Genomic DNA, 63,212 nt, shown 5'->3' with positions numbered 1-63,212 from the left:
GCCTCCTGCTGTGACTGGTGGAGGTACCGTTCCAAAAGAGGCTCCTTAAGGAGACCCAACCGGGCTGCAGAGCACATGGAAAGAGGATGTCAGAGCTCCTGTTAATGGAGGAGTGTGGATCATAAGGAACAATGAGGAATTAAAGCTACAAGTAGCATTTAGCGGGCCCGAGCACGTGCCACCGCCTGGCACGAGCGACCGCCCCGTGAGCAACACCCTGCTCGAGCCATTCTCGTTGTTTTTTCTTGTCCATTCTGGAGCTCCAAGATAATGTTAACATGACAGCAGCCTGTGGGGGGGGGGGGGGGGGGGGAACTGTAATCTGTTTCCTTAAAGGACAAAGACTTATGCATAAAGCATGAAAAAAATTCTTAAATCTAAGCCTCGTTTAGACCTGCTCAATTTCTCATCAAGTAGAAGAAGGTTTTTATCAGATTAAGAAACAAGCAATGATGATAATTGCTATCACTGTTCCTAAGAATGAGAACAATAGAACTCATTCAATTTCCACTACAATGTCTAGATGAGTGTCAGCTATGTCTGATAACTTGGCCAATTAGCTGGACCGGGATCTTGCAAAGTGCAGAGGGTTTACGTCCAGTGTGATGAGTCTGTGGACGGCAACAGTACAGCATAGCTTTTGGTTTCCACAAGAGAAGAACTCCTGACACATCTGCCCTAACAGACAACTACAAGAGGAGTTGAAATGTATAATACGGTGAAGGAGTTTTTGTGCAGAAAAAGGTACCATTAGAAAAGCCAGTAGCAGTGACTGCAGACAGGTTTCATCACTCACTGTAAGCTGTAAAGCTGACGCAGACTTTCCAAAATGTCTGCATTACTGCTGCGTCATTCACCAGTAGGCGTTATGTGCAGAAGTGATTGGCTCTGGACATATAATGACTCCTATTGTGAAAATCATAAAAAAAACCTCAGCTGCAAAGCAAAACAGAACAGGATTTTTAAGGTGCTATTGGTGGAGATATCTGCTGAATATGGTGAATATGAATATGGTGAATCTGAACTTGTATTCTTGACTGACATTACTGGAAAACTAAACCACTTGATCTGCGAGCTGCAAGACATTGGCAAAACTATATTTTTTTATTGACCAGCCTGCCTGAGCCAGTGTTTTTCTTGTGGGGATCTTTTCTGCCAGGGCTTGCCGGCTTGGTCAGTGGATGTTGCTGCAGTTGTCTCCCTTGCTGGGACAGCTGGAGTTAAACACAGCAGCCTCACGGCTGTGAAGTGGACCCCGTTGCTGTCCCAGTCTGGATGGGCACTGTGGTGATGTTCCAATGTTCAGGCTGGCTCCTGGTATGAAGAGATTCCCAATTACCATTTCCTAACTGCAGAGCCAAGGATGTGTTTACATGTTTAGGTCAAAAATGTGATGAACAGCTTCATGTTGTCTATTGATGTAAGTTTAAACCTAAACATGTTTCCCTGTTACTAATCCAGTTGATGTGGTTCTCCACCTGTGTCTAGGTGATAGAAAAGCATTTTTTTATATTTAGAGCTCTAAGCAAACAAACAGTTGTCTATATAAAAGAGCTTTTACAATTGTGCACTTTTAGCAGGTCTCTGAATACATGTGACCAATGTATAATGGATTTTCACAGACTTTGTTTAAAACTGAAGGTGACAGAGACTTTGGAGAAGTGGCTACATTATTCTGGACTTCTTTGTTTCATCCACAGAAGAGTAAAATATGTGATTGATTTTGAAAAGCTGCTGAAAAATGTATCTTTTTAAAATTGCAATTTCTAATTTGGGTTTTACATTTTGTGTTCCATTTTTTGTGATTTTATTAGAAAGATTTGTTATTTATTTGGTGTTTAAAGGTGGTACATATTGTATATACACAATCTTCTTAGAGACATTTGCTATATGTTGTGTTTGTTGTCATTGTAGTTTAATTTCTTTGGATGTATTGAAAGGAAATGAAAGAGTTGCAGCATTGATTAAAAAAGCATAAAAGAGACATTTACTGTCTGATGTTACATCTGTAGGAGTGTACTGAGGCTGGGTTTTGTTTTGGAGCACATTCATATGTTTTGTTTGTAAAAAAAAAAAAAAGATAAAATATAAAGTTAATTGTATTTTGGATGAATAAAAAAGCAATGATTAGTGCTAAGGATGTATAAAAGACAAACAAAACAAAGGAAATTGCTGTATTTTAGTGTTGAACTAGGCTTTCTAACTGTTCTACTTTCTGTCTGCCACTCCTGGCTAATTTACATGTGAGCACACAGCCGGGGGTTGGGGGGGGGGGGGGGGGGGGCTAACTCCACTCCTGCAGCAGGGGAGACTGATGAAAAGCTTGAGGATGTAAGATTGAATAAATAAAATCCTAGAGTTGACCAGTTCATTTTATAAATGTAAATATTTTTTATTTTGGTGCTGATAAACTAAACAGAAGTTATGATAAAAATATTTGCTTGAGTCAAAATGTCCAAAAATTTGCTTTCAGCACAATAGGGTGATTAAGGTGGTTAAATGTTTCTCGTACGTATAGTGCTGCTTTTCAAACATGGAGCTTTGTAGGACGCATCTAATTCTGAAATCTCAGCTTCCTGAGACAAACGGCTGATTTCCTATGAAGCTTGATTATATGATCATGCTTCATGATCATTTATGAACATATATAGCTCGTCCAAAATTGTCATATCCATGGGTTCAGAATGGAAGTTTCATCAAATCTATTTAATTTCAGTGAGATCAGACAAGGAATGTGAACGTGAGAGCAACATTTGTGCATGGCGAGATACCCAACTTCGCCGCTCTGTCACGACCACACCCCCGCGTTGAAAGATTTGTTTTTCATCAGAGTAAACTTCAATGGTTTTTCAACAGGTGGACGTCATTTTGAGGTGTGTTTGCTCATCCTACTTGGAGCAGTGATGCTCCAAGTAAAACATGTCATTTCCTGTTGCCAACAGGTGGCGCTACACCTGTTTCGGATTTTTCCACTGCAGATGTGTTCAAAGTCAGACTACAATCATGCACAACAAATTTGGATCAGATTAGATTATTTATGGCTGAGTAATGGCCATTTTTCTTTTCATGGCGTGATTTCGAAACGACCTCAAATTTTGACGCGCCGCCACGGTCACAAACAACCGTAAAAACTTAAAAGCTTCGCAATTTAAGATCGGACATGTGTTTAGTTTACAAAACCAAAGTTTGGAGTCATTGTTCAAAAATCTCTAGGAGGAGTTCGTTCTAGAACGAGGCCTGCAAATGACCAAAATACAGCAAAAATGACATATTGACACCAATATAGCAGACTTCCTGTGCGACTGACAGCTTGGTACCAAGAGACTTTTTTGTAGGTTTCCATCTGATGAACATGTCCTGTAAAAATCAAGCTTGTATGTTAAAGAACATGGCGGGGCTCTCAAAAACAAACATGGTAGGTGGCGCTATTGAGCCGTTTTTTGTTCACCCATGCAAGTGCTGTGTATCTAAGTTGGAGATATGTAAGAGGCCTCTCATTCTGAAATCTCAGCCTCGTGATACAAACGGCTGATTTTTTATGAATTTTTAATTATCTGACTGCAACGCAATCAACCACTTCCTGTTTGGCACTGGCTTGCGCAGGCACCGTCAGGTGTACACCCATGAAACTTTAGACGATGAGAGAAGACCCTTATGAGTATCTCCTGTTGTAATTTTATGAATGTCGGACAAAGCACAGAGAAAAGATAGGTCAGAATGTGACATAAAATGTATTTGTCAATATCTAGGTGGCGCTATGGAGCTCGTCCAAGATTGTCATATCCATTGGTTCAGAATGGAAGCCTCATCACCTCTATTGAATTTCAGTGAGATTGGACAAGGAATGTGCACGTGAGAGCAACTTTTGTGTGCATGGCGAGACGCCCAACTTCGCCGCTCTGTCACGACCACACCCCCGCATTGAAAGTTATGGCTTTTTATCAGAGTAAACATCAATGGCTTTTCAACAGGTGGACATCATTTTGAGGTGTGTCGGCTCATCCTACTTGGAGCAGTGATGCTCCAAGTAAAACATGTCATTTCCTTTTACCAGCAGGTGGCGCTACACCTGTTCTGGATTTTTCCACTTCTGATGTGGTCAGGGTCAGACTACAATCATGCATATCAATTTTGGATCAGATTGGATTATGCATGGCTGAGTAATGGCCATTTTTCTTTTCATGGCGTGTTTTCAAAATGACCTCCATTTTCGACGCGCCGCCACGGTCACAAACATCCGTAAAAACTTAAAAGCTTCGCAATTTAACATCGGACATGTGTTTAGTTTACAAAACCAAAGTTTGGAGTCATTATTCACAAATCTCTAGGAGGAGTTCGTTCTAGAGCGAGGCCTGCAAATGTCCAAAATGGAGCAAAAATGACATATTGACCTCAATATATCAGACTTCCTGTGCGAGTGACAGGTGGGTCCTTTCAGACTTTTTTGTAGGTCTCCATCTGAAGAACATGCCCTGTAAAAATCAAGCTTGTACGTTAAAGCGTATGCGGGGCGTCGGGACAAAAGTCACTGTAGGTGGCGCTATCGAGCCGTTTTTCTGCGCCCATGCCAATCTCCTATAAAATACGAAATTTTTCGCGACTCCTGATGTGTGTGCCAAATTTGGTGAGTTTTGGGGTATGTTAAAGGCCTCAAAAAGGCGACTCTTCCGGTAGAATAATAATAATAATAATAATAATTAAAGCTACAAGTAGCATTTAGCGGGCCCGAGCACGTGCCACCGCCTGGCACGAGCGACCGCCCCGTGAGCAACGCCCTGCTCGAGCCATTCTCGTTGTTTTTTCTTGTCCATTCTGGAGCTCCAAGCTAATGTTAATATGACAGCAGCCTGTGGGGGGGGGGGGGGGGGGGGGGGACTGTAATCTGTTTCCTTAAAGGACAAAGACTTATGCATATAGCATGAAAAAAATTCTTAAATCTAAGCCTCGTTTAGACCTGCTCAATTTCTCATCAAGTAGAAGAAGGTTTTTATCAGATTAAGAAACAAGCAATGATGATAATTGCTATCACTGTTCCTAAGAATGAGAACAATAGAACTCATTCAATTTCCACTACAATGTCTAGATGAGTGTCAGCTATGTCTGATAACTTGGCCAATTAGCTGGACCGGGATCTTGCAAAGTGCAGAGGGTTTACGTCCAGTGTGATGAGTCTGTGGACGGCAACAGTACAGCATAGCCTTTGGTTTCCACAAGAGAAGAACTCCTGACACATCTGCCCTAACAGACAACTACAAGAGGAGTTGAAATGTATAACACGGTGAAGGAGTTTTTGTGCAGAAAAAGGTACCATTAGAAAAGCCAGTAGCAGTGACTGCAGACAGGTTTCATCACTCACTGTAAGCTGTAAAGCTGACGCAGACTTTCCAAAATGTCTGCATTACTGCTGCGTCATTCACCAGTAGGCCTTATGTGCAGAAGTGATTGGCTCTGGACACATAATGACTCCTATTGTGAAAATCATAAAAAAAACCTCAGCTGCAAAGCAAAACAGAACAGGATTTTTAAGGTGCTATTGGTGGAGATATCTGCTGAATATGGTGAATATGAATATGGTGAATCTGAACTTGTATTCTTGACTGACATTACTGGAAAACTAAACCACTTGATCTGCGAGCTGCAAGACATTGGCAAAACTATATTTTTTTATTGACCAGCCTGCCTGAGCCAGTGTTTTTCTTGTGGGGATCTTTTCTGCCAGGGCTTTCCAGCTTGGTCAGTGGATGTTGCTGCAGTTGTCTCCCTTGCTGGGACAGCTGGAGTTAAACACAGCAGCCTCACGGCTGTGAAGTGGACCCCGTTGCTGTCCCAGTCTGGATGGGCACTGTGGTGATGTTCCAATGTTCAGGCTGGCTCCTGGTATGAAGAGATTCCCAAGTACCATTTCCTAACCGCAGAGCCAAGGATGTGTTTACATGTTTAGGTCAAAAATGTGATGAACAGCTTCATGTTGTCTATTGATGTAAGTTTAAACCTAAACATGTTCCCTGTTACTAATCCAGTTGATGTGGTTCTCCACCTGTGTCTAGGTGATAGAAAAGCATTTTTTTATATTTAGAGCTCTAAGCAAACAAACAGTTGTCTATATAAGAGCTTTTACAATTGTGCACTTTTAGCAGGTCTCTGAATACATGTGACCAATGTATAATGGATTTTCACAGACTTTGTTTAAAACTGAAGGTGACAGAGACTTTGGAGAAGTGGCTACATTATTCTGGACTTCTTTGTTTCATCCACAGAAGAGTAAAATATGTGATTGATTTTGAAAAGCTGCTGAAAAATGTATCTTTTTAAAATTGCAATTTCTAATTTGGGTTTTACATTTTGTGTTCCATTTTTTGTGATTTTATTAGAAAGATTTGTTATTTATTTGGTGTTTAAAGGTGGTACATATTGTATATACACAATCTTCTTAGAGACATTTGCTATATGTTGTGTTTGTTGTCATTGTAGTTTAATTTTATTGGATGTATTGAAAGGAAATGAAAAGAAGTTGCAGCATTGATTAAAAAAAGCATAAAAGAGACATTTACTGTCTGATGTTACATCTGTAGGAGTGTACTGAGGCTGGGTTTTGTTTTGGAGCACATTCATATGTTTTGTTTGTAAAAAAAAAAAAAAAGATAAAATATAAAGTTAATTGTATTTTGGATGAATAAAAAAGCAATGATTAGTGCTAAGGATGTATAAAAGACAAACAAAACAAAGGAAATGCTGTATTTTAGGGTTGAACTAGGCTTTCTAACTGTTCTACTTTCTGTCTGCCACTCCTGGCTAATTTACATGTGAGCACACAGCCGGGGGTTGGGGGGGGGGCTAACTCCACTCCTGCAGCAGGGGAGACTGATGAAAAGCTTGAGGATGTAAGATTGAATAAATAAAATCCTAGAGTTGACCAGTTCATTTTATAAATGTAAATATTTTTTATTTTGGTGCTGATAAACTAAACAGAAGTTATGATAAAAATATTTGCTTGAGTCAAAATGTCCCAAAATTTGCTTTTAGCACAATAGGGTGATTAAGGTGGTTAAATGTTTCTCGTACGTATAGTGCTGCTTTTCAAACGTGGAGCTTTGTAGGACGCATCTAATTCTGAAATCTCAGCTTCCTGAGACAAACGGCTGATTTCCTATAAAGCTTGATTATATGACTGCAACGAATCGACCTTCCTGTTTGCAGTGCCTTACGCAGGCACCGTCAGATTGCAGCCATGAAACTTGAGATGATGAGAGAGACCTTCTGAGTATCTCCAGTAATTTCATGCACATCGGAAAAAGCACAAGAAAATACAGGGCAAATGTGCCATGCAATAACTAGGTGGCGTATAGAGCTCGTCCAAAGTTGTCATATCCATGGGTTCAGAATGGAAGCTTCATCATATCCATTGAAATTCAGTGAGATTGGACAAGGAATGTGCACATGAGAGCAACATTTGTCTGCATGGCGAGACGCCCAACTTTGCCGCTCTGTCAAGACCACACCCCCGCATTGAAAGTTATGGTTTTTATCAGAGTAAACTTCAATGGTTTTTCAACAGGTGGACGTCATTTTGAGGTGTGTTTGCTCATCCTACTTGGAGCAGTGATGCTCCAAGTAAAACATGTCATTTCCTGTTGCCAACAGGTGGCGCTACACCTGTTTCGGATTTTTCCACTGCAGATGTGTTCAAAGTCAGACTACAATCATGCACAACAAATTTGGATCAGATTAGATTATTTATGGCTGAGTAATGGCCATTTTTCTTTTCATGGCGTGATTTCGAAACGACCTCAAATTTTGACGCGCCGCCACGGTCACAAACAACCGTAAAAACTTAAAAGCTTCGCAATTTAATATTGGACATGTGTTTAGTTTACAAAACCAAAGTTTGGAGTCATTGTTCAAAAATCTCTAGGAGGAGTTCGTTCTAGAACGAGGCCTGCAAATGACCAAAATACACCAAAAATGACATATTGACACCAATATAGCAGACTTCCTGTGCAACTGACAGCTTGGTACCAAGAGACTTTTTTGTAGGTTTTCATCTGATGAACATGTCCTGTAAAAATCAAGCTTGTATGTTAAAGAACATGGCGGGGCTCTCAAAAACAAACATGGTAGGTGGCGCTATTGAGCCGTTTTTGTTCACCCATGCAAGTGCTGTATATCTAAGTTGGAGATATTTATGAGGCATCTCATTCTGAAATCTCAGCCTCGTGATACAAACGGCTGATTTTTTATGAATTTTTAATTATCTGACTGCAACGCAATCAACCACTTCCTGTTTGGTGGTGGCTTGCGCAGGCACCGTCAGGTGTACACCCATGAAACTTTAGACGATGAGAGAAGACCCTTATGAGTATCTCCTGTTGTAATTTTATGAATGTCGGACAAAGCAAGAGAAAAGATAGGTCAGAATGTGACATAAAATGTATTTGTCAATATCTAGGTGGCGCTATGGAGCTCGTCCAAGATTGTCATATCCATTGGTTCAGAATGAAGCCTCATCACCTCTATTGAATTTCAGTGAGATTGGACAAGGAATGTGCACGTGAGAGCAACTTTTGTGTGCATGGCGAGACGCCCAACTTCGCCGCTCTGTCACGACCACACCCCCGCATTGAAAGTTATGGCTTTTTATCAGAGTAAACTTCAATGGCTTTTCAACAGGTGGACATCATTTTGAGGTGTGTCGGCTCATCCTACTTGGAGCAGTGATGCTCCAAGTAAAACATGTCATTTCCTTTTGCCAGCAGGTGGCGCTACACCTGTTCTGGATTTTTCCACTTCTGATGTGTCAGAGTCAGACTACAATCATGCATATCAATTTTGGATCAGATTGGATTTTGCATGGCTGAGTAATGGCCATTTTTCTTTTCATGGCGTGTTTTCAAATGACCTCCATTTTCGACGCGCCGCCACGGTCACAAACATCCGTAAAAACTTAAAAGCTTCGCAATTTAACATCGGACATGTGTCTAGTTTACAAAACCAAAGTTTGGAGTCATTATTCACAAATCTCTAGGAGGAGTTCGTTCTAGAGCGAGGCCTGCAAATGTCCAAAATGAAGCAAAAATGACATATTGACCTCAATATATCAGACTTCCTGTGCGAGTGACAGGTGGGTCCTTTCAGACTTTTTTGTAGGTCTCCATCTGAAGAACATGCCCTGTAAAAATCAAGCTTGTACGTTAAAGCGTATGCGGGGCGTCGGGACAAAAGTCACTGTAGGTGGCGCTATCGAGCCGTTTTTGTGCGCCCATGCCAATCTCCTATAAAATACGAAATTTTTCGCGACTCCTGATGTGTGTGCCAAATTTGGTGAGTTTTGGGGTATGTTAAAGGCCTCAAAAAGGCGACTCTTCCGGTAGAATAATAATAATAATAATAATAATTAAAGCTACAAGTAGCATTTAGCGGGCCCGAGCACGTGCGACCGCATGGCACGAGCGACCGCCCCGTGAGCAACGCCCTGCTCGAGCCATTCTCGTCGTTTTTTCTTGTCCATTCTGGAGCTCCAAGCTATTGTTAATACGACAGCAGCCTGGGGGGGGGGGGGGGGGAGGGGGGGGGGGGGGGGGGGCTGTAATCTGTTGCCTTAAGGGACAAAGACTTTTGCATATAGCATGAAAAAAATTCAAGCAATGATGATAATTGCTATCACTGTCCCTAAGGATGAGAACAATAGAACTCATTCAATTTCCACTACAATGTCTAGATGAGTGTCAGCTATGTCTGATAACTTGGCCAATTAGCTGGACCGGGATCTTGCAAAGTGCAGGTGGTTAACGTCCAGTGTGATGAGTCTGTGGACGGCAACAGTACAGCATAGCTTTTGGTTTCCACAAGAGAAGAACTCCTGACACATCTGCCCTAACAGACAACTACAAGAGGAGTTGAAATGTATAACACGGTGAAGGAGTTTTTGTGCAGAAAAAGGTACAATTAGAAAAGCTGGTAGCAGTGACTGCAGATGGGACTCCTGCTATGATCAATAGACAAACAGGTTTCATCACTCACTGTAAAGCTGACCCAGACTTTCCAAAATGTCTGCATTACTGCTGCGTCATTCACCAGCAGGCCTTATGTGCAGAAGTGATTGGCTCTGGACATATAATGACTCTTATTCTGAAAATCGTAAACAACCTCAGCTGCAAAGCAAAACAGCACAGGATTTTTAAGGTGCTATTGGAGGAGATGTCTGTTGAATATGGTGAATATGAACATTGTGAATCTGAACTTGCATTCTTGACTGACATTACTGGAAAACTAAACCACTTGATCTGCGAGCTGCAAGACAATGGCAAAACTATTTTTTTTTGACCAGCCTGCCTGAGCCAGTGTTTTTCTTGTGGGGATCTTTTCTGCCAGGGCTTGTCAGCTTGGTCAGTGGATGTTGCTGCAGTTGTCTCCCTTGCTGGGACAGCTGGAGTTAAACACAGCAGCTCACGGCTCTGAAGTGGACCCCGTTGCTGTCCCAGTCTGGATGGGCACTGTGGCGATGTTCCAATGGCCAGGCTGGCTCCTGGTATAAAGAGATTCCCAAATACCATTTCCTAACCGCAGAGCCAAGGATGTGTTTACATGTTTAGGTCAAAAATGTGATGAACAGCTTCATGTTGTCTATTGATGTAAGTTTAAACCTAAACATGTTTCCCTGTTACTAATCCAGTTAATATGGTTCTCCATCTGTGTCTAGGTGATAGAAAAGCATTTTTCTTTATATTTAGAGCTCTAAGCAAACAAACAGTTGTCTATATAAAAGAGCTTTTACAATTGTGCACTTTTAGCAGGTCTCTGAGTTCATGTGACCAATGTATGGTGGATTTTCACAGACCTTGTTTAAAACTGAAGGTGAGAGAGACTTAGAGAAATGGCTTCATTGTTCTGGAGTTCTTTGTTTCATCCACAGAAGAGTAGAATTGGTGATTGATTTTGAAAAGCTGCTGAAAAAAGTATCTTTTCAAATTGCAATTTCTAACTTGGGTTTTACATTTTGTGTTCCATTTTTTGTGCTTTAATTGGGAAGCATTTGTTATTTGTTTGGTGTTTTTAAGGTTCTGCAAATATACACATCATTTTTTAGAGACATTTGTTATCAGTTGTGTTTGTTGATTTGTAGTTTAATTTCATTGGATGTATAGATGTCGTGTGGGGGGGAGGCTCGAGAGCAGGTAGGACCCAGGCGCAGAGACGGGAGGCAAACGGGTTCAGGGCAAGTGGGTTTATTTAACTAACAAAAAGCGCTGCAGAGCAGGATGACAAAACTAAAAACAAAAACTTACTGTGGCATGGCAAGGGACATGGACGCCAGACAAGAAGACGTGATCAACATGAGCAGAAGTTAATGGACCAGCACAGGAGGAAGGCAGAGACAAGACTTATATACAGACAGGGCAGACAAGACACAGGTGAACACGATTAGGGCAGATGGGGACCAAAGGAAGTAAAACTCAAGAAACATGACAAGACAGGAAACCTTTCAAAATAAAACAGGAAACAGAACCAAACAAGACAGAACAAGAACTAAAGCGGAAAAAAAAGACAACAAACTGAAACCATGACAATAGAAAGGAAAAGAAGTTCAAACATTGATTATAAAAAAGGATATAAGAGATAAAAAAAAAGAAAAAGGAAAAGAAAAAAAATAAAATATTGATTTAATTGCATTTTGAATGAATAAAAAACAATGATTAATAGAATCAGAATCTGAATCAGGAATCAGAAAAAGTTTTATTGCCAGGTTCAGTAGAGCGCACTTTACAAAACGAGGAATTTGACTTGGTGTATAGTGCAATTAAGAATAAGTTAAAAATTAAGTTAACAACAACAACACACTATATACAGTAGAGTAAGGTGAATTAAAGTGGGAGCACAGATGGGCTGGGATGGTGGGGCCTGTAAGTGGCACCGACAGTCCTTTGGTGGGCGGGGGGGGGAGGGGGGGTCACCTGGGGGAGTTGGGGTTCTGTTCAGCAGGCTGGCTGCAGTGGGGAAGAAGCTGTTCTTGTGGCGCGAGGTCCTGATGGACCGGAGCCTCTTGCCAGAAGGGAGGGGCCGAAAGAGATTATGTCCTGGATGAGAGGGGTTGGCTACAATCCTGGCTGCCCGCCTCCAGGTCCTGGAGATGTGCAGCTCCTGGAGAGACGGGAGGTGGCAGCCGATCACCTTCTCTGCTGAGTGGATGACGCGTTGCAGCTTGGCCTTGTCTCTGGCCGTGGCCGCAGCGAACCAGACTGTGATGGAGGACGTGAGGGTGGATTCGATGATGGCGGTGTAAAAGTCTACCAGCATCTTTTCAGGGAGGTGAAACTTCTTCAGCTGCCTCAGGAAGTACATCCTCTGCTGGACCTTCTTAGTGATGGAGCTGATGTTCTGCTCCCACTTGAGGTCCTGGCTGATGATGGTTCCCAGGAAGCAGAAGGACTCCACAGAGGTCACCGGGGAGTCACAGAGGATGACAGGGGGGAGGGGGGCTGGGGCCTTCCTCAAGTCCACTGTCATCTCCACTGTCTTCAGAGCATTAAGCTCCAGGTTGTTAGCGCTGCACTATGACACCAGCCTGGCTATTTCACTCCTGTAGGCCGACTCATCTCCGTCAGAGATGAGGCCGATGAGTGTGGTGTCGTCAGCAAACTTCAGGAGTTTGACAGACAGGTGACCAGCTGTGCAGCTGTTTGTGTACAGGGAGAGTAACAGGGGTGAAAGGACACAGCCCTGGGGGGATCGGGTGCTTGTGGTCCGAGTATCTGAGACGAGCTTCCCCAGCCTCACATACTGCTGTCTGTCCGTCAGGAAGTCTGTGATCCACCTGCAGGTGGAGTCAGGCACATTCATCTTGGAGAGTTTTTAATACTAAAGATGTATGAAAGACATACCGAAAAAATATGTCTTTCAGTGTTTAACTGGCTGTCTTTGGATTATGCATGCCTGAATAATGGCCATTCTTACTCCTCATCTCTCTGTTCACTGCTTGCTAATTTACATAGCAGGGGTCCCAGCAGGAGGGGGCGGGGTTGTAACACGACTCCTTCAGCAGAGCCAGGCTGAGAGAGGCTTTGACATGTAAGATGTTAGATGTTAGAATGCCAGATGTTAGAATGACCAGTTCATTTTATATCTATGAAAATATTCAGGTAGCTATGGGACATGTTTAGCTATAGGTCTGTGAAAATTGGTGTCGATTGTTGAAACATAAGTTACCATAAAAAAATGTTTGTTTGGAGTCTAGACAGATTTAACACAGGTTTTTGGATGAAAAAGGATTTTTTATAAATCATCTGTTACACTTTTAAGTCTGAAAAAAATATGGAAGGCAGCAAACACAGATCCCTACCGTTTTTAATTTTTTTGTGCTGATATTTGAAAGATAAGTTATGCAAAAAAATAGGTGTTTGCAGTTTTGCCTAAAAAGACGTTTTCGGACCTTTTTGGATGAAATGATGTCTAAAAGTTCACCTGTAACTTCAATCATTCTGAATTTTTTTAGGAAGCAGTAGCACATAAATGCCTATGAAAGTTGAATTCTTGGTGCTGATAACCTAAACAGAATTTATGCTAAAAATCTTTGTTCAGTCCAAAATTGTATAGGAAAAAAAGAGGTATGAAGTTTCTCATAGACCCTATTGTGTTACATATCAAAGCTGGAGGTTATTAAAGGCATCTAATTCTGAAATCTCAGCTTCCTGAGACAAACGGCTGATTTATAATAAATTTCTATTATTTGGGTGCACATAATCGACCACTTCCTGTTACGCAGGCACCGTCAGGTGTACACCCATGAAACTTCAGATTATGAGAGAGGACCCTTCTGAGTATCTCCAGTTTTAATTTCATGCACATCGGACAAAGCAAAGAGAAAATACAGGGCAGAATGTGCCCCATACAATAACTAGGTGGCGCTATAGAGCTCGTCCAAAGTTGTCATATCCATGGGTTCAGAATGGAAGCTTCATCATATCCATTGAAATTCAGTGAGATTGGACAAGGAATGGGCACATGAGAGCAACATTTGTGTGCATGGCGAGACGCCCAACTTTGCCGCTCTGTCAAGACCACACCCCTGCGTTGAAAGATATGTTTTTTATCAGAGTAAACTTCAATGGTTTTTCAACAGGTGGACGTCATTTTGAGGTGTGTCGGCTCATCCTACTTGGAGCAGTGATGCTCCAAGTAAAACATGTCATTTCCTGTTGTCAGCAGGTGGCGCTACACCTTTTCCGTATTCTTCCACTCCAGATGTGTTCAGAGTCAGACTACAATCATGCATACCAATTTGGGATCAAATTGGATTATGCATGGCTGAGTAATGGCCATTTTTCTTTTCATGGCGTGATTTCGAAACGCCTTCGAATTTTGACGTGCCGCCACGGTCACAAACGACCATAAAAACTTAAAAGCTTCGCAATTTAACATCAGACATGTGTCTAGTTTACAAAACCAAAGTTTGGAGTCATTGTTCACAAATCTCTAGGAGGAGTTCGTTCTAGAACGAGGCCTGCAAATGACCAAAACACAGCAAAAATGACATATTGACATCAATATAGCAGACTTCCTGTGCAACTGACAGCTTGGTCCCAAGAGACTTTTTTGTAGGTTTCCATCTGATGAACATGTCCTGTAAATATCAAGCTTGTATGTTAAAGAACATGGCGGGGCTCGCGAAAACAAACATTGTAGGTGGCGCTATTGAGTCATTTTTGTGCACCCATGCGAGAGCTGTATATCTAAGGTGGAGATATGTAAGAGACATCTCATTCTGAAATCTCAGCCTCGTGATACAAACGGTTGATTTTTTATGAATTTTTAATTATCTGACTGCAACGCAATCAACCACTTCCTGTTTGGCGGTGGCTTGCGCAAGCACCGTCAGGTGTACGCCCATGAATCTTTAAACAATGAGAGAAGACCCTTGTGAGTATCTCCTGTTGTAATTTTATGAACGTCTGACAAAGCACAGAGAAAAGATAGGTCAAAATGTGACAAAAAATGTATTTGTTTATATCTAGGTGGCGCTATGGAGCTCGTCCAAGATTGTCATATCCATGGTTTCAGAATGGAAGCATCATCATCTCCATTGAATTTAAGTGAGATCGGACAAGGAATGTGCACGTGAGAGCAACTTTTGTGTGCATGGCGAGACGCCCAACTTCGCCGCTCTGTCACGACCACACCCCCGCATTGAAAGTTATGGCTTTTTGTCAGAGTAAACTTCAATGGCTTTTTAACAGGTGGATATCATTTTGAGGTGTGTCGGCTCATCCTACTTGGAGCAGTGATGCTCCAAGTCAAACATGTCATTTCCTCTTGCCAGCAGGTGGCGCTACACCTGTTCCGGATTCTTCCACTGCAGATGTGTTCAGAGTCAGACTGCAATCATGCACATAAATTTTGGATCAAATTGGATTATGCATGGCTGAATAATGGCCATTTTTCTTTTCATGGCGTGTTTTCAAAATGACCTCGAATTTTGACGCGCCGCCACGGTCACAAACAACCGTAAAAACTTAAAAGCTTCGCAATTTAACATCGGACATGGGTCTAGTTTACAAAACCAAAGTTTGGAGTCATTATTCATAAATCTCTAGGAGGAGTTCGTTCTAGAACGAGACCTGCAAATGTCCAAAATGCAGCAAAAATGACATATTGACATCAATATAGCAGACTTCCTGTGCAACTGACAGCTTGGTCCCAAGAGACTTTTTTGTAGGTTTCCATCTGATGGACATTCCTTGAAAAAATCAAGCTTGTATGTCAAAGCATGTGGCGGGGCTCGCCAAAACAAATTTTGTAGGTGGCGCTATCGAGCCATTTTTGTGCACCCATGTCAGTCTCCCATAAAATATAAAATTTTTCGCGACTCCTGATGTGTGTGCGAAATTTGGTGAGTTTTGGGGTATGTTAAAGGCCTCAAAAAGGCGACTGTTCCGTCGGAAGAAAAATAATAATAATAATAATCCGAGTAAATACAATAGGGTCCTTGCACTACGTGCTCGGGCCCTAATAATAATAAACATTCGAATTACAATAGGGTCCTTGCACTCCGTGCTCGGGCCCTAATAACTGGTTTCTGGCGTGTGGGGGCGGGGCTTACATGAAGGACCAATCAGAATGACGAGGGTGGGAGCTTCAGACTTTGAATAATTACTACAAGCAAATTAAAACACAAACCATTCAAATGGTCATTGTCAACAAAGTGACCTCAATAGACACACATTTATCTTTTTCAAGTAATTCAAACTGTATTTTTCAACAGTAACTGTTAAAATCTTTGAATAAGCCGCCTTACACATCAAACATTTGAAGGTAACATTTAGTACTATGGTTACTGAACATGGACACTGCTCTTCCCAAAAGAGATTAATTAAATAATTAGTAATAAAAATATAATACAAAAAAGATCAGCTCCTGGTAGCATTTCCCCACAGGAGTATTTCCCAACAGTTCTGCCTCCTTTTCGACTGTCCAAGCCGTTTAAACAGCAGATAACTCCGTAATCACACAGATCCAAGAAAGTCAATAATGAGAAAAGGGACAGAAAATGAGAGGAAAGGGAAATGAAGGGGCAGAAAATTTTTATTTTTAAAATATTTCTTTCAATGTTTTTTCACAATGTGCTTTTAACAATCTAAAAAATAAACTAACCTGAGGAAAAGTAGATGCAACTAAAAGATAAAACAACCCTGTATTTAAAACTGAGGATAACCTGGACAACCAGCTACTTATTAAACCGTAACAAGTATTTAGCTGTTTGAGAGGACAACAGGAATTGAAATTATTATTTCACTGCGAGAGGCTTGAGAGGAATATTTATCAGTCATTAATTATTCTTTTCTCTTTGGTCTGATGCAAGACGGTTTTGCTATAGCTCACTTTATTACATTATATCTTTCAATCACACACGTAGGATTTGAATAAGCGCTTTGTGTTTTTAACCAAAATGAAAGGCGCTATATAAATAAATAAAGTTTGAGTTTGAGTTTGAGCTGACATTTCCCTTTTAAATTAGGTCGATATCTTAAACAAGTCTCTAATGTTTAAATATGTTTCAGAACTAGTCCACACTTTTTTATTTTGCTAAGCCTTTGAAACTGGCTTAGCAATGGCTATTATGTCCCACATTAGTTCTGGCTTCGTGGCAATGCTTGATGTCCACCTCCTTAGTACAAACTCAGTTTCATTTTTACTGACTTTTTCTTATTTTGTTACACAATAATTCCACAATAAACCTGAAACTGTAGAAAAAACCTCAGTTCCAAATGGGAAATGTTGTCATTTTTTCATGCAAAAATTGAAATTAAACAGATTTGACAGTTTTAAGGTTTCATAACAAAGATCTAAAGTATAAATCCCAAAATAAAGCAAGGATGTGTTCTAATGTAAAATGTTTTTGAAAAAGGTGCGCCTTCCAACGATATGTTCTAATGTTTATTACTATAATGTGTCATAACACTTGTTATGTTTGTTTTAAACCAGAAATTCCAAAGCTAACAACCTTTTTGTTGAATTTTGGATTGGATTGAAAATGGTTTATTTCAAGCAATCAAAACAGAAATTATACTAAAAATAAGACAAACAACCGAAATTTGAATCTATACAAAGATACATCAAACGTTGGATAATTAGCCATAAAAATGGATTGAAAATTACATTCAAATACACTAAAAGTTTAATTGTTCCTCTTAAATATAATTACACATGTTTGCTCTTTTGCATTCATGACACAATCAAACTCTTAACTAATAAAATTGTCAAATAGGAGTTAGTTGATTGCCTGAAATGGGGGTGGGAGGAATCCCACCTCGGTTATGAAAACTTTACTTATAGCGGGTCAGACCCATACGTCATTGTACACAACCTTTGAAAAAGACATAGGTGAGTGCAAAGTCGATTAAAGCTTAAAATCTGAACATTTTTTTATTAATTTAATGGACAAATATTTGTTGCTAAATAAACATGAACAAATACAACATTTCAGATTTTGATGAACAAATATGATCATACTTTTATGCACAAGTCTTTGAAACAGTTGCTGCAAGGAAACAGTTCCTGTAACTGTCAATAAGACTTTTGCACCTTTGCAGGGTTTGTCCTTTTCTTTGAGAACAAACTGCTCCCATTGTGTCAAGTTTAAAAGGTGTCTTCTTCAGACTGCATGTCTCCAATACTTTCACGGATGTTCAGCAGGATTTAGATCAGAGCTCATTGAAGAACTCTTCAGAATAGTTCAACCGGTCATTCTTGAGTGTTTTTTTTTGTGTTTTTCCAGTCGGAAGACCCATGACCTGCAACAGAGATCAAACTTTTTCACCCTAGACAGCACATTTGGCTCCAAAATGTCTTGATAGTCTTTCGATTTGACTGCACAGAATCCCTGTGCAAGTAGCAGTAAATCAGCCCCAGACCATAGCCAGCCACTTCCATTTTTTATCACGGAAAAGTGTTGTTTTCATTTTTGCATTGAAGAGCAGGTATGTTGCCAAAAAGCTCCAGTTCAGTCTCATGTAAAAGACATTCTCCCAAAAGCCTTGTGGCATAACAATATGTCAAACTCCAGGATTTTTTTTTTTTTTTTAACTGTGATTTCCTCCTTGGTTGTCCATAAAGTTCACTTTGGCTCAAACATTGACTGATATTGTCTTAACTGTGATGCACTTTGACCTTGGAGTTGTCTTTTAACTAAAGTCTCTGGAGACTGTTCAGGGACTCTGCAGTCATCAAATTTCTTTTTGTGGCCACGTTCAGGAAGGTTTATAACAGTCCTGTTGACCATAAACTTCTGAAAACAAGCAGAATTGTAGCTAGAGGAACACCAAAGGTCTCCCAGTGTTTACTTTAAATATCCTGCTCTATTATTATGTCCCACATTAGTTCTGGACTGTAAGGACCATATTGTTTTCCTAATTCTTCTTGCACCTTTGAGAGAAGATTTTGCCCCCAAATGTTCAAAAACGCACCAAAATTGGCACGTTGCTAGTATTCTGTAAAAAGGAACTTTGGGGAAGTGAACCACTCTCCCCCCAAAAAAATTATGACAACACAGCAAGAGAAACCATCAAAAAACTGAATGAGGCCAAAATCACTTATGGGGTTCAAAGAAAAAAAAAAAGAAAAAGAAAAAGAAATGTCATTTGTAGGTTCTTCATAGTAGCCACCTTTTGCTTTGATTACTGCTTTGCACACTCTTGGCATTCTCTTGATGACCTTCAAGAGGTAGTCAGCTGAAATGGTCTTCCAACAGTCTTGAAGGAGTTCCCAGAGATGCTTAGCACTTGTTGGCCCTTTTGCCTTCACTCTGTGGTCCAGCTCAACCCAAACCATCATGATTGGGTTCAGGTCCGGTGACTGTGGAGGCTAGATCATCTGGCGCAGCACCCCATCCCTCTCCTTCTTGGTTAAATAGCTCTTACACAGCCTAGAGGTGTGTTTGGGGTCATTGTCCTGATGAAAAATAAATGATGGTCCAGCTAAACGCAAACCGGATGGAATAGCATGCCGTTGCAAGATGCTGTTGTAGCCATGCTGGTTCAGTGTGCCTTCAATTTTGAATGAATCCCCAACAGTATCACCAGCAAAGCCCCCCCACACCATCACACCTCCTCCTCCATGCTACACGGTGGGAACCAGGCATGTAGAGTCCATCTGTTCACCTTCTGCGTCGCACAAAGACACGGTGGTTGGAACAAAAAATCTCCAATTTGGACTCATCAGACCAAAGCACAGATTTCCACTGGTCTAATGTCCATTCCTTGTGTTGTTTAGCTCAAACAAGTCTCTTCCGCTTGTTGCCTTTCTTCAGCAGTGGTTTCCTAGCAGATATTCTAGCATGAAGGCCTGATTCACACAGTCTCCTTTGAACAGTTGTTGTAGATGTGTCTGCTGCTAGAACTCTGTGTGCCGTTGACCTGTTCTCTAATCTGAGCTGCTGTTAACCTGCTATTTCTGAGGCTGGTGACTCGGATGAATTTATCCTCCGCAGCAGAGGTGACTCTTGGTCTTCCTTTCCTGGGGCGGTCCACATGTGAGCCAGCACTTGGGGACACTTTCAAAGTTTTCCCAATTTTTCGGACTGACTGACCTTCATTTCTTAAAGTAATGATGAAGTTTTTCGTGCTGCTTTTTTCTTGCCATAATACAAATTCTAACAGTCTACTCAGTAGGACTATCAGCTGTGTATCCACCTGCCTTCTGCACAGAACAACTGATGGTCCCAACCCCATTTATAAGGCAAGAAATCACACTTATTAAACCTGTGAAGTGAAAAACATTTCAGGTGACTACCTCTTGAATCTCATCAAGAGAATGCCAAGAGTGTGCAAAGCAGTAATCAAAGCAAAAGGTGGCTACTATGAAGAATCTAAAATATGACATATTTTCAGTTGTTTCACACTTTTTTTATTGTGTATATAATTCCACATGTGTTAATTCACAGCTTTCATGCCTTCAGTGTGACTATACAATTTTCCTAGTCATGAAAATTAAGAAAATTCTTTGAATGAGAAGGTGTGTCCAAACTTTTTGTCTGTACTGTATGTTGGTTTTAAAGTTTGAAGATTTTGAACAGCGTTAGTGTAACAAGCTCACAAATGTGGCGCTCCTTTTTCCCCCCGCACATTTTTTACCTTAGTTTTTCGAAAATTGAATGCATAAATCGATGGCTGAAGCGATAAGACACAGGATATGACTACATAGGAATGTGGAGGTGGCTAAAAAAAAACCTGTATTGCCAAGGAAATACAAAAGTGCAGATTCTTCCAAAAATTACATTGACCTGGTCGTCACCCCCAGGCGACGAAAGCATAAAATGGTTCTTCTTCTTACTGCCTTTTACGCCTTGAGACGCTTAGGGCAGCAACGAAATCTTTCCACTTCTGACGGTCGCGGGCCAGGGTGATGATGGTTCCCCAGGTGTGTCCAAATTCCTTCAGCTCGGTTTCTACTGTTCGGCGCCAGGTGATCTTCGGCCGTCCTTTTTTTCTTTTTCCATCTGGTGTCCAATGTAGTGCTGTCTTTATTATTGTGTGGTTTTCACTCCTGAGTACATGTCCTATCCATGTCCAGCGTCTTTTGAGGATAATTGATGACATGTCTTCTTGATTGCTGCGGAGGAATAGATCTTCATTGGAGATCTTTTGGGGCCAGAAAATTCTTAATATCCTCCTTAAATTTTTGGTGTGGAAGGTCGAAAGTTTGGTCAAGTCCTGCTGTGTCATTCTCCAGCACTCTGCTCCATACAGTAATACTGACAGAACACAGCTGCTGTAGAGCTTCAGTTTTGTCTTAGTGCTGTACTGTGATGTCTTCCAAATATTGTTCATGCTTATGAATGCAACCCTGGCTTTATTAATCCTGTTCTGTATGTCCTTATTACTTCCACCTTCTGATGTGATGATGCTATCCAAGTAAGTAAAGCTTTCAGTAAATGGTAAATTCTGATCATTGACCTTGATGGGGGGCTATGACGTAGTATTCAAGGTCAAAATCGCTGACTTGCTTTGGTTGATTTTAAGACCAACCTGGGATCCAAATCGGCTTAGCCGGTCAGTCTTGTCTTGCATATGTCGGTGAATATGAGAGATCAGTGCCAGATCGTCAGCAAAGTCGAGATCCTCGAGGGTGGAGAAGAGTGTCCATCTGATGCCAGTTGGTCCTGCTTCAGTCGTGCGCCTCATCACCCAGTCTATCACTACGTTGAAGAGGAGAGCTGACATCACACATCCTTGACGAACTCCAGTTTTCACTTCAAACCAGATGTCACTTCCTCCCACACAGCATCTATAGTTGTTATAGAAGCTTCTTATCAGTTTTAGGAATGTGGAGGTGGCTAAAAAAAAACCTGTATTGCCAAGGAAATACAAAAGTGCAGATTCTTCCAAAAATTACATTGACCTGGTCGTCACCCCCAGGCGACGAAAGCATAAAATGGTTGTAATGGAGATAAAACCGAACCAGGGCAGAGGGCGAGAGTGCCTGTGGGCCATACAACACAGCTCAAGGCTGTAACTTTCTTTCTAAGCTCCCTAAACTCTTCTTCTCTCTGTGTGGTACAAACTGATACTAACATCAAGTGACTAACAGCCTTTAAATAGGCAAACTGACTTGTAACACGTTTGAGGAAACTTTTGACTTTAATTAAAAAAACATAACTCGATGTAAAAAAAAATCGTCATGTCATGTAGGTCTACACAATAAATCGCAAATTTATCTTTATCGCGATTTTAAGATGGCCAATATGCAGCAAAAGTCTGTGACATTTGCGATAAGTGGTAATCTTAAATGTGCTAAAACCACTTTATGACAGCCTGAAGCATTTAACGAATCAAATAAATCCCTTTATTTATTTGACCAATCGGATGGATTCCTTAGGATCATTGATCAATCAAATGGAGCCCTCTTATGTTTGATCCTCGCCTCCAATGTAGACGAGAGTTATTTGGAGTATAATTTAAGTTGTGTTGACGCTTATTTAAATTAAACTGTTGCACAGTAAATGGAAATTATGTATGTAGTTGTTTTGCTATTTGTTCATGTATCGCAAGTCATATTATCATCACAATATTGATCACTAATATCGCAAATCGCTAGATTTCCTCATATCGTGCAGCCCTAATGTCATGCTTTCTTAAGGTAACATCTTTTTGTCCTAAATAATTTTGTTGAACAAGTACTTAAAAAGCATTGTCTGATTTATTTGGGTCTGATTTATTTAGTGGATTTTAATTCAATTTCTAGTGCTTTATTACTTTAGTCAAACTATGTTTGTTTTACAGAGAGGGGCCAACAATTTTACCCACGTGCAAAAAATGATTACAAACTAGTTTTGCTGAGGTTAAATTTAAAACATCAACAAAGCTGTCGGGCTGTTTAAGTAGTTCTCTTTTTCATGTGCCTATAATTCCATAATTTAAAGCTGTAAGTTTTTCTGCTTTCTGAACTCAAAAAGGTACATTTTCCAGAAAAAATAGTGCGCATGCGCTGTTCAGTCATCTGACGCGCGCGCTGTGGACACTTCGCAGCAACGTTACATCGAGGGCCACCGTGTCTCTCAACATATACCCACTTCCAGCTCCCGCGACTGTTCAGTTGTTCGCTCCACAGACACTTGCGAACCTGCAGAACCTGAGGTTCGGGGAGAATTCTCCTGAAATGCCACCAGCGGCTTGAGAGCTCCGCTTGTTTCGGTCGCTCGGTGGCTCCTGGGAGAGGAGAAGGACGAGGAGGCGGGGGGCGATGCCATGAAAATCAGAGCAGGCGAGTGACTGAGAGACCGCTGCTCCTCGCTAATCACGGAGACGGTGAAGGCGGCGGGGATGCTGAGCGATGGATACGAGCGGGAGAAGCCACGTTAGGTAGCGGTTACGAGGACTCGGAGGGAGCTCGACGTCTCTCGCACAACTTTGGTCGCCGGCGCCGGAGCTCGAAGAAGGATGGATTTCAGCCGGCTCCGGAGGATCATCACCAGATACGTGAGGGCCACCGTCTGTCAACACTCGTCTGTGTCGCTCTGAGATGTGTCAACAACAGGAGATTGGGCCGTTTCTGGGTCTGACCTGTGTGGCAAATAGATTTTTGAACGCTACTCGGACATTGGGGGGGGGGGGGGGGGGGGGTATTGTTGGTGGTGGGGGGTGACCGTATGGCAGTTGTCTAGCTTTGGCAGCCAGTTGAGTGCTTTGACTGTATATTTGTGCAGTTGAATGGAGAAGGTACTAGGGTCTACATCATGCAGGAGAGACCGCTGAATGTGTGAAAGCGGAGTGAACCCACCCAGCTGGTCCATAAGGGACCCACCCGCGCACAAACTACCCTCATGGCTTTCAGACGCACCGCTCTGCAGAGGGCATAAATTCCAATTAGGGCTCAGAGAAGAGAAGGCCTGCAGAGACTCTGTTCTGTTCTGTATTGCAGTGCAGGAAGAAACTGCTGTTTTCTGGTCAAAAAGTCCAATGTGGGTTAATCATTTCTAACCATTGAGAACCAGGTTTGTGTGTGTGGAGGCAGGAAATGCCCATACAGTGATGTTCTGTTGGAACTCCATTGGTTGCTCATGTTCAATTGGGTTTCTACCATCAGCGTACTATCTGCTTGAACAGATAACAGCTTGTTGGTGGGTGGCTGAATTGGAGCAACAGTGTCTTTTACAAACATTTGTGTCAGATCTGGTGAAGCTTTCAGCAAATCAATGCTTTGTTAGATGCACCGGATCCTGACTCGGGTGTTTTAAAGGTTGTCAATCCTCCCTTTTTTTTTTTTTTTTTAAATAAGTTGGTGTTTACATGTGTGTGCAATTCGATCTATATGTTCAGTACAGCTAATATCATAGCAAATTTTAAGTGGAGGAGAAGAAAGTGGATGTTGGGTACTGATTATGCCTCTCATCTTACCTCCATTTACTCAAAAACATTTAGCTCTTGACTTATTTTAGAGTAATTTTTTGGGGGGAATTTATAAGTTTTCAATGGGTTTTACTTATGTTTACTTGACCATTTTCTGGTCCTTTAACCCTTACCAGAAATGTTGCCAGCGACCATACCTCTTTGACCTTTTATGTGATCCAAGTGAATCAACTGATTCTGGCATGGAGAAAGCGGCTTTGCATGTCTGCTGTGCACCGATATGCAACACTTTGCTTATGTAAAGTGAAGTGTTGGATAACTGTGCAAAGCATGCCCGCCACCTACAGTTGGATGAGGCTTGGTGCGAAATCTCAAAGCGGTGTAAATTTTCTTTTACAGCTCTATTCATATGTATGGTGTCATATAATTACATCCAGGCACAAAAGGCAATTATTGAAATGTACTCCATAATCAATTTTCAAACGGTTGGCTCTAATCAAATCTGAGACCCTGATTGGTAAAAGTTCAACCTGGCTTAATGGTCGCATATCAAAGAGCCTGAAAACGGTCATAGTAACTTGCGTAACTACAGGTAATCACAAGATTATTGTACACGGAAGCCCGAAACACACATTTACACAAGTATACAGTCAGGACCATAAATATTTGGACAGAGACACATTCTTTCTAATTTAGTTTCTGTACATTACCATAGTGAATTTAAATAAAACAACTCAGATGCTATTTAAGTGCAGACTTTCAGCTTTTATTCCATGGGTTGAACAAAAAGATTGCATAGAAATGTGAAAAACTAAAGCACTTTTTGAACACAATCCCTTCATTTCATGGGCTTGTAAGTAATTGGACAATTGACGTCCATGCTATTGCATGGGCAGGTGTGGGCAATTCCCTTGTTATGTCATTATGAGTGAAGCAGATAAAAGGCCTGGAGTTGATTAGAGGACTCGTGCTTGATTTGGAAAATTTTGCTGTGAACAGACAACATGCGGTCAAAGGAGCTCTCCATGCAGGTGAAAGGAGCCATCATTAAGCTGATAAAACAGAGAAAAAAAACATGCGAGAAATTGCTACAGTATTAGGAGTAGCTAAATCAACAGTGTGGTTCAGTGCATCCTGAGAAAGAAAGAAAGCACTGGTGAACTCAGCAACGCAAAAAGACCTGGACGTCCACGGAAGACAACAGTGGTGGATGATCGCAGAATCATTTCTATGGTGACGAAGAACCCGTTCACAACAGCCAACTAAGTGAACAACACTCTCCAGGAGGTAGGCGTATCAATATCCAAGACTACCATCAAAAGAAGACTGCATGAAAGTAGATACAGAGGGTACACTGCAAGATGCAAGCCACTCATAAGCCTCAAGAATAGGAAGGCTAGATTGGACTTTGCTAAAAAGAATCTAAAAAAGCCAGCACAGTTCTGGAAAAACTTTCTTTGGACAGATGAACCAAAATCAACCTCTACCAGCATGATGGCAAGAGAAAAGTATGGAGAAAGCGTGGAGAAGCTCATGATCCAAAGCACACTACATCATCAGTAAAACACTGTGGGGGCAGTGTGATGGCCTGGGCGTGCATGGCTGCTGGGACACTAGTGTTTATTGATGACGTGACACAGGACAGAAGCAGCCCAATGAATTCTGAGGTATTCAGAGACATACTGTCTGCGCAGATCCAGTTGAATGCAGCCAAACTGATTGGGCGGCGTTTCATAATACAGATGGACAATGACCCAAAACATACAGCCAAAGCAAATCAGGAGTTTATTAAAGCAAAGAAGTGGAATTCTTGAATGGCCAGGTCAGTCTCCTGATCTTAACCCAATTGAGCAGCATTTCACTTGTTGACTAAACTTCAGACAGACAGGCTCACAAACAAACAGCAACACAAGCCGCTGCAGTAAAGGCCTGGCAGAGCATTCAGAAGGAGAAAACCCAGCATTTGGTGATGTCCATGAGTTCAAGACTCCAGGCTGTCATTGCCAACAAAGGGTTTTCAACCAAATATTAGTATTAACCATTTTGTTTTCATTTATTTCATTTGTCCAATTACTTACAAGCCCACGAAATGAAGGGATTGTGTTTAAAAAATGCTTTAGTTTTTCACATTTTTATGCAATCTTTTTGTTCAACCCATGGAATAAAAGCTGAAAGTCTGTACTTCAATGGCATCTGAGTTGTTTTATTTAAAAGCCGCTGTGGTAATTTACAGAAACAAAATTAGAAAAACTGCGTTTCTGTCCAAATATTTATGGTCCTGACTGCACATATATAGCCTCTTCATTGCAACTAGACACATAGAGAAAGGTTTGCTCCCCATAAAGTCACAGCTGAAATGTCGCCCAACTCAACTGAATTATTAAACGTACTTTATCCATTAAATAATGCACTCATGTCTCAGTCACGTCTACTTTAAACCAAGGGGGCAAATTTGAGGCATTTTGAATGGTGCAAGTTGACTGAGTGCGTCATGTGGTGCATATGCCACATTTGTCTGCTGACTCATTCCTTTGTGTGCCAGTAGGTTTCTGGTCAAAGCAGTGATGGAGTGATGCCATTGGCTGACACAACTCACGACAACTGTGTGAAATACTCCGGTGGAGTACTTTATACTGAGATGGCCAAAATGAAATAGAGTTCATGCCAGGTTTTAAAAGCTGGAGCAAACCATAGACAAGAATACACCGGATAGGCAATCTCTGATATCACCCATTGGATTCTGTATGGCAAAAAGCCAAATAAAGCCAAATAAATTTGCCCTAAAATTAAATCAATACAGCTGATATTAAAAAAAACAACAACTCTACAGTTGTTTTTTTGAACTTGGAAATTGGAAGTAAGGAAAAATCCTTAAAACCAAACTGTTAATATATTTATTGTTCTGTGTAACAAATAGACTTTTCAATAGAAATAAAAAAAATAAAAAAAACTGTCTATTTCTTTATTTTCACAAACGATGTTATACATAACAAAGAGATCTGAAGTGGTGACTGACAGCACTACTGAGATTCTTAAACCGCTATTATGAATTGCACTTAATGGTTAGAAAGGAGGCTGAGTTGTTCTGTGAAATATAATACTTAATGCTATTTAAGAACCAACGGTAAATGGTGTTGGTCCTTGTATTTACATTACTGCTATGGTCTACAAATGGTCTGTTTCTGACATCTTGACCTCGCGTTAAAGGGCCATGATGGGTAGACGGTGGCTGGACGGGACACAAACCTATCAAGTAAGCGTTTCTGCCAGACTTGTCTTCATAGAAACTGTCTTGTGCCTTGTTCATGACTTCAAGGACTTTTGTTTTTGTGTAGCATGGTGCCGTTTATACTAGAAGCAACTTTTTGACATGTATTGCAAATGGGCAACGCATAATAGTTGATGGTGTTTTTGAGTGTGAATTGCAGTGACGGGGGAGAATGAGACAGGATAGGGAGGGAAGAGTAAAAGTAGCACAGCTGGATTAAAGACTTACATAACTGTTGGATCACAGGGAGCCGAGAGAGAGAAACCTGGGATGTAAAATGAATACAAATGTTGTCAGTTCAAGGTATTCTCAAATTCAACCTTTGTTTTTATCTCAGATGTTTTGGTGAATTTTGTCATTACAGTTTGTGCACGTTACGAAGGGGCTAAAACACTAACATTTTAATGTCTCAACCAGGGGTGTCAAACTCTAATTCACAGTGGGCCAAAATTAAGCACTGAAGTAAAGTCACAGGCCAAACTCAATATTTATTGAAAAATTAACTGCATCTTATATGAAATGTTTAACCATTTCATATAGTGTCTTCTTATGTTATATTCTTTTGTTACAGCCAGGTTAGCTCCGCACACAAGACAAACACATCTGTCCTTTATATTTGGTAACAGATAATCGGCCTCCCACCTGTCTTGAAAGCTCCTGTTGTCCATCTTACGTTTGGCTATTTTTGTGGAGGGTGCAATTAATTTGTCCAATGCGACTGGAGCATGGTTGTCAACAACTGTCAACAGAAAAAAGGACTGCTTGCCTGTTTCGCCTGCTCACCAACATACCTGCTCACCAACATACGAGCAAGGCATTGTGGGATTTGTAGTATTAGTGGTACAATATACCGCGGGCCAGCTCTAATGCACTTTTAAATTATCTCGCAGACCAATTATGATTATATTGAAGGCCAAACGTGGCCTGATTTTAACACATGTGGTCTAGACCAAATTAATGGTAAATGTATGCCCTTTTGTACCTTCAGGGATTTTTGCAATTTATTTGCATTTGATAGAACACATATTTCCCTCATTATACCTGTTTTCTGTCAGTTTTTATATTTTGTCTTGAAAAAGATTATAATTTCATCATTTTTCTGTCAAATCCAACATTGAACATCAAACCTTCAGTCTATAATGAAATCTCAGTACAATCTTGTTTCTATGGAAAAAAAAGCTGCACTATAGAAAACATAACATCTTGTTTCTATAGTGATCAATAGGTAGAAGCAACTAGGTTCTTCCTTTTAAACTGATCAAGGTCTGAAAGTCTCCATTTTGTGTAAATTGCGAAAAGAAAATTTCCTATTGTTAGTTTTGACCGATTACTTTGATAGTATTCAAGCATATTTATTTGCCAGGTTAATCAGTAAATGTTTGCTTATCAGAGGAAAATGAAAATGTTAAGACTAAAAGTTTTTAAAGCAGTAAATCTCAATCTTCTGTTAACACATTTTTCCTGAATGTCGTAAGTCTTATGATTATTTGTACATCAACCCAAGCTAACTAGTGAACTGTTTAATGGTGCAGAAAGTAGGTTTTTGGTTAATGAGAAAAGTTCAACTCAAGTAATTTAGCCCTGGTTAGTAATGACCGAGGGCAAAGGTTTTCTGTAGATCCCCCATTGTAGTTTATATGCAACAACTACAACATTTTTCAAACGTGCTCATCTGCGCCTGATTCAACACTATTGAATAAAGTAATACCAAGAAATGCAGTTTTAATCTTAAATTCTTTATATATGTCCCTCATTATGAGAAAAATGCTACCAGAACATGTAAAAAACACACCAAAAATGCTATTTTCATTGGAGTGGGTCTTTAAGGCTGTGAACAGGTGTCTATTATATAGATAACCAGTTCAAACTACTGACATTAATACAGGTTACAAGTAAAGGATAATAGAGCTCCTGAAAAAAGTAACAGGTCTGTGAGGGACAGCATTGTTTCTTGATTTTAGGAAATAAATGCTAAGTTTCTGCACCATTATACAAATCATTTCTGCGATTTCCTGAATTCCTTTTTTTTCTCTTAATTTTCTATGTCTCATTGTTGAAGTTTTTACCTATGATGAACAGTACATATCCTTTTATAATCTATCAGGCAGGACATCTTACAGAATCAGTGACTTTTTTGCTTTACTGATTATATCTAATAAAATATTAATACATCCTGTGCTGACTTATGGTATCCATTGAAATCTTACTTGTTTCAAGGTTATTTAATCAGTGTGTAGATAAGAAATCTGTGGTGAACATGTCGAGCTCTCCTGCAGTGCAGTATGGCAGGTCAGTGAAGGAAGTCCACGGCAGGGTTGTTTAATCAGGCCAGTTAATGGCGTATATCCTTTATTACATCTCTATGAAAGGAATTTATCTACATCATTGCAATTGAAGATGCATGCATCAAAACTGGTTTAAAATTTGGCCAAGTAAAGCTTCTGCAAGTGTGCGCATATAAATATGCAATAGCATAGCTGCAACTACTTCCATGGTTGTTTCTTTATAGTGGCATTTTCCATTCTAGAAACAGCAAGCCCTCTGCAATTCTCTTTGTGAACTCAGAGTTCACAAAAAAAATACTGTGGAGCCTGCATCCCAGTGCTGACGGGAACATAAAAGGAGAAGCTGCAGTGTTGGGATATTTGGTGGTTTACGAATCCATTGTGCCACTGCTGATGATTGATGATGTAATGCCAGTCTTTTGTCAATAAAGATAAAACCTTCATCTCCCAAGACTAACCAGCAAACCGCATAGTTTGATGGAGCGGTTGAGTTAAAAGGGATCGTTGGAGCGCAGGTTTTTATGGATTAGTAAAAAATAATGATCTGATTACTACATACCACAAATGCTGTAAATAAAAATTTTTCATGGTTTGGTAGTCACAGCTAAATGAATGGTTGGTTGGGAACAATGAGCAGCAAATAAAGATATCTGAACAAGTTAAGGAAGATGTGCTAAGGAAACAAAATGTCTAAAGAGAAGAGCAATTGGTGGACAATGGTGGATGTGATGTGTGAATTGTAGATAAAAGGAAGTTAATGCATTTAAGATTTAAATAAAAACTAGTTTTTCCTCTCTCCTTTTTTCTTTATTATTGTTTTTATGAAAATTTGTTTGTTGTGGTCTTGTTTTTCAGCCTGCCTTCTCATTTTTCTATTTTACAGTGACTCTAAGGGTCATGTTGCCCATGAATGTTTTGGATGGGTCTCCAATTTGCTGCCACTGTTGGCCACATGTCTATTTTTATTCCACTGTCAAGTGCCTGTTGAGTAACAGACGATAAGTTTAGATCCATTAGTCTGACTCTTTCCTATGGACCAACTAGTTCTATCTTTATCAAAGTAAAGCTTTCAGTTTAAAAACACTAGAATGTCTGTTTGCTGCTCTTGCTTGTAAATCACTTTCTTGTTGCTATTGTTATGCATTATAACGGGTAGGAAAAAATCATAAATTGAAAAAAATTCACAAGCAGCACAGTATCCAAATCAAAACAACATAGTAAAGAACAGTATTTACAACAGGAAAAACCATAGACTACAGTTGTGTTGGGTTTTAACCCTTTAACATCGGAGCTTGAGCTCCATCATTTACATTCTGTGGACTACCTAACTCTACCGCAATTAAACTTATTCCAGCTGATTCTGAAGCAGAAAAAACAGCTGTGCGCTAATATGCAACACTTTACAGTAGTGAAGTGCTTACACAATCAATTTAAATTGATATTTGGGATATTTAATTACCAATATCCAACACAAGTGTTGCATATCAGTGCATAGCCACTTTTCTCTGCCACATTGATTATGTAAGCACTTCACTACAGTAAAGTGTTACATATTAGCGCAAGGCTGCTTTTCTCCACTTCAAAATCTGCTCATTCACGTTGATGGCGTAAACTAGGGGGGGTCAGACAACGGGTATCGATGGCCACCTCCTTCTGGTTTTTCAGAAATCCAGCCTTATCTGCTGCTGATTACCAGGATCAGGTGTTTTTAGCCAATGAGAAGCTACAATGGCACATTTGTCGGAAAATAAGATAGATGAGAGTTTATTTTCATTTGTACATGTGAAACAAGTACATTGGAATTTTTCTTCGGCAGCTATCGAGTCAGGGCGAATTACAGAAGGACAACAGAAAATAACAACAAAAACTAACAAGAATCGTGAATAAAAATGAGGGCCAAAATTTAAGAAAAGAGAAGAGGAAAAAAATATGAACGATGCAGTCGTATCCACACGTTATTGCAGTGTCTCAACCTTTTTATTATTGCGCTGTTCTCTTTATGTCCTGTTTGTGAGATATAGTGGTTTTTAATTGTTCATTGTTCATTGCGCTTCATGTCCCGGGTGGTTAGCATTCATTATAGTTCTAACAGATTAAAAAAAAGTTTAAATATATTGAATAAATAAATTGTGTTCCAGGGGGGATTATTCATGTTGCTGTGTTGTGTTGTTCAGTTCAGTCTCACTCTCACCTCTCTTATGTTCTGTGCTAACATTCTGACTGCTGCTGGGAAGAAGCTGTTGTGAAAGCATGTGGTGTGTGTTTGAAAACTTTCAGGCCTGCAGTGTCTGAGGTTGTGGCCTGAGTCCACACACTGGATCAGTGCGTGGGCAGGATGGTGACTGGCCCTGATGATCTTCACTGCTCTCCTGCTGTTTCATCGTTTATAGATGGTCTCGATGAATGGAAGATTGCACCCAATGATTTTTTTACAGCTGTTTTGATGACCCTTTGCAGCATCTTCTTCTCTTTCATGGTGGTGTTTTTAAACCAAGCTGTCAGTCCGCTTGTGAGGATGCTTTCAACAAGCCCCCTGTAGGCTTGGGTGAGGGTATGGCACTTGAGTCCTGCCTTCTTCAGAAGCCTGATGAAGTACAGCCTCTGCTGGGCCTTCTTCGCTGTGGCAACAGTGTTTCTTTCCTAGCTGAGGCTATCTGTGATATTCAGACGAAGAAACCTGTGACAGTTGGTCTGCTCCACCACAGTCCCGTTGATGGTGAATGGCTGCTGTGGTGGGGGTTTACTTCTGTAATCCACAATTATTTATTTCGTTTTCTATCTTAGATGTTCGTCTCCTATGTCGACGAGGGTCATTTAGAGTATAATTTGAAACTGTTGCAATGAAAGGGGAATTATGTTTTTGGTTGGCAGACTGGCAGACTGCCTGGGTAAGGCATTGTAAGAAGCATTTCAAGTTCCTGGAGTGGTCTAACCAATGTCTAGATCTAAACCACACAGAAAATCTTTGGAGGGAGTTTAAAGTCTGTGTCACCCAGCAACAGCCCCAGGACATCCTGCTCTAGAGGAGATCTGCATGGAGGAATGGGCCAAAATACCAGCAGCAGGTTGTGAAAACCTTGTGAAGACTTACAGAAAATATTTGACTGCTGTCATTGCCAGCAAAGGGTTTATAACAAAGTATTGAGCTAGGGTTGAGCGATGTCCATTAAATTGGCAGTTGACTATGTTTGCAGTAAACCATCGGGATGGACGATGATATCGGCGGGGGAGGGGGGGGGGTATTTTATAATTTTTCTACATTATATAATTATTATTCGTTATTTTATTTTATTACTGCATTTATTTTATTTCCCAACTAATGACTCATCCGCGATGATCCAGTATAAACTAAGGGAAGTGACTAACAAAAAATAACAAACGAAGTAGAAAACAAGTAGTCCGCTCCTGCACTTGATTAGTCAAGTGGACCGGTGGACCGAGCGACCTTGTCTCTGAGCAGAGCAGTCAGACTTTGTGTTGGAGGGGAAGGGAGGATGCTTTGTTACGTGTGCGCTATGTGTGGGAGACTTCGGACTGCGATCCGTCCCGCAGCTCTAGGTGAGCGAGCTACCGAACCCGGAGAACCGGGTCTTCCGGTAAAAGTGTAGGTCCGGGCAGAGCTCGGACCGTCAGCTCACACAGCGGCTTTGGGGCGGTGTTTGAGCTTTTCAAAGCAGAAATGTCGCTCAGTCCTTTGGAACCGTTCAAACGATCGCGTAGATAGAAAACGTTTTTCTGGGCCCATGTATACCGTTGAATTCTAATCCGACCATTGATCCGATCAAGATATTTTGCACATGTAACCGCGGCTTATGGTGTCGACTCGCAGCGTGGCGGAGTGTAGCATCGCTATGGTGTCTCTCCAACCTGATGTCAGTCAGCCATCACGACGGACGATGGACCCTATATTGAGCTGAACACTTGAGGTATAGTAATGATGATAATTGCAGGCCTCTCTCCTCTTTTTAAATGGGAGCACTTGTACAATTGGTGGCTGACTTAATACTTTTTTTTTCCCCACTGTATACACACCAATGAACCTGCACTTTATTTCAGCCTGTCTGACTTGAGAATTTCTAATTAATATTTTTTAAAATAAGTATGTTAACATACATTCAATGTTTAAATTGACAAAGATCAGTTGAGCATCAGTGGTCTGGAAACGATCCAGACTTCATGAAGATTCTAAAGGCAACAGAATTAAAGTGCAAGGAAATCTTACTTAAACTGTGCCTTCTGTAAAATGTATTTGTCCGTTTTTTTCTCAGTGTGTTGGAGAGGAGAACTGGGTAGGGAATCGAACGGTCCATATTGGACATAAAGAACCCCCTTCATGTGCTGAGGCGTATATGCCTCAGGATTATCCTGACAACCGCATCGTCTCCTCCAAGGTAAGTGAACCTAAGCGGATCCGTTTATGACCACAGAACATTTCATGACTTTGAAAGACAACCCAACTTTCTAGCTTTGCTTGTCAAGCCTTAAAGTAAGTTGTTTCTTTGCCAAAAAAATGTTGTAGTTTTTTTAAGTGTTTGCTGTTGTCTTCAATTGTGTCTGGACAGTCTCTTTTGCTTTCTCTCTTTCCCAAAGTACACTTTTTGGAACTTCATCCCAAAAAATCTTTTTGAGCAGTTCCGGAGAATTGCCAACTTCTACTTCTTGGTGATATTTTTGATCCAAGTAAGTTTTCTATTCACGTTTGAAGCATCTGTAGAATTTAATCATAGTGTATTATTTTTAAAATAGCTACTGCATTACATACAAAACCCTGGAAACTATCGTCTGGCCACACAACCTCTTCTTGGAGTTGAAGCTTAGCTGGTTTCCCACCAATTATTTTTTATTTTACCACAAAGTCCCATGGCGATAAGATCTCTTTTTCAAGGGAGACCTGGGCTGAAAAGCACCATCACAATAATGTTCTGCTAATGTAGTCCTGGACTTAAGTATTTACTCAGTACAGTACGCCTATCAAATCCCCTGTAGGAGTTATATCACTGTAGCAACCTTTGTATTGGCAAATAGTTAAAAGACAAATGAAATAGTTTTGGTTTTAGTTCTCATCACTTTTGCATTGCAGTCTCTCATCTCGTCTATGAAGACTCTCATTCATCCAGGTAGATTCCATCACAGAAGTTGGTGTAAGGTTGTCATCTGGACTTGGTTTTTAAAGTTGAAGACGTCTCTTATCCAAAAGGCTTTATCAAAGACTTTGTCAAAGCCTTTTGGATAAGAGGTGAAACGTCTTCAACTTTAAAAACCAAGACCAGATGACAGCTTTAAACCCACTACTGTGAAGTCTCTCATCCTATGTGTTTTGTTTTTGATCATAAACTTTTTGAAATTACACAAATGTAAAGAGGGATGCTGCATTGTTATTGGATATACCATTCTTTAAATACATAGCAACACCCTTTTATGATGTAAGATTACTGACAAATTGCTCCTTTATCGCAGCACTGTAATTTGAACTGACCAATATCCCCCAACAGCTTCTGATGAGTACGTGCCTTCAGTCTGCTGCTGACGTTTTTTTAACCTTTTTATTACTGGCTGACTGACTCTGAAAATACACGATGATGATGATGATGATGATTATATTTTATTTCAGACATATACTTTAGAAGTAAAAGCAGTACAAGAAAAAAAAGAAATATCCAAAAGATAGTGAGGAGAAGTAAGAGCCTTATAAATTCTCACCCCCGTGCCCTAGACCAAATTAATTACCACATCCAGCATGCCCACTATCTGTTAATGGTCCTGTTCCCTCTTTAATGTAGTTTCAGATACAAATATAGATACATGCACATAAGAAACAAACACACATGCCTAGCTGTTGGACAGGACAAGTTAAAAAAAAAAAAAAAAAAAAAAAGAAACAAACACATGAAAACATTCAACACGCATTTTTCATGTATAAACACTCATTTGGTTCCATTTAAATCTTATTTTCCAACATGATTGAATGATTTGCAATGATTCAAATTTATATTCAAAAATAGTTACAGATATACCATGTTGTGTTTTGTATATGTATATATATCTATCTGTAATCATATTCTGTTTTTACATTAATATAATGAGAACATTAGCCATGTTTTACCTGGACTGATACTTTCTGATGTTACCCCGAACAGTAAAATTAAATACAAAACAGCAAGTAACAAAAAACAAAAACAATAATAAACATAGGTTTTTTACATCACGCTGTAAATACACTTATTTTGGTGTAGAGTTGGACATTTTAACATGAGATTTGAAGAAAAATTCCTTTATTTGAAACCATCCTCTAGTGGTCTTTTGTAGAATTGCAGCATTTAATACTGGCAGTTGGCTTTAGGTTCAGGAATGGAATGTGGGGTGTTGGTGAATTCATTGGGTAGTGTTTATCAATTGTACAGATGGAAATCAAAAACAGCAGAAAGTTTCTTAAGTTTTAAAGATCAAATATTACTAGAATTTCAGTTTCTTCTCTTATTTAGAATCGTTCAGTTCTGCAATTTTAAACTGATCTTACTTGACAATCTCCCCCTTCTCCTGTCTGTTGCTCTCTCAATTCTGTTAACGCCCCCCTATCTTCATCGTTCTTTTTTTCTTGCAGCTTATCATTGACACTCCCACCAGTCCAATCACCAGCGGTCTGCCCCTCTTCTTTGTCATCACGGTCACAGCCATAAAGCAGGTAAAACATAAACACATCCGATGAGTCTTGTGCACCTTGATTTGCCTCAGACAACCTATCAATCCAGCCTATTTCCAGAGTAAACACGTTCTTCAGCTGACCAGCTCAATTATTTGTACATAAACATTCCTCTCACCGTGAGAGGACATGTCATTGAATATGTCTGGTGATGTGAGAAATGTGATAATGAATGCTCCCTTCTGTTAATCACTTCAGGGTCCTGTTCCCCTCTTCTGTGTTGCAGAACAGAGAGCTGTTGTACTATCAAAGCTGGAATGAACTCTCAAGCTTTACAGAGACATAAATCCAAACTATGAAGGGTCACCTTCAAATTTCGAAAAGAGCTTAGTTAGTAAGCAAAGGGAGTGTCATGCTAATTAATGAAAACGTTTGACCAGAACCTCCCATTTAGTTTGCTCTATGCCCCCGCCCCAAAATCCAAAGTAAACACTCATACACTGCATTTTCCTTCATCTTCTCTTTACAGTGAAGTTAATTGTCTGTTTTCTGCTGCAACACTCTCAGGGCTATGAGGACTGGCTGAGACACAAAGCGGACTGCTCCTTAAACGAGTGTCCAGTGGACGTTGTGGAACAGGGGAAGGTGGTGAGGACGCAAAGTCACAAGCTACGGGTAAGAATGGCCTCATTAGAGCAGCACAGTACCTGAGGCCACAAAGTAACACTGCTGCATTGCTCACTTTTTTATAAATGTCCCTTCGACTTCTCCCCTTTTTTTCCCTGCAGTGCTCTATAACTTTTCCTCTCTTGGCTCTCTTCTGCCTTTCTTGCCAATTATTTGCCCTCAAACTGCAATAGACCGTCCTCTAGTGCTCCGCAAAAGAGAATGAACAAGGGCGATGTTCTTTATGATATGTCTGGCATCTTGCACTGATGTTCTTTTATGTCATTCTGATGGGATAGCAGGAGTTTTTTAGTTTTTCTCTCATTCACTAAGGGACAACTATTTGAATGGCACCTGAACAAATGAATATTGAGGACGTTTTCCTTCTTTCACCTCTTGCTTAATCAGAACTGTGATTACACTGAAAATCTTGTGTAATCTGTTAGTTACTTACTTTTATTATCTGATTAAGACTAAATTGTGCAACTAAGTCCCTCGTTTATCTGAAATGTTACGTTCCAAAAAAAAACTTGCATAGTTGTCATCTTTTAATTTTTACAACTATTATAGATGTTCCATGGCTGTAAAACTCCTCACTACACACTTGATAGACTTATCTCCGACAAACATGAACATTTTCACACTTTTCTCTCTTGTTTAAACTCTCAAAGTTCAAACCTTCATAAAGAAAATTAATCCAGTATTGAAAAATGAAAACAAAGATCTTCAGAGATTTATGTAAAAATGGCAAAGTGAACGTATTCTGTTCAAGAGTATGAAGGTACGTAGGAAAATGGTCAATAGCCAATCAGGATCTAGAACACGATGTGCTACAATAAAAGAAACTGCATATTAGTGCAGAATCAGACTAAATTAATATTCAAATATTAATTTGAAATACAAAAATTGGACAAGATTTTTAATGGATGGACTCTAGCCATCTACAATCTACCAATCTATCTAGTAGCTGCCAATTTTCCTGAAGGAAGGGCATCTGGCATAAAAATCTCTGCCAAGCCACCTCTGCAAATCAGTGAAAGCTGATTCGCTGTAGCGACCCCTGAGGGGATACGCCGAAAGGTAAACAACAACAATATACAAGTCGCACCTGAGTAGAAGTCACTCCCCTGGCCAAACTATGCACAGCTTATACTCCAAAAAATACGGTAATTAAAACGGCTTTGTAGTGATGACAAAATGAATGAGGTTACTCTGTTACTTAACTTATTACGCCGTTAGTGATGCAGTTATACTTACATGGCATCACTACCAACATGTGTAATAACAAAACAAAGAAAATATGCTAGTAACTGCATCAAGAGAATGAATTTCCTATTTATTAATTATGGTTGCTTTTAGTCATTTCTTTCTAGACGTCACTGACGGGTTACTGAAGCTAATTTAAGAATGTTTTTTCTTTCTGTATTTGTCTCAGTCTCCCTAGGTATTATTCACCTTTTTTGTATCATTTATATCAGGTAATTTTGGGAGACACAAGTTTTTCCCCTCATTTAGATTTTTTTCATTTCATTTACTTTGCTCAAACAGATTTCTACGGAAAAATAACCACAGTAAATAATAAATTATTTATAGTTTAGACACAATGATTTCTTTTTTTTATAGACATGCTCTATTCCTTCATATCCCACTCAAATTTCTTTTTTATGTTAAATTGTCTCATATTTCCCTGCAAGCTGGTAAAAAGACTTTCCTTACAGCTTTCAGACCTGCTCATTTTTTCCCTGAGTCTCCAGGACTGTAACTGGAGGTGAAGTGTTAAGTTTGCAGGCTGGTTTTCTGCTGACCCAGCTGCCAGTTTCTGTATGAAATGCTGGCATTCTCCTTTGCTTTCAAGAATAAGTGCAACCTGAACCTATTTCCAAAGTTTGTGTTCACTGAACTGTTGTTCATGCAACGCTGCTTTAATGATCTACCTGTTTGTGTTTTTAATATTTTGTATTTCCCTGATGGAAGTACAGGAATTAATTAAAATCTTTGTTAATTGTTTATGAGATTCAGTTACAGACGTGGATGCCTGGCCCAAAAACTGTTGAAAAACGCCAACCGCCTGTAACTGGCTACCTACTCTGCCGTCATCTTTCCTCTGTCATCCAGGCATTTGATGAAAACAGACTGTGTAAAGTGACTGATGTAGCTTATCACCTCCGGCGCAGATCTATCGATTGAGCGTATATATTTCTGTCTTGTTGCACCCCGTTGTCAGTAGGTAATTGGCGCTGGTACATCCCGTTTCTGCTGTGTGTGCTGCTTATGCCGAGACCGTGGGATGGTGAGGGGGTGCTTACAGTGTACATCTAAAGAAAGTGCTGAGCTCCACAGATGATGTCCTCGTAGCAGTAGACTTTTAGAAAATTGAATTTTTTGAGTTATAAAGTTTGATCTCATTTCACTTTTTTCTTTAAATCGGTGACCTTTTTTCCTCTTCGTGTCTGTTTTGCCACCACTTTTTCCTCCTTACCGTGTTTTCTTTGTCAAGGTCTGTCAGAAGCGTGGATCAAACGGAGAGGATTAAAACGAGAATCAGGAGCGAGAATAATTATGAATACATTAAAACGTATAAAATCAGAGCTCATGTGTATGGTCACCGTGGAGACGGGATTTGCCAGAATTTAAGCTGCTCGGCTCTCATAATCCGTTATGCAACTTCTCAATCCTTTGAAAAAAGGAGTGATAAAGGATGAGCAGATGGTTACCCAAATATCTCCATGCCTGTTTAAAACAGTGTGAAAAACACACACAACCCCCCCCCAGCTTTTTGTTGATTTGGATGTTGCTTGCTGTCTTTCTCTGTCAGGTGGGGGACATTGTCATGGTTAGGGAGGATGAAACCTTCCCCTGCGATCTCATCCTTCTTTCCTCGAGCCGATACGATGGGACCTGTTTTGTCACCACCACCAGCCTGGACGGGGAGTCTAGTCACAAGGTGTCACGACGTGTTAAAGTTTTTCTTTTCTGTTTTATCTTTCTTGGTGACTTAGAAAGGTCTTTGATTGCACAGCCATGGAAAAACAGCGCTGGAAGATTTGTAAAAGAACACAATACCACAGATGAAGCCCTCTTTTTAAAACCTAACAATGCATCCCTGCTTACACAGAACTATGTCAGTTATGTAATCGTATAAATCTATTTTGGTTCGTTCAAAACATAAAAACAGCCTCCATTTAAAGTCCCATCAGATCAAAGATGTGGCTTTTGTTCTTTTACTGGCTTTATATTTGATATGCATTAACTTGGGGACTATTTAGAGAAAACAAATAAAGCTAAAACATATTTATTGTAATGTTTAGTTCTTTTTAACCTGTAAGGATATCAGGTTTTCTTTTTGAAGGGACAATTTGGGGAAAAAAGACAATTCTATATTTTTTATTTTTTAAGTGTTTGTTCAAAATTCTTTTTGACAAGATGTCTTTGTATCTTGAAGTCACACTCCGATCATCTTTTGATCTATTTTTATTAAACACAACCCAGTGGACTTCTAATTAAAATTATGCCGTTTTTAGCTGAAATAAAAAAATGTATCCTTTTGTAAGTCATAGTTTCTGCAGAGCAGCAGTAGTAGCTTACAGCCCCCCTCGCCCCCCAACCTAACATTATTGATATAGGAGCTATCCAGCCATACAGTTTTAAGCCAGATGCCGGCTCAGACGAGGAAAACAAAGATGTACATTGATCTAGTCATCTCCAATTGGATGCATCTGAATAGAGCAAAGCAGGAACTTTCTTTTTTCCAGCTGTATTTTTTCTTCTGCTCCTGATTCATAATGATTTGAATAAAGAAATACTCAGAAATGCAATTTTGAGCTTAATTTTCTTCATATCTGTCCTCCATAATCAGAAAAATGCTACAAGAACATGTTAAAACCACCACTTTCATCAGAGTGGGTCTTTAATGTTTGACAATTTTATGGTAGGACGATAGGAAAAAATTAGTGTTTTTTTGTGTTTTGGGACTTTCCCCATCTCATGAACATGTTTTTTTTTTCAAACATATTGATGACAAAAATGTCTGACATGATTTTAAACTTCTCTTGTTTCTTTTGTTCATTCTAATTGCCTGACAGACCAGAGTCACACACACTGTAGTGTCTGCTTTGTATCCTAGAATAAACTGTCTATATTGGCATAAATGCTCAGGGGGACCACCACATGATTGCTCTGTGACAGCTTGTCTCCTTCCTCCCACTTTCTTCAGGTCATCTCAAAATCCTACATAGTCCAAGGCACCAAATGAACCTTTTCCACATTAGTGACTGTGTTGGTGACATTTTCCTCTGTTGTCTTTTCCTTCTTTCATTCCTACTCGACCTTTCTGTGTCAGACATATTATGCTGTACCAGATACCATGGCCTTTAGAACAGAGCAGGAGGTGGATTCACTACATGCCACTATTGAATGTGAACAACCGCAGCCTGACCTCTACAAGTAAGTGTGACAAACGCCACTGAAGTCTCCTCGTGCGTGGACGAGTCACATAATCTAACCTCACTCCTGTTTGGAGCTTGATTTAGTTTGACTTTTTTTTCCCTCCCAGATTTGTCGGACGCGTCGACATTTACAAAGACAAACAGGAACCTGTGGTTAGGTGGGTGTGTTCATGCGTGTCATAACTTGTATATTTTAACGAGGCTTTCATGAAATAAAATGTTATGAAATGCGACCAGTGATGTTTTCTGTGTCGATATCCTCCTCTTTTTCTAATTTACTCTTACAGAACACTTGGAGCAGAGAACTTGCTTCTGAGAGGAGCCACATTGAAGAATACAGGACACATTTATGGTAAGATTCTAACCATGCTGCTTAAAGTATTTAGAGTATTTATGGAAAGGCTCTTACAGCATTTATCTTTGTTACTTTTCGGCTTTAGCTGTTGCTGTCTACACTGGCATGGAGACCAAGATGGCTCTGAATTACCAGTCAAAATCTCAGAAGCGCTCTGCTGTGGAAAAGTATATTTACGTTCTCTCACCACATGCTTTTTTTCTGTACTCTTTACCTTTTGCAGCTTTATCACTAACCCTTTATCTGCTATGTCGTTCTGTGCAGGTCAATGAATGCATTTCTGGTTGTTTATTTGTGCATTTTGATCAGTAAGGCGGTGATCAACACTGTCCTCAAATACGCTTGGCAGTGGTCCCCTGATAGAGATGAACCCTGGTACAACCATAGGACTGAGATCGAGCGTCAGCGCCACGTGGTTTGTTAAAGCCCTCTGTGCTATATAGCAGTAGTCCCCAACCTCTGGGCCACAGACTTCTACCAGGCTATATGACAGTTGGTACTGGGTTGCAGAGGAAAAAAAGCACCACCTACATTTTTTTCTGTTTTATTTATAATCTAGATTCTGAAGGAAGTTTTATTTTGGAAGACTACTGGATTCTCTCCACCACATCCCACTCATTCTTGGCACATGTCAAGTCGCCCGGTCACGTGTTGAAAATCCATCAGCTACTTTCCTAAAGCTTTATTGAAACCCCCAAGCTGGCAAAGCAAGCTGAATTCAACAGACAAGAACAAGGAGTCTTTACTTCAAGTATGGATTTGTTGTTAATTTGTCAGTTGTTCCCACACACCATAATAATAATGTATATTATTCAGCAACCAGCTGCCTAATGTTACGAGGATGCTGCTATAAAGTTCTCCATATGGTGGATTCACATTGATCACTACATTTAGAAAATGCCAGTTTTAGTGAGCTTTTTTTTAATATATATATTTAAATGTCCAATCTTTTTAGCTTCTGCTTTGACAGTTATGGGTTAAGCGAAAATCTGTATCACATTTGAATAATTCCTTGACAAACACAACATGGTTCCAGCCTTCAGATATTTTACAGAGGATGAAGATTAACTTTTCTCAAAAGGTAAGGTAAGGTAAGGTAAACTGAAAGCTAAAATAAAAAACAAAAGACGGATACTTCAGCCTCGTGCAGGCCGCTACGTGAAAATATTGTCTTCGGTCCGGGGGCTAAAAAAGGTTGGAGACTGCTGCTCTACAAAATGTTCACTTTTTGTCCTTTTTCTAAAACTGCAGATTGGTTTCATTATCTTGTTCTTCTGTTTTTCAGGTGATCCGAGCTTTCACCGACTTCCTGGCCTTCATGGTTTTGTTTAACTACATCATTCCAGTATCCATGTATGTAACGGTGGAGATGCAGAAGTTTCTCGGCTCCTATTTCATTGCTTGGGATGAAGAAATGTTTGATGAAGAGCTGGGGCAGGGTGCTCAGGTCAACACCTCTGACCTAAATGAAGAGCTAGGACAGGTAGATCTCTCTCCATTAGAACGGAACTTTTTTATTCCTTGAGAAAAAGGATTTTAAAGAGAAAAACTAAAAATGTGAAGGAAAAACAAAAATAAACTATGTTTAACTGATGTCAGAGAGCGATTCCGGGTTTCAGCTATTTTTAATGTAAACTTCAAGCTTGTTTTGATCAATGATCCTCCAATTACCATGATAATTAATCTTTAATTTGGCATTGTGAGGGTTTTTCTCCTTTTTGGAAAACTCATTAGATGCTCCTACAAATCAACAACATTTTGCCTTCATGGGTTTCTGGAGCAGTACTGCATCCACTGCAGCTTATACATGTTTAATAAAATCTTTATTTAAACGGAAGGAAAAGAATCAAATGGCTGAAAATAATGGCAAACTATAGCAGAACCACTATAAGAGACCTTCATTTACATGCATATCTGATAATACTGTTTGAGATGTAAGCCTGCCTGCTGCTGCGTCTTCCTCCCTCAGGTGGAGTATGTTTTCACCGATAAGACCGGCACACTGACTGAGAACAACATGGAGTTTATTGAATGCTGCGTTGATGGAAATGTTTACATCCCTCATGCAATCTGCAACGGCCAAATCCTCAGTGCTGCCTCCAGCATAGACATGATTGATTCATCACCTGGAGGATACAGGAGAGTAAGTTTGTGATTTAAACCGTAAGCATCAATAACTTCGGCTGTTTGGGTTAACATCTTGGCTACATCAAACTTTCCTGGGAGCAAAAGGGAAGAAAACATGTAGCTGAAATTTTAGAGTAAGCCACTTTCCTAGAGAAAAAAGAGATTAATTTCTGTAATAATTGTCTGTTAAAATTTGTCTCACACAATAAAAAAGGGAAATAACTTGTTTTGAGTTTTTCCAGCTCAAAGATTGTTTCAGATGATTTATAAAAATAAAAAAAGCTCCTTTAGTAAGCATTTACTGCAATAAAGCTACCCATCATTGAAGAAGGATAAATGTTGATACTCATAGCTGTGATGATGCAGAATCAGTCTGTGCACAAAAATGATGAACAATTTTTTCCTTGTTTCCCTTTTTCAACAAAAGGATGCACAGAGCTGAACTAATGCTGATGTTTGTGTGACTGAAACTTGTGTTTGCGTCTGCAGGAATACGAGGATCTGTTTTTCCGGGCATTGTGTCTGTGTCACACAGTCCAGGTGAAGGAGGAGGAAACAGTGGAAAGCATAAAGAGGGGCATCCACCAGGGCAAGTCCACCTCCTTTTACATCTCTTCCTCCCCCGATGAGGTGGCTTTAGTGGAAGGGATGAAAAGGTAAACACGCTGTTTCTAGTATTTTTACAGGACTACAAAAAAAAATTCAAAAGGAAACTGCAGTCTAGTCAGAACTCTGCACAAAGGACCAAAAAAGTAGACCACATCAGTCCAGTTCTGAGGTTTTTACACTGGTTTTCTGTTTAGCACCAAAATACACATTCTCCCACTACGGATCAGCCAGACCTCTCTAGTCCTCTGGGTCTGGTCTTTTGTCAGATTCCTCAAGTCAAAACCAAACATGAATCTGGAACAAACTTCCAGATCAGCTAAAAGACTGTTTATTTAAAAGGCCTATATTATGCAAAATCAACTTTTTGAGCTTCTAAGTGTATTATAATGGTAATTCCACCCAAAGAAACAAAAACTTCAAAGTGTTATTTTGATCCATTCACTCATCTCTGAGGGTTTCTCTAAAACCCTGCTCTCTGGGCACCAGCCCCTTCCAATCCACAAAAACGAGTGGGTTGTCACATTGTGATGTCACGAAGTGAGACCAGCCCCTTTCAGGAATAGTCTGTGCTGCCAGCACCGCCCCCAGGCTTACACACACACACTTTCTCAGTGGAGCTAGCGGTGATTGGCAAAAACGCTTTCCTTTTCTATGCACAATATGCACATCCATCTTTGCAAGAGTAGGGATGTTTGTTTTCGTGGGCGAGACGCAGACGCGCTGCTGAGGCCGACTCTAGGATGACGTTATGAAATGGGCGGAACCCACACAGAGCAAAAGCTGGTGCTTTAGAGAATGAGTCTTTTTACTTGTAGGTAGGAAAATGAGCTGCGGAAATAACTAATACATAGTAACAATCATTGTTCTTTAGTGTGCCAAAGGTAATATATTTTGATATATATGGATATAGTTTACTCTAAAAGACTTTTCTTTGACATGAACATTTTGACATTTTTCTTTCTTCTTTAAACGTTTAAAGTTTGTAGAAAAATAAGTCCAGTTTTGTGGAGTAAAAACAAAAATCTGCTCGTAATGAAGATTTTTCCAACTAGCAAACTGCACACATCTGTACAAGAGATGCGGCATGGAAGAGACCGATTGACAAGGTCAACAGCCATTCGAATCATTGCACTGTAGAAAGAGAGAGAAAAAAGCATGCAGTACTGCACCTAAAAAAATAATTGCGACACTGCAAAAGGTGAAGGAACACTATTTTGCTTTCACAGCTGTCTTAAGTTTGTGGGACATAGATAATAGTTTAAGTGGAAACTCATCTTTTTGTTGTCAGGCTTGGCTACACCTACCTTAGACTGAAAGACAACTACATGGAAATCCTTAACAAAGATGACGAGATCGAAAGGTAAGTTAGCTGAGTTAATGTGAGTTAAAAATGTTGCTATTAAGAAATCCACAAACGATTTCTTATAGGCGTCACAATCAGAAGTAAATTTGTTGATTCGTTTTGTTTAGGTTGTTCTCAACTGTGTGTTTCATATTATGCAGAGATTACAAAAACCTGTAAACCCAGAATGCTTACAGAGAATTTCGGGCATTGGAAAGATTCCAGTTTTGTGGAAATTTTCCAAGCTTTGATCCACAGCAGGTGTTTGTGTAAGCGCCCCTGCTCTCCATCAGTCTTGGCAGTGGCCTGTCAATAGTGAGCTATTTAGGGGAGCGGGACAGCTGGAGTGGGGAGGGGTGCAGCATTCATCCAGAAGTTGAGTAGACTTTAAAGACCGTGGGAAGGCGATTGCTTCCATGGCCTTCTGCTGCCCTCTGTCTGAAGGAAATTTAAAGCTAACATAACATTTTTAAAAAATGATAAACAAGTGGGATAGGCCAGCATAAGAGAACCTACATTTTGTCAGAAAACTAAGGCTTTAACCTCATTGGCGAGGTCTTGGTGGCCATGATATTTATCCATGCCAGCATGGAGGAACTCATTATACCCACCACGCCTCCATACCCTGAGAAGGCAGATTAGGTGGTTTGGACATCTTGAAGTGAATCGCACACTTCACATGAAACCAGAGATGTGCTGGAGAGAATACCTCTCATCCAGGCTAGGAACATCTCTGTGAGCTCCTTGAAGAACTTCAATGTTCTCCTGGAGGAACCGGAAGAGAAGCTCAGGGGTTCTGGACATCCTCACTAATACTGCTGCATATAATGCTGTGATGCAGCTCCATCAAGACCTGATTTAAAAACATTGCAAACAGCATGTCTCCTCACCTCTATTAAAGCTGTACAGGGTGTTCTAAAATTGCTTCCAGCCTGTTGAAAGTTCCAAAGCTTAACATGAACTTATTATTTATTGCCAGAAAATAAACTTTATTTTAATTCATTTTTTGCCAAATGATCAAATGAAAGCTTTTATTATTATAAAATAGCAGTTTTATTTTTGCATATTGTCTTTTTTTCTTCATCTTTTTGCACCACTTCATTCTGGCAACTTTAAAGAAACATTTCTGCAGAAACTAGAGGGCCAGCAAGACCTACGTGACTTACACACTGACACCATCTCTTCTCAGGTTCGAGCTGCTCCATGTGCTCAACTTTGACTCCGTCAGGAGGAGAATGAGTGTCATAGTTAGGTCGAGCTCAGGTGAGATTTTGCAGCAGGGCCGCGTAAACAAAGTTTGGAACTGTGTCACGGCGTGTAAACTCCTTTGTGTTGTCTGTGTTCTTAGGAGAATACCTGCTGTTCTGCAAAGGGGCCGACTCGTCCATTTTTCCTCTAGTTGTATCCGGAAAGGTGGAGCAAGTGAAAGCCAGAGTGGAGCAGAATGCTGTAGTAAGTAAACAGGAACTGTTTTTTTTTTACAGTAAATTGTGATGCATTATATCATTAGCAATGAAGCAAAGAATGAGTAAAAAATATAATGTAGATACAGGTTAAGTTTACATTTTTAGCTGAATGCATTTCCTTTTTGTTTTAAATAAAAAAAAAATCATGCTGCAAGGGTTAAAGATCAGTACTAAAGTCTCACTCTGATCATATTTTGATCTATTTTAAAAGCAGGCCCAGTGGTCTTTTAACTATGATTATGCCATTTTTAGCCAAAAAAAAAAAAAAATGTTTTTGATAATTTGTTAATAGACACAAATATTAAAGTCTTCTTCTCTTGTTCCACGTTAAAACCAGGAGGGGCTGCGGACTCTGTGCGTGGCATACCGAAGGTTGTCAGAGTCGGAGTATCTGGAGGCGAGTCACCGGCTGACCGAAGCTAAGATAGCCCTGCAGGACAGGGAACAGAGGCTCGCTCAGACCTATGACATCATCGAGAGGGAATTTGTTCTCCTGGGTGCCACAGCAGTGGAGGACAGGTTGGTCGATAGTGAGCGAGCAAAGAATGGAAAAAATGTAGGAGCAGTCTAACAGCGGGGGACAGAAGGAGATTAATGAATCATTAAAGCTGACTTCAAAGTAAAAGCGGAAAAAAGAGTCTGTGTGAGCTTTACTGGTGACTTTCAGACATTGCTGCTTTTTGTCTTTTACCCTCCACTGTGCAAAATTATTAGTTGTTTTTTTTCCCAGTAATGAGATAAATGTGTTTATTGACCCTAACTGATTGATCAAGTGCTTGACAGTTTAATTTCCTAATTAATAAACTGCTGACAGGGAAGGGCAGGGGTGGTCGTGCATTGATAAGTTATCACTGGTAGGTAATAGATTGGTTGAAGCTTTGATGGATTGTTCAGCTTCACTCGGCTGAGGCCACAACACTTATTGACTTATTGATGCGCAGGCTCCAGGAGAAAGCTGCAGACACAATTGAGTCTCTCCACAAAGCGGGGATGAAAGTTTGGGTGCTCACCGGGGACAAAATGGAGACGGCAGCAGCCACGTGTTACGCCAGCAAGCTGTTCCGGCGCAGCACACAGATCCTGGAACTGACCAAGAAACGCACTGAGGAGCAGAGCCTGCACGATGTCCTGTTTGATCTGAACAGGACCGTACTCAGACAGCGCTCCATTTCCGGGTATGGACTTTCTCGTTGGCATGTCAGCAGCATTCAGTCTGTTTGTGGTCGTGGTGAATCTTTCCTTTAACCAGGAGGTTTTGTCCTTATTAGCCTGTCAGTAGACTGCCTCGATTTTGGTCTGATCATCGACGGAGCCACTCTTTCTGGAGTATTGAAGCCCAACCAAGACTCTGCTGGTCATGGCAACTACAGAGAGATTTTTTTGGAGATCTGCCGCAACTGTAGCGCCGTTCTCTGCTGTCGCATGGCACCACTGCAGAAAGCCCAGGTGACAAATCTGCCTTCAGTGTGCAAAAAAACGCATAAAGTTCTCCTTGAAATTGAAGTGTTTTTGCTTCTGCAGATTGTGAAGCTAATAAAATCTTCAAAGGAGCACCCGATAACTCTTGCCATTGGCGATGGAGCCAATGACGTCAGTATGATTTTGGAAGCCCATGTGGGCATCGGTGAGTTGAGGCTTTTTTGTTGTTGGTTCAAAATTAACGCGAGTATTTTAACTTTAATCCAGTAATACTGTATTATCCACAATATAGGGCACACCAGATTACGAGGCACACCGTCAATGAATGATCTATTTTTAAACTTTTGTCATATGTAAGGCACACTGGATTATAAGGCGCATTCAGGGAGACAAAAGAGTCAGAGATGAGTCAGTCAGTCAGACTTTATTAACTGCGTTCACAGGAACTATAGAGCTTGTTTGTAACATGCTGGCCATGTTAGAAGCGTTTGCCATGTAAGCATTTTCACGATACCTGCAACTCCCAACCTTGTTTGTAACAGGTAAAATACAAACTGATACTGCTAAAACAGAAGCTACTGTGACTACACTAAGGCTACGTTCACACTGCTGGCGGAAACGACCCAATTCCAATTTTTTTGCCCCTATGCGACCTGTATCTGATCTTTTCATGACGGTCTGAACGACACAGATACGATCTTTTCAAATGTGACCCAGGCCAATTGAATATGTGGTCCTGAGTCCGATACGTATCCGATCTTTTGAAATGCGACCTCCATCTGATCGGCCAGGCCACATGTATCCGAACCGTACGTCATCGATACGCTACAAACGTCATCATTCTGCGTTGAAGTAGGCGGGAACGAGAGCATAAACATCAACCATGTCAGTGGAAGGGAAGCGAGGTCACCGATTTGATTAATATTTGGGGTGACAGCTCTATTCAGGCCAAACTCAAGGCTCTTATCGCAACCGGACGGTTTTTGAAAAAATTTCCTGCGCAATGGTCGAGCTTGGTGTTGAACCTTTCCCGCAATTACTTTTTTTTTTTTCCCTTTCCGACCGTGGTCAGAAGCATGGGGGACCCAACGCGGATCCTCCTCCGGGGTTCACTTCCCTGTTCGGACCCTTAGATTCTCCAGAGTGGGTTTATAAAGAGTCAATAGCAGTTCTGCTGGGGGGAGCCTTCTTTTATTACCATTCTCCTTCCTCCGTAACACACAACATGAATGCGCGCCCCCACTGCCCCTCTCACTCCCTCCTGCGCTGTACACGCTCTCTCCTCTCTTACACACACACACACGCGGCCCCAGCACATTCACATCCCCATACCACAACAGTGGTTACAGACGATCCTGGCTCCATTGCCTTCTTAAAATGAGAAGATTGTAATTGTGCTGGCTCCTTTGTGGAAATAAATGTAATAATGAAAAAAGAGCTCCGCTGTTGACAACACTGTTGTTGACATCCATTGTTAAGGTTAGCTACTTCAGCAAACAACGAGTGATGTCAATCACCGTTGAGTACTCTTCTACTTATGCGGGTCACTCTTGGGTCATTTCACGGTCACACAGGAGATCACAAAAGTTTGCATTTAATTGGAAATGTGAACGGCCTTGCAAAAAAATCGAATTATTTCAAAAAATTGGAATTGAGCAATAAGCCCCGCAGTGTGAACGTAGTCTAAATTTTAACCTTGCTGGTAACACATAAAACAGTCGGACACCCCTACAAGTTAACCACGTTGGCATATACAAAACATCCAACCTTCTTTTCAATTCACGAAAAAACAGACTGATATTTTGACAGAGATCTGTGTACCTTTCAAAATTGCTTTAACATCATTAAGCTATTTCAGAATTGACAAAGCCTCTTGGATAAGAGGTGAAACGTCTTCCAACTTTAAAACCAAGTCCAGATGACATCCCCTAAACCTACTACAATTAACATCATTAAGCGCAACCATAATTAAACCATTTATAATGCGCTCTGTTGTCATTTTTTAAAAATTATGGCTTTTAAGTGTGCATTGCAATGCTTAAATAATATAATTCATCTACTTTGCTTATACATAGCGCTACATTTGTACCAAATAAAACCTAAACAATCTAAACAAGGTCATTGTGGTTTTCCTAGAGTTTACACCACAGGTTGTTTCTTTATGGTGTTTTTCCTCAGGCATAATGGGTAAAGAAGGCCGACAAGCAGCTAGAAACAGTGACTACGCCATCCCCAAATTTAAACACTTAAAGAAGATGCTACTGGTTCACGGCCACTACTACTACATCAGAATTGCTGAGTTGGTTCAGTACTTCTTCTACAAGGTACCGGCCAAATATGAGGCTCACACGCTTTAATCACTCCATCAAACTCATTGGGAAAGTCATAAAGAACCAGATTATCTTGTTAATGTAAAAATGATCGACATCATAAGTCACTTGTTCAACATTTCCTGGATTCTGTGAAAATCATCATGGGTGTCCTCTGCGGCCAGTAGAGCCCTGCTAACCCATTCATTTGCTTCTATTTGCCAATCGATATGAAGTGAATTGTGTGAATGATTGCATTTAATAGCATATGCTTTTTTCACAGACTCATGACTTTATTTTTCTCGTCTTTTCTGTTCCCAGAATGTTTGCTTCATTTTTCCTCAGTTCCTTTACCAATTCTTCTGTGGGTTCTCACAGCAGGTGAGTTCTTTATACTGCATTTATGCTGATTCATGGCTGCAGGCAGCAGAAGAGTGGGATCACACCCAACAAAGAAAAATGATGTGAAGTGTGAAAAGCCCAAGAAAGTTTGTGTTTAAATAGCTGTGGTTACATGGACAAAAGTATTTGGAATGAACGCCTAATCAGAATAAAAATGTGTCATGTAAACATGCCGTTCTGAATATTCTGCCCCAATCAGACTCATTAGGATCAAAATGTCTTTCCTATCTAGATAGGTGGGTTATGACAATTGTTGAGCCGATTGTGGTGCATATAAACAGTTTATTCCCAGGAGGACCGTGTCTCTGAGCAGAGGAGCGGCTCTGGGACGGTTTGTGAGCTAACGGAGGCAGCTTTTGAATGGAGAAATGCCGCGCATTCCTGAGAAACCATGTTAACAATCATGTGAATTCATGTGGACCAATCACTGTTTACTGTCTGGCTGCAGCATGCCAGTGTCCGCATCGGAAAAATTGACGACTGAATTTACTTCAATTCATTTGAGCTGGAAGTAAACCATTATCTTTTAATGATGTCACCCTCACTCAGTCCAGTTCTCTTATACAGTCAGTGGTTACTAAGCTCTAAAAAGTGCTTAACAAATAAAGTTTGATTTAAGGGAACAAATTCAAAGACATTAGTTAACAAAGAGTTTACTTTTCAATTTCTGATGACTGCGTTTTGTTCCGTCTGCAGCCTCTGTACGACACCGCCTATTTAACACTGTACAACATCAGCTTCACCTCGCTCCCCATCCTCCTGTACAGCCTGGTGGAGCAGCACGTCACTATGGAGACACTGAAGAGGGAGCCCTCCTTGTACAGGTGAGGTCAGAAGATCTTACCAAGCCGCCCTTCTTCCAGACCCCCAGGGATAGCATGCTTGCTTGTGCTTGTCTGTCTCAGGGACATTGCAAAGAATGCTCTCCTCCGCTGGCCTGCCTTCCTTTATTGGACGTGCCTGGGTGTGTTTGACGCCGTCATCTTCTTCTTTGGTGCCTACTTCCTCTTTGACAACACCACCTTCACCAGCAATGGCCAGGTGAGGCTCTGTGTCAAAGATGGAGCATATAACAGATTAAATTTCAGTAGCTGTGCGAGATGTTTGTTGGAGAAGAAAATAGATTTGAGGTTTTCAAAGGAGCTCACTCATCTTCACTGGAGAGTCATTCATGTGGGATTAGGGGCAGTGGGTGTCCGGCTTCTGTGTCAGTAGCCCTGCAATGGTAAAGGTGTTGTCCCCCATAGATCAGCAACACTGGATCTCCATTCATATTTACAGCGCAATAGCATCTTTCTCTGTATTATTGATTTGGACCATGTCAACAGTTTTGATTGCCTTTAGTCTTGTTTTTTTTTTTTCTTTTAAGTTAAGACATTCTAAAATTCATTTTACCCGTTGTCCTGATTCTTTTCTCTTTTCTTTCCCTCTACCCCCCCTTTTCTCTGCTTCTTCTCTTTTTATTTCGCTTTTGTCGTTGTTGTCTTCCTCTTCTTCAGCTTATGACCACCAACACACAGATGGTAAGCCTGTCTCTCTCCCTGACGGCCCTTTCTGTCTTTCACGCCCCTTCTTTTTTGTTTCCGTCGGTTCATTTCCCTTTTTAATTCAACCATTTCATCCCGTTCCATCCTTCCTCGCTTTCATTTCAATGTGTAGTTTTCTAGTGCTCCATTACCCCCTCCTGTACTCTACAAAGACCTGCATCCTGCAAAGTCTTCAATCTCAACAAGCCCACAGCCTAGTAAACATTGTAGGTGCTTCTGTCTTTGTGTTTTGTGGTAGTAAATAAAAGATGTAGTATAGATTGAAACCATGCATCTGTTTGTCTCTTGTCTGCTGTGTTTGTCTGCACTTTTCTGTTTACATGTGTTTTCGCATTTGTGCCAAAAGTTCTTGGGATTGTTTTTCTTTCTGTCTTATTTTTAAAGACCCACTCTGATGAAAATTGTTTTTTTTGGGTTTTTAATGGCATTTTTGGCATTTTTCAAATGAAAGAGGACATATATTAAGATATTTTAGCTCAAAAATGCATTTCTTTATTCAGATCGTTGGGAATGAGGAGCAGATATGCAGTTTGACCGGACTTGTGGCGTAGAAAATAGCTCAGAGGGGAATTTCAAATGAACTACTGCCGCTCTGCAGAAACTATGTCCTAGAAATGTCTTATTTTTGGCTAAAAATGGCATAATCATAATTGAGACAACTGCTTTAAAATTGCTCAAAGGTTATCGGGGTGGGACTTTAAACAATAAAAACAAAATTTTAATGTATTTTTTCTCAAATGTTGCAAAAGATGAAGGCTTTTTTCCGCCAAGTGTGTAATTTTCTTGGTACTAATAACCAGCTGTAGCTGTTACATAAGTGAAATAGTTTCCTGGCCTTGAGCTCCATGTCTCCTCGCCCTCCTTCCTCTTTCATGCTCCCATCGCATCTGTTCATTAATGATGTTTGGCTTAATTAGGATTTTAGTTTGAAGTAAGATACAAATTCTACAGGAAAGTCTTTTGTATGTTTAAAGTTTATAAACCTTGAGAAATAGTTTGGAAAAATGTTCTTTTTATCATTTTATTAATGCTTGCATCCTCACTGCATCATCATAGGAGGCTTTAACTATCTTCTTATTTTTCTCCACAGATGTTTGGGAACTGGACGTTTGGCACTCTCGTTTTTACTGTACTCGTCTTCACTGTTACACTCAAGGTGTGTGTGTTGCCCAAAAAGTATTTCAGATTTAAGTAAATACACTGACTACCTTGTGTTCACAAAACGTGAAGGCTGCTTGTTTTCTCGATCTGGGTTTTCCTTGTTGTTCATTAATTGTGTTTGTTTCAGCTTGCCTTGGACACACACCACTGGACGTGGATCAATCACTTTGTCATCTGGGGCTCCTTACTGTTTTATGTTATTTTCTCTCTGCTCTGGGGTGGCATCATTTGGTAATTACATGCTTTGATTTACGTAAGGGATGTATCACTGGGCTGCAACAGCTCGTGACAAACTGCAGACAATGAGCAAGGCAGCAAAATTTTCGAAAAACCTGCAAGGTTCTTTACTTTTTTATGGAAAAGCAACCTTGTGTCAATGGAATTTATGTTGAGTTTTTTCAGGAAAGGCATTTTGGGAACATGATTGTCTTACAGTTGAGTGCAAGTTTATCTGAAATTTATTGTTTTGAGTCTCTGGCTAGTTTTGAAGTCCCACTCGGATAATCTTTTCATCTATTTTAAAATATTCCCAGTGGTCGTTTAATTATTATTGTGCAAGTGCAAAATCCAACTTGTGTCGCTTTTTAGGACATAGTTTCTGCAGAGCAGCAATAGTTCATCAGAAATTCCCCTCTGAGTTGTGGGTGGGACTGTTGCTGTGGAGCAACCCCAACCCCCCTTCCCCTCCCCCTCCCTGTTCTGATCAGATTGGAGCAGCAAGTTCTTTTTTTTTATTTGAAGCTGCATTTTTTCATCTGCTCCTGATTCACAACGATTTGAATAAAGACATACTCAGAAATGCCGTTTTTAGCTTTATTTTCTTTATAAATCTTATCAGAAAAATGCCAAAAGAACATGTTAAAAAAACACCAGAAACACAATTTTCATCGGAGTGGGTCTTTAAAAAAACTTCAAGCAGCGTTTTCATTTGAGTTTTACAGACTACCTCGAACATATTTGAGAGTTCTCAGTTTCTATTTACAAATTAGGCAACAATCTTCATTTAAAACAATGAAAGACCTTGAAATCCTTTGACACTAGCTCAGTGTCCTGGTGGGGGAGTGTCTGCCCTGAGACTGGGAAGTTGTGGCTTTAAATCCATGGTCTTACCAATGTGACTCGTTGCCTCCCTGCTTGACATTCAGTACTATAGGGCTGGATTGGGGGGTGGGAGGGGGGGTTGTTAAACCACAAAATGTAGCTCATCCCTAGGGGATGTGTCAAATGTAGAGAACAAAATTCACATTATCTGTGACAATTAGTGGGACTTTGTAACTCAAGTAAAAATTTTCTCTGAAACTAAAGTAAACTACGGTTCCTTTTTAAATATTTAAAAGTTGACCTGACATTACAGGCATTCAAATTTCTAAACAAAAAATGTACCCCTATCAAATTTTAGCTGAAATGCTGTTGGGACTTGCATTCTATAGCAATTTACTGTGATTTCAATGAAAACTTTATTAGTTATTTTGAATATCTTGTCCCCGTCTTGTTGTAAGCTGTTGGATCCCATGAGATACAAATCTTTACATTAATGAGGTGACTGTTGATGGCTCCGGTTTCAAATCTCCATCTCTTTCTGCTGTTGCTTCTCAGGCCCTTCCTGAACTATCAGAGGATGTACTACGTCTTTATGCAGATGCTGTCCAGTGGGCCGGCCTGGCTCAGCATCATACTCCTCATTACAGTCAGCTTGTTGCCAGATGTCATCAAAAAGGTCCTTTGCAGAGCCGTCTGTCCCACAGCCAGTGAAAATGCACAGGTACGATCCTCACATAGGCGCAAAGTTGGCCTTTGATCATAGACTGTGGAGGTTTAGTCCTTTTCAAAGGCATTGTGCTGTTGTAAAATCATTCCCACACATATAATCTAGTTTTGCATCTGCAAACAAATTAGTTTAAACATTCTTTTGTGTATTTGCATTACCAATTGGTGCTTTTTTGAAAATATTCACAGCTGAAAAAATGTCTTGTTTTCAGAAATATTTAGACGTCCTCATAACAGCACATGCACTACTATCTGTGCTCACACAGATCTATAGACAGAAACTCCAGTCACAACCTCAGACTTGTGATGTAATCTGATTGTAACACGTCACATCGATCAATGGAATGGATCTTTCCATCATGACTGTAATGAACTGTGTTGTGCACACTTCAAAAGCCCCACTGTGTGTGATCTTAAAGGCTGTCTGCCTCGATGGAGCCCTTTTTATGGTTCACTTCACTGCAGTCACATGCAATCGGATTAGCTGGTCAGGGTTGCAGAAAAAACGTGTGCGTGTGCGCACTTACAGAATGTTGCTTGTAAATGGTCCTGCCTACTACTCAGTTGTTGTTTTTTTATTACCAAAAGGCTTTTTAAACGAGCACAAATTGGTTTTAGGAAAAGCACAAAATGATTCAGAATTTATCCTTTTATTTGTTGAAGCAAAACGTATTTACATGAATGGAAATGTTACAACTGCAAAAGACTAGAATAGAACTCCAAATTAGACTTGATTACATTGTGACATTATTGGATTATGTAAATTAGCTAAAGTCTTTATTAAAAATATCAATACTTTTTCTTTTTTTCCTTCTCTCATCACTTTTTGTCCTCACCTTAATCAAACTTCTCCATAACTTTCTCCTTATCCCAACCACTGCCATCATGCTACTTTCTTGCCCTTCCCTTTAATATCCCCTCCCCTCGTCTTTTATGTCTGGTTTGCACTCATTTCCCCTTTGGGGTAACTAGTCCACTCGCCCGTGCCTTACTGTGGAGCCCTCCACCATCTTCATGCTTTCTCAGTCCTCTAGCAGAATGAGTTTCTGATTGGCCCACAGAGACGAGGGAGGAGCAGAAAGAGGAGGTGAATCTCTATCTCTTTTAAGCCTTTACCTCTGTGCATGGCTGCATGGCCCAGCAGAAGCCAATTGTACGTAAAAAATAATAATGATAATGGTCAAACTAACCAGCTACTGGTGGAGCAGCAAGCTTTGGTTTCTAGGTCTGGTAAGTAGTCGTTTAGTGTTTTTGAAAAAGTTTGCATGAACGACACCGGATGTTTCAAATCCTCGCTTTGTCCCTTACGTTGTTAAATTACGTTATGTTTTAATGGCATATAGAGATTATTTAAATGTTGCCTTTAAGTTTATAGAAAAAAAAAATAATTTGAAATATTTCTCATTTTTCTCCAGTAAACCTGCAAGGTTTTTCCCAACTCAACCCTATTGTAGTGTAATAATTCATGTCGATCTGCACTTAATTACAATTTTAGCTGATAATGTAAAGAAAACTGTAAAAACAACCTTATTTTCCTAACCAGATAAATACATGTAAAGAAAAACCTGCAGTGATTAAAAGATCAACGAAGCACAATAAAGCTTTAACACAGACCCACATTTAAACTAAAACAATCTTGTATTCAGTTAGGATTAAATGACAGCAGATGAAAGATACTAATTTGATTATAGGAGAAATATTTGACATCCACTCTTTGACCATTAATGCATTTTGATGTGGAGAAAAGCAGATTTTCATATCTGCTAATTATGTTACACATTAAATAGTGATGCCTAAAGGGGCAAAGCCGTCTTTCTGCACAACAGATTCAGCTGATTGACATCATTAATTGCTCGAACACTTCACTACTGTAAATTGTTGTGTATTTGCTTTTCTCCCCTTCAGAATCCACTGGATTTACAATATTTGCATCAACAGTTGAAGAGTTAACGATAGCTGAAAGAATGCCAACACTGGAGCTAGCTCTGGTGTAAAAGAGTTAAACATAATAAAGCTAAAAACAAGTGGAAGACTTGAAGTGACATGTTAGCAGAAGATGACAGGTTTACATTTATAGTGTCTCCTCTTTTTCTCAGAAAAGACTTAAATGCAACCAAAGCGCTTCCGTCAGTCACTCTCTAGTGGAGCTGTGTCACAATAGACAGAGGCAACCAGAAACCGTCATGCTATGCGACAAACCAAAAACTTAAAACTGTCTTTGATACCACCAAAGGTAAGGCCCGTGGGGGCGCTGCAGGGCCGTGGGGTTCCCGGCTCCTCCGCTGAAAGTGGAAGCAGTGAGAGGGACCTGCCTCACCCTCTTAGGACTTGTGACGTCTCGCAAACGCAAACCCGCAGCTCGGCAACCCTTACCTCCCCCACCTCATCCCCACCTTCCAGTGGGTGAGGGTCGCCATGGTAACATCATGCAGGGAGTGTGGGGTGTTTATAAGGCTTCTGCCATGTTGCTTTTTGGCTGCTGTGAGCTGCATGTGGAGTTGTGGGTTAGATATTTTAAAATTATTTTCCAAAAGCTTTTTTTAAACCCACCTTTAAGAACCAGAGGGGCCCACTTAACTCTGATGGAATAGTTTTTAAGCAGGTTGTGCTTTTCAAATCTTTGAAGTCCCACTCAATCACCTTTGATCTATTTTCAAAGTGTTTGCAGTGGTCGTTTTATTATGAAAAAACCTGTGTCGTTTTTCTAGGACTTAGTTTCTGCAGTAGTTCATCAGGAATTCGACTCTAAATTGTGGGTGCGGAGCAACCTCAACCCTCTTCCTATCTTCTCTAACTGAGCTATCTGTTTACACTCTCTCCCACTAGCTTACTGCCCCTCACAACCCCAACCTAACATTACCGGTTATCCAGCCACATAGTTTAGTGCCAGATTCTAGCTCAGGCGAGGAAAACAAAGACATAGGTGGATTTGTTTGTTCACATGTTGATGCATCAGAATGGAGTGCAGCAGGGAGCTTGTGGCCCACCCAGCGTATTTTCTACGTTACAAATACAATCTTGTTCTAACTGCGTTTTTTTGTCTGCTCCTGATTCACTACAATTTTAATAAGAAATCTTTAGAAATGCAGTTTTAAGCTTAATTTTCTCAATATATGTCTTCCATCATCAGAAGAATGCAAGAACATGTAAAAAAAACAACACAATTTTCATCGGAGTGGGTCTTTAAGGATGTCAATTAAGTTAAGTATTAAGTCATCTTATTTATCTTGAGAAGCCAATTGGAAAATTAATTTAGCTTTTTGTTCAAAGATTTCCACTTTTTCAGATTTTTGTTTTTCTTCCTCATTTTAAAGTTTTTGGATTCAAGTAAAAAATTCAAGAATGTACAAAATGTAGGTTAGATTATAGATTATGTATTAGATTTAGATTATGTAAAACGCATATGACAGTGTAAAGGCCCAAAAAAGAAGTATAATCTATATATATTTAGTAAAAAATAAAAGCTTGAATTTTCTTTTGCGTCATCTAACATTGTGCATCACTAAATTTCAGCCTGAGAATTTCCATATTAATTCTTTAAGCTTTTTAGAAAAAGAACCCATATTTTTGTCTTTCTAATCTCACATCTCTGTTAACCTGCCTGCTTGTTGGTTCTGCATGTTTCTGCTCCCCCAAAGTGTTTTCTTTACAGTTTTCTCCTTTCAGTTTTCAGAATTCTCCTTTGATTGTGCCTTATCTCTGTGCAGAATCATGACGAGCTGTTTCCTGATGGCGTGGCAGAGTGGTCCACGTTGTCTTTTGGGCGTTCCTGCAAAGGCACGAGCACAGAATCCTCTCGCCTCAACCTCGGAGCCGCAGAAAAGCTGCCCGTTCTTAGGTCCGACCGTCTCCCCCACAAACTTCTGGCTCATTTGGCCGACGGGGCAGCGGCAGACCTGTGTTCTCTCAGCGCTTACATGCTGCGCCTTTCAGGGGCAGGGTTCGCCTACTACGCTCCAGGACCGGAGACCTCTGTGTAGAGAAGCAAACGTCTTTGTGAATCTCTTAAACTTGTAGAGAAGAAAAGAAAAAAAAAAAAAACAAGATGTTTGTGGTGGTTGTGTTGGAAGAATAGAGTTTTTCTAGATCCAAACAAACTATGTCGATTGACATCAGCGGCGTGGCCGCTCCATGCTCAGTTCACCATGTGCTTTTTCTGAGCTTCACTTATGTGGGCAGCCTCCTCATTTTCATACTTTTGTGGTTCATCGTCTTCTTTAAAATCCAGTCAGACTTCTTCTTTTGTATTCTTTCATCTTTTGCCTGTTCCCCCACGTTCTGTCATCTTTTCAGCTTCTTTGTAAATTTCAGTTACATCTCACGATCTGGCCAAGTAAGGGGAAGCTGTCAAGCTCAGCCCTTTATGTATGCGTGTGTGTGCATGTGCGCAAGAGTATGCACGATTTTTTGCCTGTTCTTGTGTGTTTGTATCGGATACATTTCTGCCTTACTGGGGACACAGCAGCAGACTGGGAGCCAAAGGGGAATAGTTTTTTTTTTTTTCAAAAAGCAAAGTAGGTTTATGACAAAGCCTTATCAACACTCATACACATCACCTGAGGGGAGGAGTCAGAAAGGGGCGTGCAGAATTTTTTTAGCCACCTGCCTTAATTCATAAAACCGTTTTCAGTGGGTTTGCTCCAGCATATTGTGGAATTAAAGAAGCATTCTGTGGTAGACAGTCACCACCATTCTGTCATTTCTCACACTCTTCATCAAGTCTTCTGCCTTCATGCTGGACCACTATCCTCTTCTGGGACTGCAAACGCTGTGTGCCCCCTCCTGCCACCATGTGGCCAGAGAGGGGAGCAGCCTGGGACTGAAATTGGGTTTCGGTGTTGCCGTTGCAACACGCTTGTTTATTTGCTGCCATGCCGTGTGTCATACAAGCGTTATGTCGCAGTACTAAGGTCCTGTAGGCATGATCCGAGGGGTTGTCTCCTGCGTCGCATTAATGCATGGGTTCTTTTGTATTGTTCTGAAATTATTGATGTCAGTCACTGTTTTTATGTACGGATATAACTTAAGGAGTTTTCTATATTTCAGTAAGAGATGGTGTCATAGATATAACACTGCAGCTTGTCATAAGTAGACGAAAGACTTGAATCAGCGACGTCACAATCAAATTAGGAATGTTGAACGGACTTGTCCATCATGTCCTCCAGCTGACGATTGTAGCTCATAATGGATCAATATCTTTTCTGCATTTTTAAACAGAGCATGTATCTTTTTTGTTTCTTGTTTTCATAACAGAACTTTTTGGTCGCTGAGAAAACTAGATTCTAGAAGTCCTGAATGTGAGATTTTGGAGCATTTTTTTGTACGTTTATACGTTTTATTTTCACACAGATTGCCATCTACCAGCTTGTATAGATTCAAGAAAAAGTTTTCGATATTTTTCTATGGGGTTTAAAAAGTCTAAATTTTAGTAACACCCCCCCCCCCCCCCCCCCCCATCTAAGCCTCCAAATGTTTTAGGACGTATAGGGAGCTTCACACACCCTGACCTCAAAGGAGACGCCTTGGTGCTTGAATTACAGCGACCCACCTCACCGTGTTGGTGCAATACTGCTTATTCAGCATTCAGCATGTCACATCTACATCATTCGGTGTTCATCAAACATGTTTTTCTCCTCTTTTTTCCTTTTGTACCTGTATGTTTTAACTCTGTTAGAATGTGTGCTCAAGTTTGTAACCAAAATAAGAAGGATAATAATATGACTATGTGATTAGTAGACTCACACTGCACTTTGGGTTTCAACAGCCTAGAAAAAAGGTTTGTCTGTCTGTCAGCAGAAGTTTATCGTTTACTTTTCCTCACAAGTTATTTTTCTAAGACGATTGTGGATGGGAAATAAGAAAGAAAGAAAAAAAAAAAAGACCAAATAAGTCGACTAGGAATGAACTGTGTAGGTGTTCGCCTGTGTCGGTGGGTTTGTTGCACCAGCTTTCATCAGAATGTCAAACGGCTTTTTCTAATTCCATCAGCACAACAGCAGGTGTTCATGTGGTCACTCCTGAGCTCGGCAAAGGTCTGAAATGTTGGCTGCTGTGCTCTGAACAGCATGCTTCATATCACACCTTTAGTATTATGATACTGTTTGTATTACTAAAGATTTCTGAGATTTTCTTTCTCTTTTTGGATAACATTTCAAAGGTCCACGTGTTGACTTTTTGCCAGCCTGTCTGTAGCAAACGAGGGCAAAGCCCTGTTTTGTCATTCTGCCTGTAATAAAGAGAGTGGAGACTATTTCTTTCAGATGTTGATGTTATTAGAGGAGTCACTTACGAGAGTATAATAGATCTGATGATCGATCTGTTCTGCTTCTGTTTTAATGTTGGATGCAAACTGACGGTGTTGACATTTGCAGCCCGTTATTCCTTCTCCTCCTCGCAGGTTTCTGATGGTGTCAGCCTCTGTGGCTCAATCAGGTAATCAGGAATCTTAATTTTTTAAACAAGAGGGTTTTCTTTAAACTTTTTTTTCTATTTAACCTCAGAATACTTCTCTAAACTGTTGTCCTTTTTAGTTTTTTTTCTGTTTGTTTTTAACATCAGCCTCTCTGGATTTGCAGACAGTGGAGATTCATCAGGTTGCCCTTAGTTGCTTCCAGGTTTTGACTATTTAAAAAAAAAAGACGGTTGACAACTTGGGGAGACTTAAATGATTTTAATCACTTTCTCCTAATAGAATATTCTAGAATTATGTTGATGTGAAGATCTGGAAAAAGGCTCTATCTAAAAAAGCCTTTTTAAATGGATGATCGTGGTTTATCTGTGTAGCGTTAAAACATAAATCCCATGAAAGTTGAGACATTATTCACTTTTGGATAAAACCAAATTGTGTAATATATTTACAACAGAGCATAAATAACTCAACTGAGAATTATCTAATGATTAGAGCCATAATAAATGTAATGATGAGGGGAGTAACGATCATATGAATCGATTTATTCCTACAATCCAGCCACATGGATCTGTCTCAGGCAAGTTTTTCATCAAATTGAACAATACCATTCCAAAACTGTTTCAAGATTAAATGAATTGAATATAAAACAAAAAAGTACATTAC

General features: G+C 40.2%; 1 protein-coding gene across 6 annotated transcripts; it reads left to right on the top strand.

The window, feature by feature from the left end:
* Positions 1 to 22,970: 22,970 nt before the first annotated feature.
* On the top strand, positions 22,971 to 62,395 carry LOC101172289 (probable phospholipid-transporting ATPase IH). Of its 6 annotated transcripts, none has more exons than XM_023950621.1 (31): positions 22,971 to 23,462; positions 34,154 to 34,276; positions 34,476 to 34,565; positions 36,487 to 36,567; positions 37,093 to 37,200; positions 40,007 to 40,135; positions 41,531 to 41,634; positions 41,744 to 41,794; positions 41,924 to 41,988; positions 42,077 to 42,158; positions 42,256 to 42,406; positions 43,277 to 43,474; positions 43,961 to 44,134; positions 44,608 to 44,774; positions 46,016 to 46,087; positions 47,259 to 47,332; positions 47,418 to 47,521; positions 47,873 to 48,054; positions 48,477 to 48,710; positions 48,804 to 48,981; positions 49,057 to 49,159; positions 51,133 to 51,278; positions 51,585 to 51,644; positions 52,362 to 52,489; positions 52,571 to 52,706; positions 53,165 to 53,188; positions 54,303 to 54,368; positions 54,501 to 54,604; positions 55,970 to 56,135; positions 58,374 to 58,558; positions 59,848 to 59,995. In XM_023950621.1, the coding sequence occupies exons 1-30, from the start codon at positions 23,424 to 23,426 to the stop codon at positions 58,545 to 58,547; spliced, it is 3,513 nt and encodes a 1,170-aa protein (XP_023806389.1). In that variant the 5' UTR covers positions 22,971 to 23,423; the 3' UTR covers positions 58,548 to 58,558; positions 59,848 to 59,995. The 6 variants fall into 6 exon arrangements, with proteins under 6 accessions (XP_023806389.1, XP_023806387.1, XP_023806388.1 ...); XM_023950623.1 differs by lacking the exon at positions 58,374 to 58,558 and adding an exon at positions 57,113 to 57,227 and having other exon boundaries at positions 22,972 to 23,462; positions 59,848 to 59,959; XM_023950624.1 differs by lacking the exon at positions 59,848 to 59,995 and adding an exon at positions 57,113 to 57,227 and having other exon boundaries at positions 22,972 to 23,462; positions 58,374 to 58,474.
* The last annotated feature ends 817 nt before the right edge of the window (positions 62,396 to 63,212 follow it).

Source organism: Oryzias latipes, chromosome 21 (assembly GCF_002234675.1).
Source record: "Oryzias latipes chromosome 21, ASM223467v1".
Lineage (NCBI taxonomy): Eukaryota > Metazoa > Chordata > Actinopteri > Beloniformes > Adrianichthyidae > Oryzias > Oryzias latipes.
Note: the sequence above shows the minus strand (reverse complement) of the source record. Positions and strands in the feature narration are given on the sequence as shown.

Coding starts and splice junctions, on each gene's coding strand:
- LOC101172289 (XM_023950619.1), top strand. CDS start 23,424: ATGGATTTCAGCCGGCTCCGGAGGATCATCACCAGATAC. Junction 48,982..49,056: donor CACCACTGCAGAAAGCCCAG/GTGACAAATCTG, acceptor TTGCTTCTGCAG/ATTGTGAAGCTAATAAAATC. Junction 54,369..54,500: donor TCTTCACTGTTACACTCAAG/GTGTGTGTGTTG, acceptor TGTTTGTTTCAG/CTTGCCTTGGACACACACCA.